We start from the raw sequence: 72,089 nt of genomic DNA on the forward strand, positions 1-72,089 counted from the left end.
ACTCAGAATTCCCAAACTCGAATTCTGAATTCAGAATTCACAGCTTAGTGTTCAGAACTCAGAACGCAGAACTCAGAATTTCCAATTCAGAACTCAGCCCTTAGAACGTAGTACTCAGAACTCAGATGTTACAATTCAGAATTTAGAATGTAGCACTCAGAAATCAGAATCTGAATGCAGAACTCAGAATTCTAAATTCAGAACGCAGAGTTCAGAAATTAGAGCTCAGTATTCAGAACCACAATTCCCAACCCGGAACTCAAAACTCAAAAATCAGAACTCAGTGTTGAGAACTAGAAACTCAGAACTCAGAATTCAGCATGCAGAATGCAGAACGAAGAATCCGTATTCAGAATCAGATTTCGCAACCCTCAATTCAGACCTCAGACATCAAAACGCAGAATTCAGAGATCCGGACTCAGAATTCAGAAGTTAGAACTCAGAACTCAGACTTTGGAACTCAGAAGGCAGGTTTCAAAACTCAGCAATCAGAAGTCTGAATTCAGAACTTATAATTTAGAACTCAGAACTCAGCTTTCAGAGCTCATAATACAGATCTCAGTGCTCAGAATTCTGAAGTCAGAACTCAGAACTCAGTATTCAATGCAGAATTCAGAACTCAAAGCTCATCATTTCGAACTTAGGATTCAGAAGACAGAACTCAGAACTCTGTGATCACAATTCAGAATTCAGGACTCAGAAATCGGAACTCAGTAATCAATGCGGAATTCAGAACTCAGAAATCACAAGTCAGAATTCAGAACTCAGAACTCTTAATTCAGAACTCAGAAATTAGAACTCCAAATTCAGTATTCGAAATTGAGCACTCAGAATGTACAGCTTCAAACTCAAATCTCAGAATGCAGATATCAGAATACAGAACTCAGAATTCCCAAACTCGAATTCTGAATTCAGAATTCACAGCTTAGTGTTCAGAACTCAGAACGCAGAACTCAGAATTTCCAATTCAGAACTCAGCCCTTAGAACGTAGTACTCAGAACTCAGATGTTACAATTCAGAATTTAGAATGTAGCACTCAGAAATCAGAATCTGAATGCAGAACTCAGAATTCTAAATTCAGAACGCAGAGTTCAGAAATTAGAGCTCAGTATTCAGAACCACAATTCCCAACCCGGAACTCAAAACTCAAAAATCAGAACTCAGTGTTGAGAACTAGAAACTCAGAACTCAGAATTCAGCATGCAGAATGCAGAACGAAGAATCCGTATTCAGAATCAGATTTCGCAACCCTCAATTCAGACCTCAGACATCAAAACGCAGAATTCAGAGATCCGGACTCAGAATTCAGAAGTTAGAACTCAGAACTCAGACTTTGGAACTCAGAAGGCAGGTTTCAAAACTCAGCAATCAGAAGTCTGAATTCAGAACTTATAATTTAGAACTCAGAACTCAGCTTTCAGAGCTCATAATACAGATCTCAGTGCTCAGAATTCTGAAGTCAGAACTCAGAACTCAGTATTCAATGCAGAATTCAGAACTCAAAGCTCATCATTTCGAACTTAGGATTCAGAAGACAGAACTCAGAACTCTGTGATCACAATTCAGAATTCAGGACTCAGAAATCGGAACTCAGTAATCAATGCGGAATTCAGAACTCAGAAATCACAAGTCAGAATTGAGAACTCAGAACTCTTAATTCAGAACTCAGAAATTAGAACTCCAAATTCAGTATTCGAAATTGAGCACTCAGAATGTACAGCTTCAAACTCAAATCTCAGAATGCAGATATCAGAATACAGAACTCAGAATTCCCAAACTCGAATTCTGAATTCAGAATTCACAGCTTAGTGTTCAGAACTCAGAACGCAGAACTCAGAATTTCCAATTCAGAACTCAGCCCTTAGAACGTAGTACTCAGAACTCAGATGTTACAATTCAGACTTTAGAATGTAGCACTCAGAAATCAGAATCTGAATGCAGAACTCAGAATTCTAAATTCAGAACGCAGAGTTCAGAAATTAGAGCTCAGTATTCAGAACCACAATTCCCAACCCGGAACTCAAAACTCAAAAATCAGAACTCAGTGTTGAGAACTAGAAACTCAGAACTCAGAATTCAGCATGCAGAACGAAGAATCCGTATTCAGAATCAGATTTCGCAACCCTCAATTCAGACCTCAGACATCAAAACGCAGAATTCAGAGATCCGGACTCAGAATTCAGAAGTTAGAACTCAGAACTCAGATTTTGGAACTCAGAAGGCAGGTTTCAAAACTCAGCAATCAGAAGTCTGAATTCAGAACTTATAATTTAGAACTCAGAACTCAGCTTTCAGAGCTCATAATACAGATCTCAGTGCTCAGAATTCTGAAGTCAGAACTCAGAACTCAGTATTCAATGCAGAATTCAGAACTCAAAGCTCATCATTTCGAACTTAGGATTCAGAAGACAGAACTCAGAACTCTGTGATCACAATTCAGAATTCAGGACTCAGAAATCGGAACTCAGTAATCAATGCGGAATTCAGAACTCAGAAATCACAAGTCAGAATTGAGAACTCAGAACTCTTAATTCAGAACTCAGAAATTAGAACTCCAAATTCAGTATTCGAAATTGAGCACTCAGAATGTACAGCTTCAAACTCAAATCTCAGAATGCAGATATCAGAATACAGAACTCAGAATTCCCAAACTCGAATTCTGAATTCAGAATTCACAGCTTAGTGTTCAGAACTCAGAACGCAGAACTCAGAATTTCCAATTCAGAACTCAGCCCTTAGAACGTAGTACTCAGAACTCAGATGTTACAATTCAGACTTTAGAATGTAGCACTCAGAAATCAGAATCTGAATGCAGAACTCAGAATTCTAAATTCAGAACGCAGAGTTCAGAAATTAGAGCTCAGTATTCAGAACCACAATTCCCAACCCGGAACTCAAAACTCAAAAATCAGAACTCAGTGTTGAGAACTAGAAACTCAGAACTCAGAATTCAGCATGCAGAATGCAGAACGAAGAATCCGTATTCAGAATCAGATTTCGCAACCCTCAATTCAGACCTCAGACATCAAAACGCAGAATTCAGAGATCCGGACTCAGAATTCAGAAGTTAGAACTCAGAACTCAGACTTTGGAACTCAGAAGGCAGGTTTCAAAACTCAGCAATCAGAAGTCTGAATTCAGAACTTATAATTTAGAACTCAGAACTCAGCTTTCAGAGCTCATAATACAGATCTCAGTGCTCAGAATTCTGAAGTCAGAACTCAGAACTCAGTATTCAATGCAGAATTCAGAACTCAAAGCTCATCATTTCGAACTTAGGATTCAGAAGACAGAACTCAGAACTCTGTGATCACAATTCAGAATTCAGGACTCAGAAATCGGAACTCAGTAATCAATGCGGAATTCAGAACTCAGAAATCACAAGTCAGAATTGAGAACTCAGAACTCTTAATTCAGAACTCAGAAATTAGAACTCCAAATTCAGTATTCGAAATTGAGCACTCAGAATGTACAGCTTCAAACTCAAATCTCAGAATGCAGATATCAGAATACAGAACTCAGAATTCCCAAACTCGAATTCTGAATTCAGAATTCACAGCTTAGTGTTCAGAACTCAGAACGCAGAACTCAGAATTTCCAATTCAGAACTCAGCCCTTAGAACGTAGTACTCAGAACTCAGATGTTACAATTCAGAATTTAGAATGTAGCACTCAGAAATCAGAATCTGAATGCAGAACTCAGAATTCTAAATTCAGAACGCAGAGTTCAGAAATTAGAGCTCAGTATTCAGAACCACAATTCCCAACCCGGAACTCAAAACTCAAAAATCAGAACTCAGTGTTGAGAACTAGAAACTCAGAACTCAGAATTCAGCATGCAGAATGCAGAACGAAGAATCCGTATTCAGAATCAGATTTCGCAACCCTCAATTCAGACCTCAGACATCAAAACGCAGAATTCAGAGATCCGGACTCAGAATTCAGAAGTTAGAACTCAGAACTCAGACTTTGGAACTCAGAAGGCAGGTTTCAAAACTCAGCAATCAGAAGTCTGAATTCAGAACTTATAATTTAGAACTCAGAACTCAGCTTTCAGAGCTCATAATACAGATCTCAGTGCTCAGAATTCTGAAGTCAGAACTCAGAACTCAGTATTCAATGCAGAATTCAGAACTCAAAGCTCATCATTTCGAACTTAGGATTCAGAAGACAGAACTCAGAACTCTGTGATCACAATTCAGAATTCAGGACTCAGAAATCGGAACTCAGTAATCAATGCGGAATTCAGAACTCAGAAATCACAAGTCAGAATTCAGAACTCAGAACTCTTAATTCAGAACTCAGAAATTAGAACTCCAAATTCAGTATTCGAAATTGAGCACTCAGAATGTACAGCTTCAAACTCAAATCTCAGAATGCAGATATCAGAATACAGAACTCAGAATTCCCAAACTCGAATTCTGAATTCAGAATTCACAGCTTAGTGTTCAGAACTCAGAACGCAGAACTCAGAATTTCTAATTCAGAACTCAGCCCTTAGAACGTAGTACTCAGAACTCAGATGTTACAATTCAGACTTTAGAATGTAGCACTCAGAAATCAGAATCTGAATGCAGAACTCAGAATTCTAAATTCAGAACGCAGAGTTCAGAAATTAGAGCTCAGTATTCAGAACCACAATTCCCAACCCGGAACTCAAAACTCAAAAATCAGAACTCAGTGTTGAGAACTAGAAACTCAGAACTCAGAATTCAGCATGCAGAATGTGGAACGAAGAATCCGTATTCAGAATCAGATTTCGCAACCCTCAATTCAGACCTCAGACATCAAAACGCAGAATTCAGAGATCCGGACTCAGAATTCAGAAGTTAGAACTCAGAACTCAGATTTTGGAACTCAGAAGGCAGGTTTCAAAACTCAGCAATCAGAAGTCTGAATTCAGAACTTATAATTTAGAACTCAGAACTCAGCTTTCAGAGCTCATAATACAGATCTCAGTGCTCAGAATTCTGAAGTCAGAACTCAGAACTCAGTATTCAATGCAGAATTCAGAACTCAAAGCTCATCATTTCGAACTTAGGATTCAGAAGACAGAACTCAGAACTCTGTGATCACAATTCAGAATTCAGGACTCAGAAATCGGAACTCAGTAATCAATGCGGAATTCAGAACTCAGAAATCACAAGTCAGAATTCAGAACTCAGAACTCTTAATTCAGAACTCAGAAATTAGAACTCCAAATTCAGTATTCGAAATTGAGCACTCAGAATGTACAGCTTCAAACTCAAATCTCAGAATGCAGATATCAGAATACAGAACTCAGAATTCCCAAACTCGAATTCTGAATTCAGAATTCACAGCTTAGTGTTCAGAACTCAGAACGCAGAACTCAGAATTTCCAATTCAGAACTCAGCCCTTAGAACGTAGTACTCAGAACTCAGATGTTACAATTCAGAATTTAGAATGTAGCACTCAGAAATCAGAATCTGAATGCAGAACTCAGAATTCTAAATTCAGAACGCAGAGTTCAGAAATTAGAGCTCAGTATTCAGAACCACAATTCCCAACCCGGAACTCAAAACTCAAAAATCAGAACTCAGTGTTGAGAACTAGAAACTCAGAACTCAGAATGCAGAATGCAGAACGAAGAATCCGTATTCAGAATCAGATTTCGCAACCCTCAATTCAGACCTCAGACATCAAAACGCAGAATTCAGAGATCCGGACTCAGAATTCAGAAGTTAGAACTCAGAACTCAGACTTTGGAACTCAGAAGGCAGGTTTCAAAACTCAGCAATCAGAAGTCTGAATTCAGAACTTATAATTTAGAACTCAGAACTCAGCTTTCAGAGCTCATAATACAGATCTCAGTGCTCAGAATTCTGAAGTCAGAACTCAGAACTCAGTATTCAATGCAGAATTCAGAACTCAAAGCTCATCATTTCGAACTTAGGATTCAGAAGACAGAACTCAGAACTCTGTGATCACAATTCAGAATTCAGGACTCAGAAATCGGAACTCAGTAATCAATGCGGAATTCAGAACTCAGAAATCACAAGTCAGAATTCAGAACTCAGAACTCTTAATTCAGAACTCAGAAATTAGAACTCCAAATTCAGTATTCGAAATTGAGCACTCAGAATGTACAGCTTCAAACTCAAATCTCAGAATGCAGATATCAGAATACAGAACTCAGAATTCCCAAACTCGAATTCTGAATTCAGAATTCACAGCTTAGTGTTCAGAACTCAGAACGCAGAACTCAGAATTTCCAATTCAGAACTCAGCCCTTAGAACGTAGTACTCAGAACTCAGATGTTACAATTCAGACTTTAGAATGTAGCACTCAGAAATCAGAATCTGAATGCAGAACTCAGAATTCTAAATTCAGAACGCAGAGTTCAGAAATTAGAGCTCAGTATTCAGAACCACAATTCCCAACCCGGAACTCAAAACTCAAAAATCAGAACTCAGTGTTGAGAACTAGAAACTCAGAACTCAGAATTCAGCATGCAGAATGCAGAACGAAGAATCCGTATTCAGAATCAGATTTCGCAACCCTCAATTCAGACCTCAGACATCAAAACGCAGAATTCAGAGATCCGGACTCAGAATTCAGAAGTTAGAACTCAGAACTCAGACTTTGGAACTCAGAAGGCAGGTTTCAAAACTCAGCAATCAGAAGTCTGAATTCAGAACTTATAATTTAGAACTCAGAACTCAGCTTTCAGAGCTCATAATACAGATCTCAGTGCTCAGAATTCTGAAGTCAGAACTCAGAACTCAGTATTCAATGCAGAATTCAGAACTCAAAGCTCATCATTTCGAACTTAGGATTCAGAAGACAGAACTCAGAACTCTGTGATCACAATTCAGAATTCAGGACTCAGAAATCGGAACTCAGTAATCAATGCGGAATTCAGAACTCAGAAATCACAAGTCAGAATTCAGAACTCAGAACTCTTAATTCAGAACTCAGAAATTAGAACTCCAAATTCAGTATTCGAAATTGAGCACTCAGAATGTACAGCTTCAAACTCAAATCTCAGAATGCAGATATCAGAATACAGAACTCAGAATTCCCAAACTCGAATTCTGAATTCAGAATTCACAGCTTAGTGTTCAGAACTCAGAACGCAGAACTCAGAATTTCCAATTCAGAACTCAGCCCTTAGAACGTAGTACTCAGAACTCAGATGTTACAATTCAGAATTTAGAATGTAGCACTCAGAAATCAGAATCTGAATGCAGAACTCAGAATTCTAAATTCAGAACGCAGAGTTCAGAAATTAGAGCTCAGTATTCAGAACCACAATTCCCAACCCGGAACTCAAAACTCAAAAATCAGAACTCAGTGTTGAGAACTAGAAACTCAGAACTCAGAATTCAGCATGCAGAATGCAGAACGAAGAATCCGTATTCAGAATCAGATTTCGCAACCCTCAATTCAGACCTCAGACATCAAAACGCAGAATTCAGAGATCCGGACTCAGAATTCAGAAGTTAGAACTCAGAACTCAGACTTTGGAACTCAGAAGGCAGGTTTCAAAACTCAGCAATCAGAAGTCTGAATTCAGAACTTATAATTTAGAACTCAGAACTCAGCTTTCAGAGCTCATAATACAGATCTCAGTGCTCAGAATTCTGAAGTCAGAACTCAGAACTCAGTATTCAATGCAGAATTCAGAACTCAAAGCTCATCATTTCGAACTTAGGATTCAGAAGACAGAACTCAGAACTCTGTGATCACAATTCAGAATTCAGGACTCAGAAATCGGAACTCAGTAATCAATGCGGAATTCAGAACTCAGAAATCACAAGTCAGAATTCAGAACTCAGAACTCTTAATTCAGAACTCAGAAATTAGAACTCCAAATTCAGTATTCGAAATTGAGCACTCAGAATGTACAGCTTCAAACTCAAATCTCAGAATGCAGATATCAGAATACAGAACTCAGAATTCCCAAACTCGAATTCTGAATTCAGAATTCACAGCTTAGTGTTCAGAACTCAGAACGCAGAACTCAGAATTTCTAATTCAGAACTCAGCCCTTAGAACGTAGTACTCAGAACTCAGATGTTACAATTCAGACTTTAGAATGTAGCACTCAGAAATCAGAATCTGAATGCAGAACTCAGAATTCTAAATTCAGAACGCAGAGTTCAGAAATTAGAGCTCAGTATTCAGAACCACAATTCCCAACCCGGAACTCAAAACTCAAAAATCAGAACTCAGTGTTGAGAACTAGAAACTCAGAACTCAGAATTCAGCATGCAGAATGTGGAACGAAGAATCCGTATTCAGAATCAGATTTCGCAACCCTCAATTCAGACCTCAGACATCAAAACGCAGAATTCAGAGATCCGGACTCAGAATTCAGAAGTTAGAACTCAGAACTCAGATTTTGGAACTCAGAAGGCAGGTTTCAAAACTCAGCAATCAGAAGTCTGAATTCAGAACTTATAATTTAGAACTCAGAACTCAGCTTTCAGAGCTCATAATACAGATCTCAGTGCTCAGAATTCTGAAGTCAGAACTCAGAACTCAGTATTCAATGCAGAATTCAGAACTCAAAGCTCATCATTTCGAACTTAGGATTCAGAAGACAGAACTCAGAACTCTGTGATCACAATTCAGAATTCAGGACTCAGAAATCGGAACTCAGTAATCAATGCGGAATTCAGAACTCAGAAATCACAAGTCAGAATTCAGAACTCAGAACTCTTAATTCAGAACTCAGAAATTAGAACTCCAAATTCAGTATTCGAAATTGAGCACTCAGAATGTACAGCTTCAAACTCAAATCTCAGAATGCAGATATCAGAATACAGAACTCAGAATTCCCAAACTCGAATTCTGAATTCAGAATTCACAGCTTAGTGTTCAGAACTCAGAACGCAGAACTCAGAATTTCCAATTCAGAACTCAGCCCTTAGAACGTAGTACTCAGAACTCAGATGTTACAATTCAGAATTTAGAATGTAGCACTCAGAAATCAGAATCTGAATGCAGAACTCAGAATTCTAAATTCAGAACGCAGAGTTCAGAAATTAGAGCTCAGTATTCAGAACCACAATTCCCAACCCGGAACTCAAAACTCAAAAATCAGAACTCAGTGTTGAGAACTAGAAACTCAGAACTCAGAATGCAGAATGCAGAACGAAGAATCCGTATTCAGAATCAGATTTCGCAACCCTCAATTCAGACCTCAGACATCAAAACGCAGAATTCAGAGATCCGGACTCAGAATTCAGAAGTTAGAACTCAGAACTCAGACTTTGGAACTCAGAAGGCAGGTTTCAAAACTCAGCAATCAGAAGTCTGAATTCAGAACTTATAATTTAGAACTCAGAACTCAGCTTTCAGAGCTCATAATACAGATCTCAGTGCTCAGAATTCTGAAGTCAGAACTCAGAACTCAGTATTCAATGCAGAATTCAGAACTCAAAGCTCATCATTTCGAACTTAGGATTCAGAAGACAGAACTCAGAACTCTGTGATCACAATTCAGAATTCAGGACTCAGAAATCGGAACTCAGTAATCAATGCGGAATTCAGAACTCAGAAATCACAAGTCAGAATTCAGAACTCAGAACTCTTAATTCAGAACTCAGAAATTAGAACTCCAAATTCAGTATTCGAAATTGAGCACTCAGAATGTACAGCTTCAAACTCAAATCTCAGAATGCAGATATCAGAATACAGAACTCAGAATTCCCAAACTCGAATTCTGAATTCAGAATTCACAGCTTAGTGTTCAGAACTCAGAACGCAGAACTCAGAATTTCCAATTCAGAACTCAGCCCTTAGAACGTAGTACTCAGAACTCAGATGTTACAATTCAGAATTTAGAATGTAGCACTCAGAAATCAGAATCTGAATGCAGAACTCAGAATTCTAAATTCAGAACGCAGAGTTCAGAAATTAGAGCTCAGTATTCAGAACCACAATTCCCAACCCGGAACTCAAAACTCAAAAATCAGAACTCAGTGTTGAGAACTAGAAACTCAGAACTCAGAATGCAGAATGCAGAACGAAGAATCCGTATTCAGAATCAGATTTCGCAACCCTCAATTCAGACCTCAGACATCAAAACGCAGAATTCAGAGATCCGGACTCAGAATTCAGAAGTTAGAACTCAGAACTCAGACTTTGGAACTCAGAAGGCAGGTTTCAAAACTCAGCAATCAGAAGTCTGAATTCAGAACTTATAATTTAGAACTCAGAACTCAGCTTTCAGAGCTCATAATACAGATCTCAGTGCTCAGAATTCTGAAGTCAGAACTCAGAACTCAGTATTCAATGCAGAATTCAGAACTCAAAGCTCATCATTTCGAACTTAGGATTCAGAAGACAGAACTCGGAACTCTGTGATCACAATTCAGAATTCAGGACTCAGAAATCGGAACTCAGTAATCAATGCGGAATTCAGAACTCAGAAATCACAAGTCAGAATTGAGAAGTCAGAACTCTTAATTCAGAACTCAGAAATTAGAACTCCAAATTCAGTATTCGAAATTGAGCACTCAGAATGTACAGCTTCAAACTCAAATCTCAGAATGCAGATATCAGAATACAGAACTCAGAATTCCCAAACTCGAATTCTGAATTCAGAATTCACAGCTTAGTGTTCAGAACTCAGAACGCAGAACTCAGAATTTCCAATTCAGAACTCAGCCCTTAGAACGTAGTACTCAGAACTCAGATGTTACAATTCAGAATTTAGAATGTAGCACTCAGAAATCAGAATCTGAATGCAGAACTCAGAATTCTAAATTCAGAACGCAGAGTTCAGAAATTAGAGCTCAGTATTCAGAACCACAATTCCCAACCCGGAACTCAAAACTCAAAAATCAGAACTCAGTGTTGAGAACTAGAAACTCAGAACTCAGAATTCAGCATGCAGAATGCAGAACGAAGAATCCGTATTCAGAATCAGATTTCGCAACCCTCAATTCAGACCTCAGACATCAAAACGCAGAATTCAGAGATCCGGACTCAGAATTCAGAAGTTAGAACTCAGAACTCAGATTTTGGAACTCAGAAGGCAGGTTTCAAAACTCAGCAATCAGAAGTCTGAATTCAGAACTTATAATTTAGAACTCAGAACTCAGCTTTCAGAGCTCATAATACAGATCTCAGTGCTCAGAATTCTGAAGTCAGAACTCAGAACTCAGTATTCAATGCAGAATTCAGAACTCAAAGCTCATCATTTCGAACTTAGGATTCAGAAGACAGAACTCAGAACTCTGTGATCACAATTCAGAATTCAGGACTCAGAAATCGGAACTCAGTAATCAATGCGGAATTCAGAACTCAGAAATCACAAGTCAGAATTCAGAACTCAGAACTCTTAATTCAGAACTCAGAAATTAGAACTCCAAATTCAGTATTCGAAATTGAGCACTCAGAATGTACAGCTTCAAACTCAAATCTCAGAATGCAGATATCAGAATACAGAACTCAGAATTCCCAAACTCGAATTCTGAATTCAGAATTCACAGCTTAGTGTTCAGAACTCAGAACGCAGAACTCAGAATTTCTAATTCAGAACTCAGCCCTTAGAACGTAGTACTCAGAACTCAGATGTTACAATTCAGACTTTAGAATGTAGCACTCAGAAATCAGAATCTGAATGCAGAACTCAGAATTCTAAATTCAGAACGCAGAGTTCAGAAATTAGAGCTCAGTATTCAGAACCACAATTCCCAACCCGGAACTCAAAACTCAAAAATCAGAACTCAGTGTTGAGAACTAGAAACTCAGAACTCAGAATTCAGCATGCAGAATGTGGAACGAAGAATCCGTATTCAGAATCAGATTTCGCAACCCTCAATTCAGACCTCAGACATCAAAACGCAGAATTCAGAGATCCGGACTCAGAATTCAGAAGTTAGAACTCAGAACTCAGATTTTGGAACTCAGAAGGCAGGTTTCAAAACTCAGCAATCAGAAGTCTGAATTCAGAACTTATAATTTAGAACTCAGAACTCAGCTTTCAGAGCTCATAATACAGATCTCAGTGCTCAGAATTCTGAAGTCAGAACTCAGAACTCAGTATTCAATGCAGAATTCAGAACTCAAAGCTCATTTCGAACTTAGGATTCAGAAGACAGAACTCAGAACTCTGTGATCACAATTCAGAATTCAGGACTCAGAAATCGGAACTCAGTAATCAATGCGGAATTCAGAACTCAGAAATCACAAGTCAGAATTGAGAACTCAGAACTCTTAATTCAGAACTCAGAAATTAGAACTCCAAATTCAGTATTCGAAATTGAGCACTCAGAATGTACAGCTTCAAACTCAAATCTCAGAATGCAGATATCAGAATACAGAACTCAGAATTCCCAAACTCGAATTCTGAATTCAGAATTCACAGCTTAGTGTTCAGAACTCAGAACGCAGAACTCAGAATTTCCAATTCAGAACTCAGCCCTTAGAACGTAGTACTCAGAACTCAGATGTTACAATTCAGACTTTAGAATGTAGCACTCAGAAATCAGAATCTGAATGCAGAACTCAGAATTCTAAATTCAGAACGCAGAGTTCAGAAATTAGAGCTCAGTATTCAGAACCACAATTCCCAACCCGGAACTCAAAACTCAAAAATCAGAACTCAGTGTTGAGAACTAGAAACTCAGAACTCAGAATTCAGCATGCAGAACGAAGAATCCGTATTCAGAATCAGATTTCGCAACCCTCAATTCAGACCTCAGACATCAAAACGCAGAATTCAGAGATCCGGACTCAGAATTCAGAAGTTAGAACTCAGAACTCAGACTTTGGAACTCAGAAGGCAGGTTTCAAAACTCAGCAATCAGAAGTCTGAATTCAGAACTTATAATTTAGAACTCAGAACTCAGCTTTCAGAGCTCATAATACAGATCTCAGTGCTCAGAATTCTGAAGTCAGAACTCAGAACTCAGTATTCAATGCAGAATTCAGAACTCAAAGCTCATCATTTCGAACTTAGGATTCAGAAGACAGAACTCAGAACTCTGTGATCACAATTCAGAATTCAGGACTCAGAAATCGGAACTCAGTAATCAATGCGGAATTCAGAACTCAGAAATCACAAGTCAGAATTGAGAACTCAGAACTCTTAATTCAGAACTCAGAAATTAGAACTCCAAATTCAGTATTCGAAATTGAGCACTCAGAATGTACAGCTTCAAACTCAAATCTCAGAATGCAGATATCAGAATACAGAACTCAGAATTCCCAAACTCGAATTCTGAATTCAGAATTCACAGCTTAGTGTTCAGAACTCAGAACGCAGAACTCAGAATTTCCAATTCAGAACTCAGCCCTTAGAACGTAGTACTCAGAACTCAGATGTTACAATTCAGACTTTAGAATGTAGCACTCAGAAATCAGAATCTGAATGCAGAACTCAGAATTCTAAATTCAGAATGCAGAGTTCAGAAATTAGAGCTCAGTATTCAGAACCACAATTCCCAACCCGGAACTCAAAACTCAAAAATCAGAACTCAGTGTTGAGAACTAGAAACTCAGAACTCAGAATTCAGCATGCAGAACGAAGAATCCGTATTCAGAATCAGATTTCGCAACCCTCAATTCAGACCTCAGACATCAAAACGCAGAATTCAGAGATCCGGACTCAGAATTCAGAAGTTAGAACTCAGAACTCAGATTTTGGAACTCAGAAGGCAGGTTTCAAAACTCAGCAATCAGAAGTCTGAACTCAGAACTTATAATTTAGAACTCAGAACTCAGCTTTCAGAGCTCATAATACAGATCTCAGTGCTCAGAATTCTGAAGTCAGAACTCAGAACTCAGTATTCAATACAGAATTCAGAACTCAAAGCTCATCATTTCGAACTTAGGATTCAGAAGACAGAACTCAGAACTCTGTGATCACAATTCAGAATTCAGGACTCAGAAATCGGAACTCAGTAATCAATGCGGAATTCAGAACTCAGAAATCACAAGTCAGAATTGAGAACTCAGAACTCTTAATTCAGAACTCAGAAATTAGAACTCCAAATTCAGTATTCGAAATTGAGCACTCAGAATGTACAGCTTCAAACTCAAATCTCAGAATGCAGATATCAGAATACAGAACTCAGAATTCCCAAACTCGAATTCTGAATTCAGAATTCACAGCTTAGTGTTCAGAACTCAGAACGCAGAACTCAGAATTTCCAATTCAGAACTCAGCCCTTAGAACGTAGTACTCAGAACTCAGATGTTACAATTCAGAATTTAGAATGTAGCACTCAGAAATCAGAATCTGAATGCAGAACTCAGAATTCTAAATTCAGAACGCAGAGTTCAGAAATTAGAGCTCAGTATTCAGAACCACAATTCCCAACCCGGAACTCAAAACTCAAAAATCAGAACTCAGTGTTGAGAACTAGAAACTCAGAACTCAGAATGCAGAATGCAGAACGAAGAATCCGTATTCAGAATCAGATTTCGCAACCCTCAATTCAGACCTCAGACATCAAAACGCAGAATTCAGAGATCCGGACTCAGAATTCAGAAGTTAGAACTCAGAACTCAGACTTTGGAACTCAGAAGGCAGGTTTCAAAACTCAGCAATCAGAAGTCTGAATTCAGAACTTATAATTTAGAACTCAGAACTCAGCTTTCAGAGCTCATAATACAGATCTCAGTGCTCAGAATTCTGAAGTCAGAACTCAGAACTCAGTATTCAATGCAGAATTCAGAACTCAAAGCTCATCATTTCGAACTTAGGATTCAGAAGACAGAACTCAGAACTCTATGATCACAATTCAGAATTCAGGACTCAGAAATCGGAACTCAGTAATCAATGCGGAATTCAGAACTCAGAAATCACAAGTCAGAATTGAGAACTCAGAACTCTTAATTCAGAACTCAGAAATTAGAACTCCAAATTCAGTATTCGAAATTGAGCACTCAGAATGTACAGCTTCAAACTCAAATCTCAGAATGCAGATATCAGAATACAGAACTCAGAATTCCCAAACTCGAATTCTGAATTCAGAATTCACAGCTTAGTGTTCAGAACTCAGAACGCAGAACTCAGAATTTCCAATTCAGAACTCAGCCCTTAGAACGTAGTACTCAGAACTCAGATGTTACAATTCAGACTTTAGAATGTAGCACTCAGAAATCAGAATCTGAATGCAGAACTCAGAATTCTAAATTCAGAACGCAGAGTTCAGAAATTAGAGCTCAGTATTCAGAACCACAATTCCCAACCCGGAACTCAAAACTCAAAAATCAGAACTCAGTGTTGAGAACTAGAAACTCAGAACTCAGAATGCAGAATGCGGAACGAAGAATCCGTATTCAGAATCAGATTTCGCAACCCTCAATTCAGACCTCAGACATCAAAACGCAGAATTCAGAGATCCGGACTCAGAATTCAGAAGTTAGAACTCAGAACTCAGATTTTGGAACTCAGAAGGCAGGTTTCAAAACTCAGCAATCAGAAGTCTGAATTCAGAACTTATAATTTAGAACTCAGAACTCAGCTTTCAGAGCTCATAATACAGATCTCAGTGCTCAGAATTCTGAAGTCAGAACTCAGAACTCAGTATTCAATACAGAATTCAGAACTCAAAGCTCATCATTTCGAACTTAGGATTCAGAAGACAGAACTCAGAACTCTGTGATCACAATTCAGAATTCAGGACTCAGAAATCGGAACTCAGTAATCAATGCGGAATTCAGAACTCAGAAATCACAAGTCAGAATTCAGAACTCAGAACTCTTAATTCAGAACTCAGAAATTAGAACTCCAAATTCAGTATTCGAAATTGAGCACTCAGAATGTACAGCTTCAAACTCAAATCTCAGAATGCAGATATCAGAATACAGAACTCAGAATTCCCAAACTCGAATTCTGAATTCAGAATTCACAGCTTAGTGTTCAGAACTCAGAACGCAGAACTCAGAATTTCCAATTCAGAACTCAGCCCTTAGAACGTAGTACTCAGAACTCAGATGTTACAATTCAGACTTTAGAATGTAGCACTCAGAAATCAGAATCTGAATGCAGAACTCAGAATTCTAAATTCAGAACGCAGAGTTCAGAAATTAGAGCTCAGTATTCAGAACCACAATTCCCAACCGGGAACTCAAAACTCAAAAATCAGAACTCAGTGTTGAGAACTAGAAACTCAGAACTCAGAATGCAGAATGCAGAACGAAGAATCCGTATTCAGAATCAGATTTCGCAACCCTCAATTCAGACCTCAGACATCAAAACGCAGAATTCAGAGATCCGGACTCAGAATTCAGAAGTTAGAACTCAGAACTCAGATTTTGGAACTCAGAAGGCAGGTTTCAAAACTCAGCAATCAGAAGTCTGAATTCAGAACTTATAATTTAGAACTCAGAACTCAGCTTTCAGAGCTCATAATACAGATCTCAGTGCTCAGAATTCTGAAGTCAGAACTCAGAACTCAGTATTCAATACAGAATTCAGAACTCAAAGCTCATCATTTTGAACTTAGGATTCAGAAGACAGAACTCAGAACTCTGTGATCACAATTCAGAATTCAGGACTCAGAAATCGGAACTCAGTAATCAATGCGGAATTCAGAACTCAGAAATCACAAGTCAGAATTGAGAAGTCAGAACTCTTAATTCAGAACTCAGAAATTAGAACTCCAAATTCAGTATTCGAAATTGAGCACTCAGAATGTACAGCTTCAAACTCAAATCTCAGAATGCAGATATCAGAATACAGAACTCAGAATTCCCAAACTCGAATTCTGAATTCAGAATTCACAGCTTAGTGTTCAGAACTCAGAACGCAGAACTCAGAATTTCCAATTCAGAACTCAGCCCTTAGAACGTAGTACTCAGAACTCAGATGTTACAATTCAGACTTTAGAATGTAGCACTCAGAAATCAGAATCTGAATGCAGAACTCAGAATTCTAAATTCAGAACGCAGAGTTCAGAAATTAGAGCTCAGTATTCAGAACCACAATTCCCAACCCGGAACTCAAAACTCAAAAATCAGAACTCAGTGTTGAGAACTAGAAACTCAGAACTCAGAATTCAGCATGCAGAATGCAGAACGAAGAATCCGTATTCAGAATCAGATTTCGCAACCCTCAATTCAGACCTCAGACATCAAAACGCAGAATTCAGAGATCCGGACTCAGAATTCAGAAGTTAGAACTCAGAACTCAGATTTTGGAACTCAGAAGGCAGGTTTCAAAACTCAGCAATCAGAAGTCTGAATTCAGAACTTATAATTTAGAACTCAGAACTCAGCTTTCAGAGCTCATAATACAGATCTCAGTGCTCAGAATTCTGAAGTCAGAACTCAGAACTCAGTATTCAATGCAGAATTCAGAACTCAAAGCTCATCATTTCGAACTTAGGATTCAGAAGACAGAACTCAGAACTCTGTGATCACAATTCAGAATTCAGGACTCAGAAATCGGAACTCAGTAATCAATGCGGAATTCAGAACTCAGAAATCAGAAGTCAGAATTGAGAACTCAGAACTCTTAATTCAGAACTCAGAAATTAGAACTCCAAATTCAGTATTCGAAATTGAGCACTCAGAATGTACAGCTTCAAACTCAAATCTCAGAATGCAGATATCAGAATACAGAACTCAGAATTCCCAAACTCGAATTCTGAATTCAGAATTCACAGCTTAGTGTTCAGAACTCAGAACGCAGAACTCAGAATTTCCAATTCAGAACTCAGCCCTTAGAACGTAGTACTCAGAACTCAGATGTTACAATTCAGACTTTAGAATGTAGCACTCAGAAATCAGAATCTGAATGCAGAACTCAGAATTCTAAATTCAGAACGCAGAGTTCAGAAATTAGAGCTCAGTATTCAGAACCACAATTCCCAACCCGGAACTCAAAACTCAAAAATCAGAACTCAGTGTTGAGAACTAGAAACTCAGAACGCAGAATTCAGCATGCAGAATGCAGAACGAAGAATCCGTATTCAGAATCAGATTTCGCAACCCTCAATTCAGACCTCAGACATCAAAACGCAGAATTCAGAGATCCGGACTCAGAATTCAGAAGTTAGAACTCAGAACTCAGACTTTGGAACTCAGAAGGCAGGTTTCAAAACTCAGCAATCAGAAGTCTGAATTCAGAACTTATAATTTAGAACTCAGAACTCAGCTTTCAGAGCTCATAATACAGATCTCAGTGCTCAGAATTCTGAAGTCAGAACTCAGAACTCAGTATTCAATACAGAATTCAGAACTCAAAGCTCATCATTTCGAACTTAGGATTCAGAAGACAGAACTCAGAACTCTGTGATCACAATTCAGAATTCAGGACTCAGAAATCGGAACTCAGTAATCAATGCGGAATTCAGAACTCAGAAATCACAAGTCAGAATTGAGAACTCAGAACTCTTAATTCAGAACTCAGAAATTAGAACTCCAAATTCAGTATTCGAAATTGAGCACTCAGAATGTACAGCTTCAAACTCAAATCTCAGAATGCAGATATCAGAATACAGAACTCAGAATTCCCAAACTCGAATTCTGAATTCAGAATTCACAGCTTAGTGTTCAGAACTCAGAACGCAGAACTCAGAATTTCCAATTCAGAACTCAGCCCTTAGAACGTAGTACTCAGAACTCAGATGTTACAATTCAGACTTTAGAATGTAGCACTCAGAAATCAGAATCTGAATGCAGAACTCAGAATTCTAAATTCAGAACGCAGAGTTCAGAAATTAGAGCTCAGTATTCAGAACCACAATTCCCAACCGGGAACTCAAAACTCAAAAATCAGAACTCAGTGTTGAGAACTAGAAACTCAGAACTCAGAATGCAGAATGCAGAACGAAGAATCCGTATTCAGAATCAGATTTCGCAACCCTCAATTCAGACCTCAGACATCAAAACGCAGAATTGGGAGATCCGGACTCAGAATTCAGAAGTTAGAACTCAGAACTCAGATTTTGGAACTCAGAAGGCAGGTTTCAAAACTCAGCAATCAGAAGTCTGAATTCAGAACTTATAATTTAGAACTCAGAACTCAGCTTTCAGAGCTCATAATACAGATCTCAGTGCTCAGAATTCTGAAGTCAGAACTCAGAACTCAGTATTCAATACAGAATTCAGAACTCAAAGCTCATCATTTTGAACTTAGGATTCAGAAGACAGAACTCAGAACTCTGTGATCACAATTCAGAATTCAGGACTCAGAAATCGGAACTCAGTAATCAATGCGGAATTCAGAACTCAGAAATCACAAGTCAGAATTGAGAAGTCAGAACTCTTAATTCAGAACTCAGAAATTAGAACTCCAAATTCAGTATTCGAAATTGAGCACTCAGAATGTACAGCTTCAAACTCAAATCTCAGAATGCAGATATCAGAATACAGAACTCAGAATTCCCAAACTCGAATTCTGAATTCAGAATTCACAGCTTAGTGTTCAGAACTCAGAACGCAGAACTCAGAATTTCCAATTCAGAACTCAGCCCTTAGAACGTAGTACTCAGAACTCAGATGTTACAATTCAGACTTTAGAATGTAGCACTCAGAAATCAGAATCTGAATGCAGAACTCAGAATTCTAAATTCAGAACGCAGAGTTCAGAAATTAGAGCTCAGTATTCAGAACCACAATTCCCAACCCGGAACTCAAAACTCAAAAATCAGAACTCAGTGTTGAGAACTAGAAACTCAGAACTCAGAATTCAGCATGCAGAATGCAGAACGAAGAATCCGTATTCAGAATCAGATTTCGCAACCCTCAATTCAGACCTCAGACATCAAAACGCAGAATTCAGAGATCCGGACTCAGAATTCAGAAGTTAGAACTCAGAACTCAGATTTTGGAACTCAGAAGGCAGGTTTCAAAACTCAGCAATCAGAAGTCTGAATTCAGAACTTATAATTTAGAACTCAGAACTCAGCTTTCAGAGCTCATAATACAGATCTCAGTGCTCAGAATTCTGAAGTCAGAACTCAGAACTCAGTATTCAATGCAGAATTCAGAACTCAAAGCTCATCATTTCGAACTTAGGATTCAGAAGACAGAACTCAGAACTCTGTGATCACAATTCAGAATTCAGGACTCAGAAATCGGAACTCAGTAATCAATGCGGAATTCAGAACTCAGAAATCAGAAGTCAGAATTGAGAACTCAGAACTCTTAATTCAGAACTCAGAAATTAGAACTCCAAATTCAGTATTCGAAATTGAGCACTCAGAATGTACAGCTTCAAACTCAAATCTCAGAATGCAGATATCAGAATACAGAACTCAGAATTCCCAAACTCGAATTCTGAATTCAGAATTCACAGCTTAGTGTTCAGAACTCAGAACGCAGAACTCAGAATTTCCAATTCAGAACTCAGCCCTTAGAACGTAGTACTCAGAACTCAGATGTTACAATTCAGACTTTAGAATGTAGCACTCAGAAATCAGAATCTGAATGCAGAACTCAGAATTCTAAATTCAGAACGCAGAGTTCAGAAATTAGAGCTCAGTATTCAGAACCACAATTCCCAACCCGGAACTCAAAACTCAAAAATCAGAACTCAGTGTTGAGAACTAGAAACTCAGAACGCAGAATTCAGCATGCAGAATGCAGAACGAAGAATCCGTATTCAGAATCAGATTTCGCAACCCTCAATTCAGACCTCAGACATCAAAACGCAGAATTCAGAGATCCGGACTCAGAATTCAGAAGTTAGAACTCAGAACTCAGACTTTGGAACTCAGAAGGCAGGTTTCAAAACTCAGCAATCAGAAGTCTGAATTCAGAACTTATAATTTAGAACTCAGAACTCAGCTTTCAGAGCTCATAATACAGATCTCAGTGCTCAGAATTCTGAAGTCAGAACTCAGAACTCAGTATTCAATACAGAATTCAGAACTCAAAGCTCATCATTTCGAACTTAGGATTCAGAAGACAGAACTCAGAACTCTGTGATCACAATTCAGAATTCAGGACTCAGAAATCGGAACTCAGTAATCAATGCGGAATTCAGAACTCAGAAATCACAAGTCAGAATTGAGAACTCAGAACTCTTAATTCAGAACTCAGAAATTAGAACTCCAAATTCAGTATTCGAAATTGAGCACTCAGAATGTACAGCTTCAAACTCAAATCTCAGAATGCAGATATCAGAATACAGAACTCAGAATTCCCAAACTCGAATTCTGAATTCAGAATTCACAGCTTAGTGTTCAGAACTCAGAACGCAGAACTCAGAATTTCCAATTCAGAACTCAGCCCTTAGAACGTAGTACTCAGAACTCAGATGTTACAATTCAGACTTTAGAATGTAGCACTCAGAAATCAGAATCTGAATGCAGAACTCAGAATTCTAAATTCAGAACGCAGAGTTCAGAAATTAGAGCTCAGTATTCAGAACCACAATTCCCAACCCGGAACTCAAAACTCAAAAATCAGAACTCAGTGTTGAGAACTAGAAACTCAGAACGCAGAATTCAGCATGCAGAATGCAGAACGAAGAATCCGTATTCAGAATCAGATTTCGCAACCCTCAATTCAGACCTCAGACATCAAAACGCAGAATTCAGAGATCCGGACTCAGAATTCAGAAGTTAGAACTCAGAACTCAGACTTTGGAACTCAGAAGGCAGGTTTCAAAACTCAGCAATCAGAAGTCTGAATTCAGAACTTATAATTTAGAACTCAGAACTCAGCTTTCAGAGCTCATAATACAGATCTCAGTGCTCAGAATTCTGAAGTCAGAACTCAGAACTCAGTATTCAATACAGAATTCAGAACTCAAAGCTCATCATTTCGAACTTAGGATTCAGAAGACAGAACTCAGAACTCTGTGATCACAATTCAGAATTCAGGACTCAGAAATCGGAACTCAGTAATCAATGCGGAATTCAGAACTCAGAAATCACAAGTCAGAATTCAGAACTCAGAACTCTTAATTCAGAACTCAGAAATTAGAACTCCAAATTCAGTATTCGAAATTGAGCACTCAGAATGTACAGCTTCAAACTCAAATCTCAGAATGCAGATATCAGAATACAGAACTCAGAATTCCCAAACTTGAATTCTGAATTCAGAATTCACAGCTTAGTGTTCAGAACTCAGAACACAAAACTCAGAATTTCCAATTCAGAACTCAGCCCTTAGAACGTAGTACTCAGAACTCAGATGTTACAATTCAGACTTTAGAATGTAGCACTCAGAAATCAGAATCTGAATGCAGAACTCAGAATTCTAAATTCAGAACGCAGAGTTCAGAAATTAGAGCTCAGTATTCAGAACCACAATTCCCAACCCGGAACTCAAAACTCAAAAATCAGAACTCAGTGTTGAGAACTAGAAACTCAGAACTCAGAATTCAGCATGCAGAATGTGGAACGAAGAATCCGTATTCAGAATCAGATTTCGCAACCCTCAATTCAGACCTCAGACATCAAAACGCAGAATTCAGAGATCCGGACTCAGAATTCAGAAGTTAGAACTCAGAACTCAGATTTTGGAACTCAGAAGGCAGGTTTCAAAACTCAGCAATCAGAAGTCTGAATTCAGAACTTATAATTTAGAACTCAGAACTCAGCTTTCAGAGCTCATAATACAGATCTCAGTGCTCAGAATTCTGAAGTCAGAACTCAGAACTCAGTATTCAATGCAGAATTCAGAACTCAAAGCTCATCATTTCGAACTTAGGATTCAGAAGACAGAACTCAGAACTCTGTGATCACAATTCAGAATTCAGGACTCAGAAATCGGAACTCAGTAATCAATGCGGAATTCAGAACTCAGAAATCACAAGTCAGAATTGAGAACTCAGAACTCTTAATTCAGAACTCAGAAATTAGAACTCCAAATTCAGTATTCGAAATTGAGCACTCAGAATGTACAGCTTCAAACTCAAATCTCAGAATGCAGATATCAGAATACAGAACTCAGAATTCCCAAACTCGAATTCTGAATTCAGAATTCACAGCTTAGTGTTCAGAACTCAGAACGCAGAACTCAGAATTTCCAATTCAGAACTCAGCCCTTAGAACGTAGTACTCAGAACTCAGATGTTACAATTCAGACTTTAGAATGTAGCACTCAGAAATCAGAATCTGAATGCAGAACTCAGAATTCTAAATTCAGAACGCAGAGTTCAGAAATTAGAGCTCAGTATTCAGAACCACAATTCCCAACCCGGAACTCAAAACTCAAAAATCAGAACTCAGTGTTGAGAACTAGAAACTCAGAACTCAGAATGCAGAACGAAGAACGAAGAATCCGTATTCAGAATCAGATTTCGCAACCCTCAATTCAGACCTCAGACATCAAAACGCAGAATTCAGAGATCCGGACTCAGAACTCAGAAGTTAGAACTCAGAACTCAGACTTTGGAACTCAGAAGGCAGGTTTCAAAACTCAGCAATCAGAAGTCTGAATTCAGAACTTATAATTTAGAACTCAGAACTCAGCTTTCAGAGCTCATAATACAGATCTCAGTGCTCAGAATTCTGAAGTCAGAACTCAGAACTCAGTATTCAATGCAGAATTCAGAACTCAAAGCTCATCATTTCGAACTTAGGATTCAGAAGACAGAACTCAGAACTCTGTGATCACAATTCAGAATTCAGGACTCAGAAATCGGAACTCAGTAATCAATGCGGAATTCAGAACTCAGAAATCACAAGTCAGAATTGAGAACTCAGAACTCTTAATTCAGAACTCAGAAATTAGAACTCCAAATTCAGTATTCGAAATTGAGCACTCAGAATGTACAGCTTCAAACTCAAATCTCAGAATGCAGATATCAGAATACAGAACTCAGAATTCCCAAACTCGAATTCTGAATTCAGAATTCACAGCTTAGTGTTCAGAACTCAGAACGCAGAACTCAGAATTTCCAATTCAGAACTCAGCCCTTAGAACGTAGTACTCAGAACTCAGATGTTACAATTCAGACTTTAGAATGTAGCACTCAGAAATCAGAATCTGAATGCAGAACTCAGAATTCTAAATTCAGAACGCAGAGTTCAGAAATTAGAGCTCAGTATTCAGAACCACAATTCCCAACCCGGAACTCAAAACTCAAAAATCAGAACTCAGTGTTGAGAACTAGAAACTCAGAACTCAGAATGCAGAATGCAGAACGAAGAATCCGTATTCAGAATCAGATTTCGCAACCCTCAATTCAGACCTCAGACATCAAAACGCAGAATTCAGAGATCCGGACTCAGAATTCAGAAGTTAGAACTCAGAACTCAGACTTTGGAACTCAGAAGGCAGGTTTCAAAACTCAGCAATCAGAAGTCTGAATTCAGAACTTATAATTTAGAACTCAGAACTCAGCTTTCAGAGCTCATAATACAGATCTCAGTGCTCAGAATTCTGAAGTCAGAACTCAGAACTCAGTATTCAATGCAGAATTCAGAACTCAAAGCTCATCATTTCGAACTTAGGATTCAGAAGACAGAACTCAGAACTCTGTGATCACAATTCAGAATTCAGGACTCAGAAATCGGAACTCAGTAATCAATGCGGAATTCAGAACTCAGAAATCACAAGTCAGAATTGAGAACTCAGAACTCTTAATTCAGAACTCAGAAATTAGAACTCCAAATTCAGTATTCGAAATTGAGCACTCAGAATGTACAGCTTCAAACTCAAATCTCAGAATGCAGATATCAGAATACAGAACTCAGAATTCCCAAACTCGAATTCTGAATTCAGAATTCACAGCTTAGTGTTCAGAACTCAGAACGCAGAACTCAGAATTTCCAATTCAGAACTCAGCCCTTAGAACGTAGTACTCAGAACTCAGATGTTACAATTCAGACTTTAGAATGTAGCACTCAGAAATCAGAATCTGAATGCAGAACTCAGAATTCTAAATTCAGAACGCAGAGTTCAGAAATTAGAGCTCAGTATTCAGAACCACAATTCCCAACCCGGAACTCAAAACTCAAAAATCAGAACTCAGTGTTGAGAACTAGAAACTCAGAACTCAGAATGCAGCATGCAGAATGTGGAACGAAGAATCCGTATTCAGAATCAGATTTCGCAACCCTCAATTCAGACCTCAGACATCAAAACGCAGAATTCAGAGATCCGGACTCAGAATTCAGAAGTTAGAACTCAGAACTCAGATTTTGGAACTCAGAAGGCAGGTTTCAAAACTCAGCAATCAGAAGTCTGAATTCAGAACTTATAATTTAGAACTCAGAACTCAGCTTTCAGAGCTCATAATACAGATCTCAGTGCTCAGAATTCTGAAGTCAGAACTCAGAACTCAGTATTCAATGCAGAATTCAGAACTCAAAGCTCATCATTTCGAACTTAGGATTCAGAAGACAGAACTCAGAACTCTGTGATCACAATTCAGAATTCAGGACTCAGAAATCGGAACTCAGTAATCAATGCGGAATTCAGAACTCAGAAATCACAAGTCAGAATTGAGAACTCAGAACTCTTAATTCAGAACTCAGAAATTAGAACTCCAAATTCAGTATTCGAAATTGAGCACTCAGAATGTACAGCTTCAAACTCAAATCTCAGAATGCAGATATCAGAATACAGAACTCAGAATTCCCAAACTCGAATTCTGAATTCAGAATTCACAGCTTAGTGTTCAGAACTCAGAACGCAGAACTCAGAATTTCCAATTCAGAACTCAGCCCTTAGAACGTAGTACTCAGAACTCAGATGTTACAATTCAGACTTTAGAATGTAGCACTCAGAAATCAGAATCTGAATGCAGAACTCAGAATTCTAAATTCAGAACGCAGAGTTCAGAAATTAGAGCTCAGTATTCAGAACCACAATTCCCAACCCGGAACTCAAAACTCAAAAATCAGAACTCAGTGTTGAGAACTAGAAACTCAGAACTCAGAATGCAGAATGCAGAATGCAGAACGAAGAATCCGTATTCAGAATCAGATTTCGCAACCCTCAATTCAGACCTCAGACATCAAAACGCAGAATTCAGAGATCCGGACTCAGAATTCAGAAGTTAGAACTCAGAACTCAGATTTTGGAACTCAGAAGGCAGGTTTCAAAACTCAGCAATCAGAAGTCTGAATTCAGAACTTATAATTTAGAACTCAGAACTCAGCTTTCAGAGCTCATAATACAGATCTCAGTGCTCAGAATTCTGAAGTCAGAACTCAGAACTCAGTATTCAATGCAGAATTCAGAACTCAAAGCTCATCATTTCGAACTTAGGATTCAGAAGACAGAACTCAGAACTCTGTGATCACAATTCAGAATTCAGGACTCAGAAATCGGAACTCAGTAATCAATGCGGAATTCAGAACTCAGAAATCACAAGTCAGAATTCAGAACTCAGAACTCTTAATTCAGAACTCAGAAATTAGAACTCCAAATTCAGTATTCGAAATTGAGCACTCAGAATGTACAGCTTCAAACTCAAATCTCAGAATGCAGATATCAGAATACGGAACTCAGAATTCCCAAACTCGAATTCTGAATTCAGAATTCACAGCTTAGTGTTCAGAACTCAGAACGCAGAACTCAGAATTTCCAATTCAGAACTCAGCCCTTAGAACGTAGTACTCAGAACTCAGATGTTACAATTCAGACTTTAGAATGTAGCACTCAGAAATCAGAATCTGAATGCAGAACTCAGAATTCTAAATTCAGAACGCAGAGTTCAGAAATTAGAGCTCAGTATTCAGAACCACAATTCCCAACCCGGAACTCAAAACTCAAAAATCAGAACTCAGTGTTGAGAACTAGAAACTCAGAACTCAGAATGCAGAACGAAGAACGAAGAATCCGTATTCAGAATCAGATTTCGCAACCCTCAATTCAGACCTCAGACATCAAAACGCAGAATTCAGAGATCCGGACTCAGAATTCAGAAGTTAGAACTCAGAACTCAGACTTTGGAACTCAGAAGGCAGGTTTCAAAACTCAGCAATCAGAAGTCTGAATTCAGAACTTATAATTTAGAACTCAGAACTCAGCTTTCAGAGCTCATAATACAGATCTCAGTGCTCAGAATTCTGAAGTCAGAACTCAGAACTCAGTATTCAATGCAGAATTCAGAACTCAAAGCTCATCATTTCGAACTTAGGATTCAGAAGACAGAACTCAGAACTCTGTGATCACAATTCAGAATTCAGGACTCAGAAATCGGAACTCAGTAATCAATGCGGAATTCAGAACTCAGAAATCACAAGTCAGAATTGAGAACTCAGAACTCTTAATTCAGAACTCAGAAATTAGAACTCCAAATTCAGTATTCGAAATTGAGCACTCAGAATGTACAGCTTCAAACTCAAATCTCAGAATGCAGATATCAGAATACAGAACTCAGAATTCCCAAACTCGAATTCTGAATTCAGAATTCACAGCTTAGTGTTCAGAACTCAGAACGCAGAACTCAGAATTTCCAATTCAGAACTCAGCCCTTAGAACGTAGTACTCAGAACTCAGATGTTACAATTCAGACTTTAGAATGTAGCACTCAGAAATCAGAATCTGAATGCAGAACTCAGAATTCTAAATTCAGAACGCAGAGTTCAGAAATTAGAGCTCAGTATTCAGAACCACAATTCCCAACCCGGAACTCAAAACTCAAAAATCAGAACTCAGTGTTGAGAACTAGAAACTCAGAACTCAGAATGCAGAATGCAGAACGAAGAATCCGTATTCAGAATCAGATTTCGCAACCCTCAATTCAGACCTCAGACATCAAAACGCAGAATTCAGAGATCCGGACTCAGAATTCAGAAGTTAGAACTCAGAACTCAGACTTTGGAACTCAGAAGGCAGGTTTCAAAACTCAGCAATCAGAAGTCTGAATTCAGAACTTATAATTTAGAACTCAGAACTCAGCTTTCAGAGCTCATAATACAGATCTCAGTGCTCAGAATTCTGAAGTCAGAACTCAGAACTCAGTATTCAATGCAGAATTCAGAACTCAAAGCTCATCATTTCGAACTTAGGATTCAGAAGACAGAACTCAGAACTCTGTGATCACAATTCAGAATTCAGGACTCAGAAATCGGAACTCAGTAATCAATGCGGAATTCAGAACTCAGAAATCACAAGTCAGAATTGAGAACTCAGAACTCTTAATTCAGAACTCAGAAATTAGAACTCCAAATTCAGTATTCGAAATTGAGCACTCAGAATGTACAGCTTCAAACTCAAATCTCAGAATGCAGATATCAGAATACAGAACTCAGAATTCCCAAACTCGAATTCTGAATTCAGAATTCACAGCTTAGTGTTCAGAACTCAGAACGCAGAACTCAGAATTTCCAATTCAGAACTCAGCCCTTAGAACGTAGTACTCAGAACTCAGATGTTACAATTCAGACTTTAGAATGTAGCACTCAGAAATCAGAATCTGAATGCAGAACTCAGAATTCTAAATTCAGAACGCAGAGTTCAGAAATTAGAGCTCAGTATTCAGAACCACAATTCCCAACCCGGAACTCAAAACTCAAAAATCAGAACTCAGTGTTGAGAACTAGAAACTCAGAACTCAGAATGCAGAACGAAGAACGAAGAATCCGTATTCAGAATCAGATTTCGCAACCCTCAATTCAGACCTCAGACATCAAAACGCAGAATTCAGAGATCCGGACTCAGAATTCAGAAGTTAGAACTCAGAACTCAGACTTTGGAACTCAGAAGGCAGGTTTCAAAACTCAGCAATCAGAAGTCTGAATTCAGAACTTATAATTTAGAACTCAGAACTCAGCTTTCAGAGCTCATAATACAGATCTCAGTGCTCAGAATTCTGAAGTCAGAACTCAGAACTCAGTATTCAATGCAGAATTCAGAACTCAAAGCTCATCATTTCGAACTTAGGATTCAGAAGACAGAACTCAGAACTCTGTGATCACAATTCAGAATTCAGGACTCAGAAATCGGAACTCAGTAATCAATGCGGAATTCAGAACTCAGAAATCACAAGTCAGAATTGAGAACTCAGAACTCTTAATTCAGAACTCAGAAATTAGAACTCCAAATTCAGTATTCGAAATTGAGCACTCAGAATGTACAGCTTCAAACTCAAATCTCAGAATGCAGATATCAGAATACAGAACTCAGAATTCCCAAACTCGAATTCTGAATTCAGAATTCACAGCTTAGTGTTCAGAACTCAGAACGCAGAACTCAGAATTTCCAATTCAGAACTCAGCCCTTAGAACGTAGTACTCAGAACTCAGATGTTACAATTCAGACTTTAGAATGTAGCACTCAGAAATCAGAATCTGAATGCAGAACTCAGAATTCTAAATTCAGAACGCAGAGTTCAGAAATTAGAGCTCAGTATTCAGAACCACAATTCCCAACCCGGAACTCAAAACTCAAAAATCAGAACTCAGTGTTGAGAACTAGAAACTCAGAACTCAGAATTCAGCATGCAGAACGAAGAATCCGTATTCAGAATCAGATTTCGCAACCCTCAATTCAGACCTCAGACATCAAAACGCAGAATTCAGAGATCCGGACTCAGAATTCAGAAGTTAGAACTCAGAACTCAGATTTTGGAACTCAGAAGGCAGGTTTCAAAACTCAGCAATCAGAAGTCTGAACTCAGAACTTATAATTTAGAACTCAGAACTCAGCTTTCAGAGCTCATAATACAGATCTCAGTGCTCAGAATTCTGAAGTCAGAACTCAGAACTCAGTATTCAATACAGAATTCAGAACTCAAAGCTCATCATTTCGAACTTAGGATTCAGAAGACAGAACTCAGAACTCTGTGATCACAATTCAGAATTCAGGACTCAGAAATCGGAACTCAGTAATCAATGCGGAATTCAGAACTCAGAAATCACAAGTCAGAATTGAGAACTCAGAACTCTTAATTCAGAACTCAGAAATTAGAACTCCAAATTCAGTATTCGAAATTGAGCACTCAGAATGTACAGCTTCAAACTCAAATCTCAGAATGCAGATATCAGAATACAGAACTCAGAATTCCCAAACTCGAATTCTGAATTCAGAATTCACAGCTTAGTGTTCAGAACTCAGAACGCAGAACTCAGAATTTCCAATTCAGAACTCAGCCCTTAGAACGTAGTACTCAGAACTCAGATGTTACAATTCAGACTTTAGAATGTAGCACTCAGAAATCAGAATCTGAATGCAGAACTCAGAATTCTAAATTCAGAACGCAGAGTTCAGAAATTAGAGCTCAGTATTCAGAACCACAATTCCCAACCCGGAACTCAAAACTCAAAAATCAGAACTCAGTGTTGAGAACTAGAAACTAAGAACTCAGAATGCAGAATGCAGAACGAAGAATCCGTATTCAGAATCAGATTTCGCAACCCTCAATTCAGACCTCAGACATCAAAACGCAGAATTCAGAGATCCGGACTCAGAATTCAGAAGTTAGAACTCAGAACTCAGACTTTGGAACTCAGAAGGCAGGTTTCAAAACTCAGCAATCAGAAGTCTGAATTCAGAACTTATAATTTAGAACTCAGAACTCAGCTTTCAGAGCTCATAATACAGATCTCAGTGCTCAGAATTCTGAAGTCAGAACTCAGAACTCAGTATTCAATGCAGAATTCAGAACTCAAAGCTCATCATTTCGAACTTAGGATTCAGAAGACAGAACTCAGAACTCTGTGATCACAAGTCAGAATTCAGGACTCAGAAATCGGAACTCAGTAATCAATGCGGAATTCAGAACTCAGAAATCACAAGTCAGAATTGAGAACTCAGAACTCTTAATTCAGAACTCAGAAATTAGAACTCCAAATTCAGTATTCGAAATTGAGCACTCAGAATGTACAGCTTCAAACTCAAATCTCAGAATGCAGATATCAGAATACAGAACTCAGAATTCCCAAACTCGAATTCTGAATTCAGAATTCACAGCTTAGTGTTCAGAACTCAGAACGCAGAACTCAGAATTTCCAATTCAGAACTCAGCCCTTAGAACGTAGTACTCAGAACTCAGATGTTACAATTCAGACTTTAGAATGTAGCACTCAGAAATCAGAATCTGAATGCAGAACTCAGAATTCTAAATTCAGAACGCAGAGTTCAGAAATTAGAGCTCAGTATTCAGAACCTTCAGAACGCAGAGTTCAGAAATTAGAGCTCAGTATTCAGAACCACAATTCCCAACCCGGAACTCAAAACTCAAAAATCAGAACTCAGTGTTGAGAACTAGAAACTCAGAACTCAGAATGCAGAACGAAGAACGAAGAATCCGTATTCAGAATCAGATTTCGCAACCCTCAATTCAGACCTCAGACATCAAAACGCAGAATTCAGAGATCCGGACTCAGAATTCAGAAGTTAGAACTCAGAACTCAGACTTTGGAACTCAGAAGGCAGGTTTCAAAACTCAGCAATCAGAAGTCTGAATTCAGAACTTATAATTTAGAACTCAGAACTCAGCTTTCAGAGCTCATAATACAGATCTCAGTGCTCAGAATTCTGAAGTCAGAACTCAGAACTCAGTATTCAATGCAGAATTCAGAACTCAAAGCTCATCATTTCGAACTTAGGATTCAGAAGACAGAACTCAGAACTCTGTGATCACAATTCAGAATTCAGGACTCAGAAATCGGAACTCAGTAATCAATGCGGAATTCAGAACTCAGAAATCACAAGTCAGAATTGAGAACTCAGAACTCTTAATTCAGAACTCAGAAATTAGAACTCCAAATTCAGTATTCGAAATTGAGCACTCAGAATGTACAGCTTCAAACTCAAATCTCAGAATGCAGATATCAGAATACAGAACTCAGAATTCCCAAACTCGAATTCTGAATTCAGAATTCACAGCTTAGTGTTCAGAACTCAGAACGCAGAACTCAGAATTTCCAATTCAGAACTCAGCCCTTAGAACGTAGTACTCAGAACTCAGATGTTACAATTCAGACTTTAGAATGTAGCACTCAGAAATCAGAATCTGAATGCAGAACTCAGAATTCTAAATTCAGAACGCAGAGTTCAGAAATTAGAGCTCAGTATTCAGAACCACAATTCCCAACCCGGAACTCAAAACTCAAAAATCAGAACTCAGTGTTGAGAACTAGAAACTCAGAACTCAGAATGCAGAATGCAGAACGAAGAATCCGTATTCAGAATCAGATTTCGCAACCCTCAATTCAGACCTCAGACATCAAAACGCAGAATTCAGAGATCCGGACTCAGAATTCAGAAGTTAGAACTCAGAACTCAGACTTTGGAACTCAGAAGGCAGGTTTCAAAACTCAGCAATCAGAAGTCTGAATTCAGAACTTATAATTTAGAACTCAGAACTCAGCTTTCAGAGCTCATAATACAGATCTCAGTGCTCAGAATTCTGAAGTCAGAACTCAGAACTCAGTATTCAATGCAGAATTCAGAACTCAAAGCTCATCATTTCGAACTTAGGATTCAGAAGACAGAACTCAGAACTCTGTGATCACAAGTCAGAATTCAGGACTCAGAAATCGGAACTCAGTAATCAATGCGGAATTCAGAACTCAGAAATCACAAGTCAGAATTGAGAACTCAGAACTCTTAATTCAGAACTCAGAAATTAGAACTCCAAATTCAGTATTCGAAATTGAGCACTCAGAATGTACAGCTTCAAACTCAAATCTCAGAATGCAGATATCAGAATACAGAACTCAGAATTCCCAAACTCGAATTCTGAATTCAGAATTCACAGCTTAGTGTTCAGAACTCAGAACGCAGAACTCAGAATTTCCAATTCAGAACTCAGCCCTTAGAACGTAGTACTCAGAACTCAGATGTTACAATTCAGACTTTAGAATGTAGCACTCAGAAATCAGAATCTGAATGCAGAACTCAGAATTCTAAATTCAGAACGCAGAGTTCAGAAATTAGAGCTCAGTATTCAGAACCACAATTCCCAACCCGGAACTCAAAACTCAAAAATCAGAACTCAGTGTTGAGAACTAGAAACTCAGAACTCAGAATGCAGAACGAAGAACGAAGAATCCGTATTCAGAATCAGATTTCGCAACCCTCAATTCAGACCTCAGACATCAAAACGCAGAATTCAGAGATCCGGACTCAGAATTCAGAAGTTAGAACTCAGAACTCAGACTTTGGAACTCAGAAGGCAGGTTTCAAAACTCAGCAATCAGAAGTCTGAATTCAGAACTTATAATTTAGAACTCAGAACTCAGCTTTCAGAGCTCATAATACAGATCTCAGTGCTCAGAATTCTGAAGTCAGAACTCAGAACTCAGTATTCAATGCAGAATTCAGAACTCAAAGCTCATCATTTCGAACTTAGGATTCAGAAGACAGAACTCAGAACTCTGTGATCACAATTCAGAATTCAGGACTCAGAAATCGGAACTCAGTAATCAATGCGGAATTCAGAACTCAGAAATCACAAGTCAGAATTGAGAACTCAGAACTCTTAATTCAGAACTCAGAAATTAGAACTCCAAATTCAGTATTCGAAATTGAGCACTCAGAATGTACAGCTTCAAACTCAAATCTCAGAATGCAGATATCAGAATACAGAACTCAGAATTCCCAAACTCGAATTCTGAATTCAGAATTCACAGCTTAGTGTTCAGAACTCAGAACGCAGAACTCAGAATTTCCAATTCAGAACTCAGCCCTTAGAACGTAGTACTCAGAACTCAGATGTTACAATTCAGACTTTAGAATGTAGCACTCAGAAATCAGAATCTGAATGCAGAACTCAGAATTCTAAATTCAGAACGCAGAGTTCAGAAATTAGAGCTCAGTATTCAGAACCACAATTCCCAACCCGGAACTCAAAACTCAAAAATCAGAACTCAGTGTTGAGAACTAGAAACTCAGAACTCAGAATGCAGAATGCGGAACGAAGAATCCGTATTCAGAATCAGATTTCGCAACCCTCAATTCAGACCTCAGACATCAAAACGCAGAATTCAGAGATCCGGACTCAGAATTCAGAAGTTAGAACTCAGAACTCAGATTTTGGAACTCAGAAGGCAGGTTTCAAAACTCAGCAATCAGAAGTCTGAATTCAGAACTTATAATTTAGAACTCAGAACTCAGCTTTCAGAGCTCATAATACAGATCTCAGTGCTCAGAATTCTGAAGTCAGAACTCAGAACTCAGTATTCAATACAGAATTCAGAACTCAAAGCTCATCATTTCGAACTTAGGATTCAGAAGACAGAACTCAGAACTCTGTGATCACAATTCAGAATTCAGGACTCAGAAATCGGAACTCAGTAATCAATGCGGAATTCAGAACTCAGAAATCACAAGTCAGAATTCAGAACTCAGAACTCTTAATTCAGAACTCAGAAATTAGAACTCCAAATTCAGTATTCGAAATTGAGCACTCAGAATGTACAGCTTCAAACTCAAATCTCAGAATGCAGATATCAGAATACAGAACTCAGAATTCCCAAACTCGAATTCTGAATTCAGAATTCACAGCTTAGTGTTCAGAACTCAGAACGCAGAACTCAGAATTTCCAATTCAGAACTCAGCCCTTAGAACGTAGTACTCAGAACTCAGATGTTACAATTCAGACTTTAGAATGTAGCACTCAGAAATCAGAATCTGAATGCAGAACTCAGAATTCTAAATTCAGAACGCAGAGTTCAGAAATTAGAGCTCAGTATTCAGAACCACAATTCCCAACCCGGAACTCAAAACTCAAAAATCAGAACTCAGTGTTGAGAACTAGAAACTCAGAACTCAGAATTCAGCATGCAGAATGCAGAACGAAGAATCCGTATTCAGAATCAGATTTCGCAACCCTCAATTCAGACCTCAGACATCAAAACGCAGAATTCAGAGATCCGGACTCAGAATTCAGAAGTTAGAACTCAGAACTCAGATTTTGGAACTCAGAAGGCAGGTTTCAAAACTCAGCAATCAGAAGTCTGAATTCAGAACTTATAATTTAGAACTCAGAACTCAGCTTTCAGAGCTCATAATACAGATCTCAGTGCTCAGAATTCTGAAGTCAGAACTCAGAACTCAGTATTCAATACAGAATTCAGAACTCAAAGCTCATCATTTCGAACTTAGGATTCAGAAGACAGAACTCAGAACTCTGTGATCACAATTCAGAATTCAGGACTCAGAAATCGGAACTCAGTAATCAATGCGGAATTCAGAACTCAGAAATCACAAGTCAGAATTGAGAACTCAGAACTCTTAATTCAGAACTCAGAAATTAGAACTCCAAATTCAGTATTCGAAATTGAGCACTCAGAATGTACAGCTTCAAACTCAAATCTCAGAATGCAGATATCAGAATACAGAACTCAGAATTCCCAAACTCGAATTCTGAATTCAGAATTCACAGCTTAGTGTTCAGAACTCAGAACGCAGAACTCAGAATTTCCAATTCAGAACTGAGCCCTTAGAACGTAGTACTCAGAACTCAGATGTTACAATTCAGAATTTAGAATGTAGCACTCAGAAATCAGAATCTGAATGCAGAACTCAGAATTCTAAATTCAGAACGCAGAGTTCAGAAATTAGAGCTCAGTATTCAGAACCACAATTCCCAACCCGGAACTCAAAACTCAAAAATCAGAACTCAGTGTTGAGAACTAGAAACTCAGAACTCAGAATTCAGCATGCAGAACGAAGAATCCGTATTCAGAATCAGGTTTCGCAACCCTCAATTCAGACCTCAGACATCAAAACGCAGAATTCAGAGATCCGGACTCAGAATTCAGAAGTTAGAACTCAGAACTCAGACTTTGGAACTCAGAAGGCAGGTTTCAAAACTCAGCAATCAGAAGTCTGAATTCAGAACTTATAATTTAGAACTCAGAACTCAGCTTTCAGAGCTCATAATACAGATCTCAGTGCTCAGAATTCTGAAGTCAGAACTCAGAACTCAGTATTCAATGCAGAATTCAGAACTCAAAGCTCATCATTTCGAACTTAGGATTCAGAAGACAGAACTCAGAACTCTGTGATCACAATTCAGAATTCAGGACTCAGAAATCGGAACTCAGTAATCAATGCGGAATTCAGAACTCAGAAATCACAAGTCAGAATTCAGAACTCAGAACTCTTAATTCAGAACTCAGAAATTAGAACTCCAAATTCAGTATTCGAAATTGAGCACTCAGAATGTACAGCTTCAAACTCAAATCTCAGAATGCAGATATCAGAATACAGAACTCAGAATTCCCAAACTCGAATTCTGAATTCAGAATTCACAGCTTAGTGTTCAGAACTCAGAACGCAGAACTCAGAATTTCCAATTCAGAACTCAGCCCTTAGAACGTAGTACTCAGAACTCAGATGTTACAATTCAGAATTTAGAATGTAGCACTCAGAAATCAGAATCTGAATGCAGAACTCAGAATTCTAAATTCAGAACGCAGAGTTCAGAAATTAGAGCTCAGTATTCAGAACCACAATTCTCAACCCGGAACTCAAAACTCAAAAATCAGAACTCAGTGTTGAGAACTAGAAACTCAGAACTCAGAATTCAGCATGCAGAATGCAGAACGAAGAATCCGTATTCAGAATCAGATTTCGCAACCCTCAATTCAGACCTCAGACATCAAAACGCAGAATTCAGAGATCCGGACTCAGAATTCAGAAGTTAGAACTCAGAACTCAGATTTTGGAACTCAGAAGGCAGGTTTCAAAACTCAGCAATCAGAAGTCTGAATTCAGAACTTATAATTTAGAACTCAGAACTCAGCTTTCAGAGCTCATAATACAGATCTCAGTGCTCAGAATTCTGAAGTCAGAACTCAGAACTCAGTATTCAATACAGAATTCAGAACTCAAAGCTCATCATTTCGAACTTAGGATTCAGAAGACAGAACTCAGAACTCTGTGATCACAATTCAGAATTCAGGACTCAGAAATCGGAACTCAGTAATCAATGCGGAATTCAGAACTCAGAAATCACAAGTCAGAATTGAGAACTCAGAACTCTTAATTCAGAACTCAGAAATTAGAACTCCAAATTCAGTATTCGAAATTGAGCACTCAGAATGTACAGCTTCAAACTCAAATCTCAGAATGCAGATATCAGAATACAGAACTCAGAATTCCCAAACTCGAATTCTGAATTCAGAATTCACAGCTTAGTGTTCAGAACTCAGAACGCAGAACTCAGAATTTCCAATTCAGAACTGAGCCCTTAGAACGTAGTACTCAGAACTCAGATGTTACAATTCAGAATTTAGAATGTAGCACTCAGAAATCAGAATCTGAATGCAGAACTCAGAATTCTAAATTCAGAACGCAGAGTTCAGAAATTAGAGCTCAGTATTCAGAACCACAATTCCCAACCCGGAACTCAAAACTCAAAAATCAGAACTCAGTGTTGAGAACTAGAAACTCAGAACTCAGAATTCAGCATGCAGAACGAAGAATCCGTATTCAGAATCAGGTTTCGCAACCCTCAATTCAGACCTCAGACATCAAAACGCAGAATTCAGAGATCCGGACTCAGAATTCAGAAGTTAGAACTCAGAACTCAGACTTTGGAACTCAGAAGGCAGGTTTCAAAACTCAGCAATCAGAAGTCTGAATTCAGAACTTATAATTTAGAACTCAGAACTCAGCTTTCAGAGCTCATAATACAGATCTCAGTGCTCAGAATTCTGAAGTCAGAACTCAGAACTCAGTATTCAATGCAGAATTCAGAACTCAAAGCTCATCATTTCGAACTTAGGATTCAGAAGACAGAACTCAGAACTCTGTGATCACAATTCAGAATTCAGGACTCAGAAATCGGAACTCAGTAATCAATGCGGAATTCAGAACTCAGAAATCACAAGTCAGAATTCAGAACTCAGAACTCTTAATTCAGAACTCAGAAATTAGAACTCCAAATTCAGTATTCGAAATTGAGCACTCAGAATGTACAGCTTCAAACTCAAATCTCAGAATGCAGATATCAGAATACAGAACTCAGAATTCCCAAACTCGAATTCTGAATTCAGAATTCACAGCTTAGTGTTCAGAACTCAGAACGCAGAACTCAGAATTTCCAATTCAGAACTCAGCCCTTAGAACGTAGTACTCAGAACTCAGATGTTACAATTCAGAATTTAGAATGTAGCACTCAGAAATCAGAATCTGAATGCAGAACTCAGAATTCTAAATTCAGAACGCAGAGTTCAGAAATTAGAGCTCAGTATTCAGAACCACAATTCTCAACCCGGAACTCAAAACTCAAAAATCAGAACTCAGTGTTGAGAACTAGAAACTCAGAACTCAGAATTCAGCATGCAGAATGCAGAACGAAGAATCCGTATTCAGAATCAGATTTCGCAACCCTCAATTCAGACCTCAGACATCAAAACGCAGAATTCAGAGATCCGGACTCAGAATTCAGAAGTTAGAACTCAGAACTCAGATTTTGGAACTCAGAAGGCAGGTTTCAAAACTCAGCAATCAGAAGTCTGAATTCAGAACTTATAATTTAGAACTCAGAACTCAGCTTTCAGAGCTCATAATACAGATCTCAGTGCTCAGAATTCTGAAGTCAGAACTCAGAACTCAGTATTCAATACAGAATTCAGAACTCAAAGCTCATCATTTCGAACTTAGGATTCAGAAGACAGAACTCAGAACTCTGTGATCACAATTCAGAATTCAGGACTCAGAAATCGGAACTCAGTAATCAATGCGGAATTCAGAACTCAGAAATCACAAGTCAGAATTGAGAACTCAGAACTCTTAATTCAGAACTCAGAAATTAGAACTCCAAATTCAGTATTCGAAATTGAGCACTCAGAATGTACAGCTTCAAACTCAAATCTCAGAATGCAGATATCAGAATACAGAACTCAGAATTCCCAAACTCGAATTCTGAATTCAGAATTCACAGCTTAGTGTTCAGAACTCAGAACGCAGAACTCAGAATTTCCAATTCAGAACTCAGCCCTTAGAACGTAGTACTCAGAACTCAGATGTTACAATTCAGACTTTAGAATGTAGCACTCAGAAATCAGAATCTGAATGCAGAACTCAGAATTCTAAATTCAGAACGCAGAGTTCAGAAATTAGAGCTCAGTATTCAGAACCACAATTCCCAACCCGGAACTCAAAACTCAAAAATCAGAACTCAGTGTTGAGAACTAGAAACTCAGAATTCAGCATGCAGAATGCAGAACGAAGAATCCGTATTCAGAATCAGATTTCGCAACCCTCAATTCAGACCTCAGACATCAAAACGCAGAATTCAGAGATCCGGACTCAGAATTCAGAAGTTAGAACTCAGAACTCAGACTTTGGAACTCAGAAGGCAGGTTTCAAAACTCAGCAATCAGAAGTCTGAATTCAGAACTTATAATTTAGAACTCAGAACTCAGCTTTCAGAGCTCATAATACAGATCTCAGTGCTCAGAATTCTGAAGTCAGAACTCAGAACTCAGTATTCAATGCAGAATTCAGAACTCAAAGCTCATCATTTCGAACTTAGGATTCAGAAGACAGAACTCAGAACTCTGTGATCACAATTCAGAATTCAGGACTCAGAAATCGGAACTCAGTAATCAATGCGGAATTCAGAACTCAGAAATCACAATTCAGAATTCAGAACTCAGAACTCTTAATTCAGAACTCAGAAATTAGAACTCCAAATTCAGTATTCGAAATTGAGCACTCAGAATGTACAGCTTCAAACTCAAATCTCAGAATGCAGATGTCAGAATACAGAACTCAGAATTCCCAAACTCGAATTCTGAATTCAGAATTCACAGCTTAGTGTTCAGGACTCAGAACGCAGAACTCAGAATTTCCAATTCAGAACTCAGCCCTTAGAACGTAGTACTCAGAACTCAGATGTTACAATTCAGAATTTAGAATGTAGCACTCAGAAATCAGAATCTGAATGCAGAACTCAGAATTCTAAATTCAGAACGCAGAGTTCAGAAATTAGAGCTCAGTATTCAGAACCACAATTCCCAACCCGGAACTCAAAACTCAAAAATCAGAACTCAGTGTTGAGAACTAGAAACTCAGAACTCAGAATTCAGCATGCAGAATGCAGAACGAAGAATCCGTATTCAGAATCAGATTTCGCAACCCTCAATTCAGACCTCAGACATCAAAACGCAGAATTCAGAGATCCGGACTCAGAATTCAGAAGTTAGAACTCAGAACTCAGATTTTGGAACTCAGAAGGCAGGTTTCAAAACTCAGCAATCAGAAGTCTGAATTCAGAACTTATAATTTAGAACTCAGAACTCAGCTTTCAGAGCTCATAATACAGATCTCAGTGCTCAGAATTCTGAAGTCAGAACTCAGAACTCAGTATTCAATACAGAATTCAGAACTCAAAGCTCATCATTTCGAACTTAGGATTCAGAAGACAGAACTCAGAACTCTGTGATCACAATTCAGAATTCAGGACTCAGAAATCGGAACTCAGTAATCAATGCGGAATTCAGAACTCAGAAATCACAAGTCAGAATTGAGAACTCAGAACTCTTAATTCAGAACTCAGAAATTAGAACTCCAAATTCAGTATTCGAAATTGAGCACTCAGAATGTACAGCTTCAAACTCAAATCTCAGAATGCAGATATCAGAATACAGAACTCAGAATTCCCAAACTCGAATTCTGAATTCAGAATTCACAGCTTAGTGTTCAGAACTCAGAACGCAGAACTCAGAATTTCCAATTCAGAACTCAGCCCTTAGAACGTAGTACTCAGAACTCAGATGTTACAATTCAGACTTTAGAATGTAGCACTCAGAAATCAGAATCTGAATGCAGAACTCAGAATTCTAAATTCAGAACGCAGAGTTCAGAAATTAGAGCTCAGTATTCAGAACCACAATTCCCAACCCGGAACTCAAAACTCAAAAATCAGAACTCAGTGTTGAGAACTAGAAACTCAGAACTCAGAATGCAGAATGCAGAACGAAGAATCCGTATTCAGAATCAGATTTCGCAACCCTCAATTCAGACCTCAGACATCAAAACGCAGAATTCAGAGATCCGGACTCAGAATTCAGAAGTTAGAACTCAGAACTCAGACTTTGGAACTCAGAAGGCAGGTTTCAAAACTCAGCAATCAGAAGTCTGAATTCAGAACTTATAATTTAGAACTCAGAACTCAGCTTTCAGAGCTCATAATACAGATCTCAGTGCTCAGAATTCTGAAGTCAGAACTCAGAACTCAGTATTCAATGCAGAATTCAGAACTCAAAGCTCATCATTTCGAACTTAGGATTCAGAAGACAGAACTCAGAACTCTGTGATCACAATTCAGAATTCAGGACTCAGAAATCGGAACTCAGTAATCAATGCGGAATTCAGAACTCAGAAATCACAATTCAGAATTCAGAACTCAGAACTCTTAATTCAGAACTCAGAAATTAGAACTCCAAATTCAGTATTCGAAATTGAGCACTCAGAATGTACAGCTTCAAACTCAAATCTCAGAATGCAGATATCAGAATACAGAACTCAGAATTCCCAAACTCGAATTCTGAATTCAGAATTCACAGCTTAGTGTTCAGGACTCAGAACGCAGAACTCAGAATTTCCAATTCAGAACTCAGCCCTTAGAACGTAGTACTCAGAACTCAGATGTTACAATTCAGAATTTAGAATGTAGCACTCAGAAATCAGAATCTGAATGCAGAACTCAGAATTCTAAATTCAGAACGCAGAGTTCAGAAATTAGAGCTCAGTATTCAGAACCACAATTCCCAACCCGGAACTCAAAACTCAAAAATCAGAACTCAGTGTTGAGAACTAGAAACTCAGAACTCAGAATTCAGCATGCAGAATGAAGAATCCGTATTCAGAATCAGGTTTCGCAACCCTCAATTCAGACCTCAGACATCAAAACGCAGAATTCAGAGATCCGGACTCAGAATTCAGAAGTTAGAACTCAGAACTCAGATTTTGGAACTCAGAAGGCAGGTTTCAAAACTCAGCAATCAGAAGTCTGAACTCAGAACTTATAATTTAGAACTCAGAACTCAGCTTTCAGAGCTCATAATACAGATCTCAGTGCTCAGAATTCTGAAGTCAGAACTCAGAACTCAGTATTCAATACAGAATTCAGAACTCAAAGCTCATCATTTCGAACTTAGGATTCAGAAGACAGAACTCAGAACTCTGTGATCACAATTCAGAATTCAGGACTCAGAAATCGGAACTCAGTAATCAATGCGGAATTCAGAACTCAGAAATCACAAGTCAGAATTCAGAACTCAGAACTCTTAATTCAGAACTCAGAAATTAGAACTCCAAATTCAGTATTCGAAATTGAGCACTCAGAATGTACAGCTTCAAACTCAAATCTCAGAATGCAGATATCAGAATACAGAACTCAGAATTCCCAAACTCGAATTCTGAATTCAGAATTCACAGCTTAGTGTTCAGAACTCAGAACGCAGAACTCAGAATTTCCAATTCAGAACTCAGCCCTTAGAACGTAGTACTCAGAACTCAGATGTTACAATTCAGACTTTAGAATGTAGCACTCAGAAATCAGAATCTGAATGCAGAACTCAGAATTCTAAATTCAGAACGCAGAGTTCAGAAATTAGAGCTCAGTATTCAGAACCACAATTCCCAACCCGGAACTCAAAACTCAAAAATCAGAACTCAGTGTTGAGAACTAGAAACTCAGAACTCAGAATGCAGAATGCAGAACGAAGAATCCGTATTCAGAATCAGATTTCGCAACCCTCAATTCAGACCTCAGACATCAAAACGCAGAATTCAGAGATCCGGACTCAGAATTCAGAAGTTAGAACTCAGAACTCAGACTTTGGAACTCAGAAGGCAGGTTTCAAAACTCAGCAATCAGAAGTCTGAATTCAGAACTTATAATTTAGAACTCAGAACTCAGCTTTCAGAGCTCATAATACAGATCTCAGTGCTCAGAATTCTGAAGTCAGAACTCAGAACTCAGTATTCAATGCAGAATTCAGAACTCAAAGCTCATCATTTCGAACTTAGGATTCAGAAGACAGAACTCAGAACTCTGTGATCACAATTCAGAATTCAGGACTCAGAAATCGGAACTCAGTAATCAATGCGGAATTCAGAACTCAGAAATCACAAGTCAGAATTCAGAACTCAGAACTCTTAATTCAGAACTCAGAAATTAGAACTCCAAATTCAGTATTCGAAATTGAGCACTCAGAATGTACAGCTTCAAACTCAAATCTCAGAATGCAGATATCAGAATACAGAACTCAGAATTCCCAAACTCGAATTCTGAATTCAGAATTCACAGCTTAGTGTTCAGGACTCAGAACGCAGAACTCAGAATTTCCAATTCAGAACTCAGCCCTTAGAACGTAGTACTCAGAACTCAGATGTTACAATTCAGAATTTAGAATGTAGCACTCAGAAATCAGAATCTGAATGCAGAACTCAGAATTCTAAATTCAGAACGCAGAGTTCAGAAATTAGAGCTCAGTATTCAGAACCACAATTCCCAACCCGGAACTCAAAACTCAAAAATCAGAACTCAGTGTTGAGAACTAGAAACTCAGAACTCAGAATTCAGCATGCAGAACGAAGAATCCGTATTCAGAATCAGGTTTCGCAACCCTCAATTCAGACCTCAGACATCAAAACGCAGAATTCAGAGATCCGGACTCAGAATTCAGAAGTTAGAACTCAGAACTCAGATTTTGGAACTCAGAAGGCAGGTTTCAAAACTCAGCAATCAGAAGTCTGAACTCAGAACTTATAATTTAGAACTCAGAACTCAGCTTTCAGAGCTCATAATACAGATCTCAGTGCTCAGAATTCTGAAGTCAGAACTCAGAACTCAGTATTCAATACAGAATTCAGAACTCAAAGCTCATCATTTCGAACTTAGGATTCAGAAGACAGAACTCAGAACTCTGTGATCACAATTCAGAATTCAGGACTCAGAAATCGGAACTCAGTAATCAATGCGGAATTCAGAACTCAGAAATCACAAGTCAGAATTCAGAACTCAGAACTCTTAATTCAGAACTCAGAAATTAGAACTCCAAATTCAGTATTCGAAATTGAGCACTCAGAATGTACAGCTTCAAACTCAAATCTCAGAATGCAGATATCAGAATACAGAACTCAGAATTCCCAAACTCGAATTCTGAATTCAGAATTCACAGCTTAGTGTTCAGAACTCAGAACGCAGAACTCAGAATTTCCAATTCAGAACTCAGCCCTTAGAACGTAGTACTCAGAACTCAGATGTTACAATTCAGAATTTAGAATGTAGCACTCAGAAATCAGAATCTGAATGCAGAACTCAGAATTCTAAATTCAGAACGCAGAGTTCAGAAATTAGAGCTCAGTATTCAGAACCACAATTCCCAACCCGGAACTCAAAACTCAAAAATCAGAACTCAGTGTTGAGAACTAGAAACTCAGAACTCAGAATTCAGCATGCAGAACGAAGAATCCGTATTCAGAATCAGATTTCGCAACCCTCAATTCAGACCTCAGACATCAAAACGCAGAATTCAGAGATCCGGACTCAGAATTCAGAAGTTAGAACTCAGAACTCAGACTTTGGAACTCAGAAGGCAGGTTTCAAAACTCAGCAATCAGAAGTCTGAATTCAGAACTTATAATTTAGAACTCAGAACTCAGCTTTCAGAGCTCATAATACAGATCTCAGTGCTCAGAATTCTGAAGTCAGAACTCAGAACTCAGTATTCAATGCAGAATTCAGAACTGAAAGCTCATCATTTCGAACTTAGGATTCAGAAGACAGAACTCAGAACTCTGTGATCACAATTCAGAATTCAGGACTCAGAAATCGGAACTCAGTAATCAATGCGGAATTCAGAACTCAGAAATCACAAGTCAGAATTGAGAACTCAGAACTCTTAATTCAGAACTCAGAAATTAGAACTCCAAATTCAGTATTCGAAATTGAGCACTCAGAATGTACAGCTTCAAACTCAAATCTCAGAATGCAGATATCAGAATACAGAACTCAGAATTCCCAAACTCGAATTCTGAATTCAGAATTCACAGCTTAGTGTTCAGAACTCAGAACGCAGAACTCAGAATTTCCAATTCAGAACTCAGCCCTTAGAACGTAGTACTCAGAACTCAGATGTTACAATTCAGAATTTAGAATGTAGCACTCAGAAATCAGAATCTGAATGCAGAACTCAGAATTCTAAATTCAGAACGCAGAGTTCAGAAATTAGAGCTCAGTATTCAGAACCACAATTCCCAACCCAGAACTCAAAACTCAAAAATCAGAACTCAGTGTTGAGAACTAGAAACTCAGAACTCAGACTTCAGCATGCAGAACGAAGAATCCGTATTCAGAATCAGGTTTCGCAACCCTCAATTCAGACCTCAGACATCAAAACGCAGAATTGGGAGATCCGGACTCAGAATTCAGAAGTTAGAACTCAGAACTCAGATTTTGGAACTCAGAAGGCAGGTTTCAAAACTCAGCAATCAGAAGTCTGAATTCAGAACTTATAATTTAGAACTCAGAACTCAGCTTTCAGAGCTCATAATACAGATCTCAGTGCTCAGAATTCTGAAGTCAGAACTCAGAACTCAGTATTCAATGCAGAATTCAGAACTCAAAGCTCATCATTTCGAACTTAGGATTCAGAAGACAGAACTCAGAACTCTGTGATCACAATTCAGAATTCAGGACTCAGAAATCGGAACTCAGTAATCAATGCGGAATTCAGAACTCAGAAATCACAAGTCAGAATTCAGAACTCAGAACTCTTAATTCAGAACTCAGAAATTAGAACTCCAAATTCAGTATTCGAAATTGAGCACTCAGAATGTACAGCTTCAAACTCAAATCTCAGAATGCAGATATCAGAATACAGAACTCAGAATTCCCAAACTCGAATTCTGAATTCAGAATTCACAGCTTAGTGTTCAGAACTCAGAACGCAGAACTCAGAATTTCCAATTCAGAACTCAGCCCTTAGAACGTAGTATTCAGAACTCAGATGTTACAATTCAGACTTTAGAATGTAGCACTCAGAAATCAGAATCTGAATGCAGAACTCAGAATTCTAAATTCAGAACGCAGAGTTCAGAAATTAGAGCTCAGTATTCAGAACCACAATTCCCAACCCGGAACTCAAAACTCAAAAATCAGAACTCAGTGTTGAGAACTAGAAACTCAGAACGCAGAATGCAGAATGTGGAACGAAGAATCCGTATTCAGAATCAGATTTCGCAACCCTCAATTCAGACCTCAGACATCAAAACGCAGAATTCAGAGATCCGGACTCAGAATTCAGAAGTTAGAACTCAGAACTCAGATTTTGGAACTCAGAAGGCAGGTTTCAAAACTCAGCAATCAGAAGTCTGAATTCAGAACTTATAATTTAGAACTCAGAACTCAGCTTTCAGAGCTCATAATACAGATCTCAGTGCTCAGAATTCTGAAGTCAGAACTCAGAACTCAGTATTCAATGCAGAATTCAGAACTCAAAGCTCATCATTTCGAACTTAGGATTCAGAAGACAGAACTCAGAACTCTGTGATCACAATTCAGAATTCAGGACTCAGAAATCGGAACTCAGTAATCAATGCGGAATTCAGAACTCAGAAATCACAAGTCAGAATTCAGAACTCAGAACTCTTAATTCAGAACTCAGAAATTAGAACTCCAAATTCAGTATTCGAAATTGAGCACTCAGAATGTACAGCTTCAAACTCAAATCTCAGAATGCAGATATCAGAATACAGAACTCAGAATTCCCAAACTCGAATTCTGAATTCAGAATTCACAGCTTAGTGTTCAGAACTCAGAACGCAGAACTCAGAATTTCCAATTCAGAACTCAGCCCTTAGAACGTAGTACTCAGAACTCAGATGTTACAATTCAGAATTTAGAATGTAGCACTCAGAAATCAGAATCTGAATGCAGAACTCAGAATTCTAAATTCAGAACGCAGAGTTCAGAAATTAGAGCTCAGTATTCAGAACCACAATTCCCAACCCGGAACTCAAAACTCAAAAATCAGAACTCAGTGTTGAGAACTAGAAACTCAGAACTCAGAATGCAGAATGCAGAACGAAGAATCCGTATTCAGAATCAGATTTCGCAACCCTCAATTCAGACCTCAGACATCAAAACGCAGAATTCAGAGATCCGGACTCAGAATTCAGAAGTTAGAACTCAGAACTCAGATTTTGGAACTCAGAAGGCAGGTTTCAAAACTCAGCAATCAGAAGTCTGAACTCAGAACTTATAATTTAGAACTCAGAACTCAGCTTTCAGAGCTCATAATACAGATCTCAGTGCTCAGAATTCTGAAGTCAGAACTCAGAACTCAGTATTCAATACAGAATTCAGAACTCAAAGCTCATCATTTCAAACTTAGGATTCAGAAGACAGAACTCAGAACTCTGTGATCACAATTCAGAATTCAGGACTCAGAAATCGGAACTCAGTAATCAATGCGGAATTCAGAACTCAGAAATCACAAGTCAGAATTCAGAACTCAGAACTCTTAATTCAGAACTCAGAAATTAGAACTCCAAATTCAGTATTCGAAATTGAGCACTCAGAATGTACAGCTTCAAACTCAAATCTCAGAATGCAGATATCAGAATACAGAACTCAGAATTCCCAAACTCGAATTCTGAATTCAGAATTCACAGCTTAGTGTTCAGAACTCAGAACGCAGAACTCAGAATTTCCAATTCAGAACTCAGCCCTTAGAACGTAGTACTCAGAACTCAGATGTTACAATTCAGAATTTAGAATGTAGCACTCAGAAATCAGAATCTGAATGCAGAACTCAGAATTCTAAATTCAGAACGCAGAGTTCAGAAATTAGAGCTCAGTATTCAGAACCACAATTCCCAACCCGGAACTCAAAACTCAAAAATCAGAACTCAGTGTTGAGAACTAGAAACTCAGAACTCAGAATTCAGCATGCAGAACGAAGAATCCGTATTCAGAATCAGATTTCGCAACCCTCAATTCAGACCTCAGACATCAAAACGCAGAATTCAGAGATCCGGACTCAGAATTCAGAAGTTAGAACTCAGAACTCAGATTTTGGAACTCAGAAGGCAGGTTTCAAAACTCAGCAATCAGAAGTCTGAATTCAGAACTTATAATTTAGAACTCAGAACTCAGCTTTCAGAGCTCATAATACAGATCTCAGTGCTCAGAATTCTGAAGTCAGAACTCAGAACTCAGTATTCAATACAGAATTCAGAACTCAAAGCTCATCATTTCGAACTTAGGATTCAGAAGACAGAACTCAGAACTCTGTGATCACAATTCAGAATTCAGGACTCAGAAATCGGAACTCAGTAATCAATGCGGAATTCAGAACTCAGAAATCACAAGTCAGAATTCAGAACTCAGAACTCTTAATTCAGAACTCAGAAATTAGAACTCCAAATTCAGTATTCGAAATTGAGCACTCAGAATGTACAGCTTCAAACTCAAATCTCAGAATGCAGATATCAGAATACAGAACTCAGAATTCCCAAACTCGAATTCTGAATTCAGAATTCACAGCTTAGTGTTCAGAACTCAGAACGCAGAACTCAGAATTTCCAATTCAGAACTCAGCCCTTAGAACGTAGTACTCAGAACTCAGATGTTACAATTCAGAATTTAGAATGTAGCACTCAGAAATCAGAATCTGAATGCAGAACTCAGAATTCTAAATTCAGAACGCAGAGTTCAGAAATTAGAGCTCAGTATTCAGAACCACAATTCCCAACCCGGAACTCAAAACTCAAAAATCAGAACTCAGTGTTGAGAACTAGAAACTCAGAACTCAGAATTCAGCATGCAGAACGAAGAATCCGTATTCAGAATCAGATTTCGCAACCCTCAATTCAGACCTCAGACATCAAAACGCAGAATTCAGAGATCCGGACTCAGAATTCAGAAGTTAGAACTCAGAACTCAGATTTTGGAACTCAGAAGGCAGGTTTCAAAACTCAGCAATCAGAAGTCTGAATTCAGAACTTATAATTTAGAACTCAGAACTCAGCTTTCAGAGCTCATAATACAGATCTCAGTGCTCAGAATTCTGAAGTCAGAACTCAGAACTCAGTATTCAATGCAGAATTCAGAACTCAAAGCTCATCATTTCGAACTTAGGATTCAGAAGACAGAACTCAGAACTCTGTGATCACAATTCAGAATTCAGGACTCAGAAATCGGAACTCAGTAATCAATGCGGAATTCAGAACTCAGAAATCACAAGTCAGAATTCAGAACTCAGAACTCTTAATTCAGAACTCAGAAATTAGAACTCCAAATTCAGTATTCGAAATTGAGCACTCAGAATGTACAGCTTCAAACTCAAATCTCAGAATGCAGATATCAGAATACAGAACTCAGAATTCCCAAACTCGAATTCTGAATTCAGAATTCACAGCTTAGTGTTCAGAACTCAGAACGCAGAACTCAGAATTTCCAATTCAGAACTCAGCCCTTAGAACGTAGTACTCAGAACTCAGATGTTACAATTCAGAATTTAGAATGTAGCACTCAGAAATCAGAATCTGAATGCAGAACTCAGAATTCTAAATTCAGAACGCAGAGTTCAGAAATTAGAGCTCAGTATTCAGAACCACAATTCCCAACCCGGAACTCAAAACTCAAAAATCAGAACTCAGTGTTGAGAACTAGAAACTCAGAACTCAGAATGCAGAATGCAGAACGAAGAATCCGTATTCAGAATCAGATTTCGCAACCCTCAATTCAGACCTCAGACATCAAAACGCAGAATTCAGAGATCCGGACTCAGAATTCAGAAGTTAGAACTCAGAACTCAGATTTTGGAACTCAGAAGGCAGGTTTCAAAACTCAGCAATCAGAAGTCTGAATTCAGAACTTATAATTTAGAACTCAGAACTCAGCTTTCAGAGCTCATAATACAGATCTCAGTGCTCAGAATTCTGAAGTCAGAACTCAGAACTCAGTATTCAATACAGAATTCAGAACTCAAAGCTCATCATTTCGAACTTAGGATTCAGAAGACAGAACTCAGAACTCTGTGATCACAATTCAGAATTCAGGACTCAGAAATCGGAACTCAGTAATCAATGCGGAATTCAGAACTCAGAAATCACAAGTCAGAATTCAGAACTCAGAACTCTTAATTCAGAACTCAGAAATTAGAACTCCAAATTCAGTATTCGAAATTGAGCACTCAGAATGTACAGCTTCAAACTCAAATCTCAGAATGCAGATATCAGAATACAGAACTCAGAATTCCCAAACTCGAATTCAGAATTCAGAATTCACAGCTTAGTGTTCAGGACTCAGAACGCAGAACTCAGAATTTCCAATTCAGAACTCAGCCCTTAGAACGTAGTACTCAGAACTCAGATGTTACAATTCAGAATTTAGAATGTAGCACTCAGAAATCAGAATCTGAATGCAGAACTCAGAATTCTAAATTCAGAACGCAGAGTTCAGAAATTAGAGCTCAGTATTCAGAACCACAATTCCCAACCCGGAACTCAAAACTCAAAAATCAGAACTCAGTGTTGAGAACTAGAAACTCAGAACTCAGAATGCAGAATGCAGAACGAAGAATCCGTATTCAGAATCAGATTTCGCAACCCTCAATTCAGACCTCAGACATCAAAACGCAGAATTCAGAGATCCGGACTCAGAATTCAGAAGTTAGAACTCAGAACTCAGATTTTGGAACTCAGAAGGCAGGTTTCAAAACTCAGCAATCAGAAGTCTGAACTCAGAACTTATAATTTAGAACTCAGAACTCAGCTTTCAGAGCTCATAATACAGATCTCAGTGCTCAGAATTCTGAAGTCAGAACTCAGAACTCAGTATTCAATACAGAATTCAGAACTCAAAGCTCATCATTTCGAACTTAGGATTCAGAAGACAGAACTCAGAACTCTGTGATCACAATTCAGAATTCAGGACTCAGAAATCGGAACTCAGTAATCAATGCGGAATTCAGAACTCAGAAATCACAAGTCAGAATTCAGAACTCAGAACTCTTAATTCAGAACTCAGAAATTAGAACTCCAAATTCAGTATTCGAAATTGAGCACTCAGAATGTACAGCTTCAAACTCAAATCTCAGAATGCAGATATCAGAATACAGAACTCAGAATTCCCAAACTCGAATTCTGAATTCAGAATTCACAGCTTAGTGTTCAGAACTCAGAACGCAGAACTCAGAATTTCCAATTCAGAACTCAGCCCTTAGAACGTAGTACTCAGAACTCAGATGTTACAATTCAGAATTTAGAATGTAGCACTCAGAAATCAGAATCTGAATGCAGAACTCAGAATTCTAAATTCAGAACGCAGAGTTCAGAAATTAGAGCTCAGTATTCAGAACCACAATTCCCAACCCGGAACTCAAAACTCAAAAATCAGAACTCAGTGTTGAGAACTAGAAACTCAGAACTCAGAATGCAGAATGCAGAACGAAGAATCCGTATTCAGAATCAGATTTCGCAACCCTCAATTCAGACCTCAGACATCAAAACGCAGAATTCAGAGATCCAGACTCAGAATTCAGAAGTTAGAACTCAGAACTCAGATTTTGGAACTCAGAAGGCAGGTTTCAAAACTCAGCAATCAGAAGTCTGAATTCAGAACTTATAATTTAGAACTCAGAACTCAGCTTTCAGAGCTCATAATACAGATCTCAGTGCTCAGAATTCTGAAGTCAGAACTCAGAACTCAGTATTCAATACAGAATTCAGAACTCAAAGCTCATCATTTCGAACTTAGGATTCAGAAGACAGAACTCAGAACTCTGTGATCACAATTCAGAATTCAGGACTCAGAAATCGGAACTCAGTAATCAATGCGGAATTCAGAACTCAGAAATCACAAGTCAGAATTGAGAACTCAGAACTCTTAATTCAGAACTCAGAAATTAGAACTCCAAATTCAGTATTCGAAATTGAGCACTCAGAATGTACAGCTTCAAACTCAAATCTCAGAATGCAGATATCAGAATACAGAACTCAGAATTCCCAAACTCGAATTCTGAATTCAGAATTCACAGCTTAGTGTTCAGAACTCAGAACGCAGAACTCAGAATTTCCAATTCAGAACTCAGCCCTTAGAACGTAGTACTCAGAACTCAGATGTTACAATTCAGACTTTAGAATGTAGCACTCAGAAATCAGAATCTGAATGCAGAACTCAGAATTCTAAATTCAGAACGCAGAGTTCAGAAATTAGAGCTCAGTATTCAGAACCACAATTCCCAACCCGGAACTCAAAACTCAAAAATCAGAACTCAGTGTTGAGAACTAGAAACTCAGAACTCAGAATGCAGAATGCAGAACGAAGAATCCGTATTCAGAATCAGATTTCGCAACCCTCAATTCAGACCTCAGACATCAAAACGCAGAATTCAGAGATCCGGACTCAGAATTCAGAAGTTAGAACTCAGAACTCAGATTTTGGAACTCAGAAGGCAGGTTTCAAAACTCAGCAATCAGAAGTCTGAATTCAGAACTTATAATTTAGAACTCAGAACTCAGCTTTCAGAGCTCATAATACAGATCTCAGTGCTCAGAATTCTGAAGTCAGAACTCAGAACTCAGTATTCAATACAGAATTCAGAACTCAAAGCTCATCATTTCAAACTTAGGATTCAGAAGACAGAACTCAGAACTCTGTGATCACAATTCAGAATTCAGGACTCAGAAATCGGAACTCAGTAATCAATGCGGAATTCAGAACTCAGAAATCACAAGTCAGAATTGAGAACTCAGAACTCTTAATTCAGAACTCAGAAATTAGAACTCCAAATTCAGTATTCGAAATTGAGCACTCAGAATGTACAGCTTCAAACTCAAATCTCAGAATGCAGATATCAGAATACAGAACTCAGAATTCCCAAACTCGAATTCTGAATTCAGAATTCACAGCTTAGTGTTCAGAACTCAGAACGCAGAACTCAGAATTTCCAATTCAGAACTCAGCCCTTAGAACGTAGTACTCAGAACTCAGATGTTACAATTCAGAATTTAGAATGTAGCACTCAGAAATCAGAATCTGAATGCAGAACTCAGAATTCTAAATTCAGAACGCAGAGTTCAGAAATTAGAGCTCAGTATTCAGAACCACAATTCCCAACCCGGAACTCAAAACTCAAAAATCAGAACTCAGTGTTGAGAACTAGAAACTCAGAACTCAGAATGCAGAATGCAGAACGAAGAATCCGTATTCAGAATCAGATTTCGCAACCCTCAATTCAGACCTCAGACATCAAAACGCAGAATTCAGAGATCCGGACTCAGAATTCAGAAGTTAGAACTCAGAACTCAGATTTTGGAACTCAGAAGGCAGGTTTCAAAACTCAGCAATCAGAAGTCTGAATTCAGAACTTATAATTTAGAACTCAGAACTCAGCTTTCAGAGCTCATAATACAGATCTCAGTGCTCAGAATTCTGAAGTCAGAACTCAGAACTCAGTATTCAATACAGAATTCAGAACTCAAAGCTCATCATTTCGAACTTAGGATTCAGAAGACAGAACTCAGAACTCTGTGATCACAATTCAGAATTCAGGACTCAGAAATCGGAACTCAGTAATCAATGCGGAATTCAGAACTCAGAAATCACAAGTCAGAATTCAGAACTCAGAACTCTTAATTCAGAACTCAGAAATTAGAACTCCAAATTCAGTATTCGAAATTGAGCACTCAGAATGTACAGCTTCAAACTCAAATCTCAGAATGCAGATATCAGAATACAGAACTCAGAATTCCCAAACTCGAATTCTGAATTCAGAATTCACAGCTTAGTGTTCAGAACTCAGAACGCAGAACTCAGAATTTCCAATTCAGAACTCAGCCCTTAGAACGTAGTACTCAGAACTCAGATGTTACAATTCAGACTTTAGAATGTAGCACTCAGAAATCAGAATCTGAATGCAGAACTCAGAATTCTAAATTCAGAACGCAGAGTTCAGAAATTAGAGCTCAGTATTCAGAACCACAATTCCCAACCCGGAACTCAAAACTCAAAAATCAGAACTCAGTGTTGAGAACTAGAAACTCAGAACTCAGAATGCAGAATGCAGAACGAAGAATCCGTATTCAGAATCAGATTTCGCAACCCTCAATTCAGACCTCAGACATCAAAACGCAGAATTCAGAGATCCGGACTCAGAATTCAGAAGTTAGAACTCAGAACTCAGATTTTGGAACTCAGAAGGCAGGTTTCAAAACTCAGCAATCAGAAGTCTGAATTCAGAACTTATAATTTAGAACTCAGAACTCAGCTTTCAGAGCTCATAATACAGATCTCAGTGCTCAGAATTCTGAAGTCAGAACTCAGAACTCAGTATTCAATACAGAATTCAGAACTCAAAGCTCATCATTTCAAACTTAGGATTCAGAAGACAGAACTCAGAACTCTGTGATCACAATTCAGAATTCAGGACTCAGAAATCGGAACTCAGTAATCAATGCGGAATTCAGAACTCAGAAATCACAAGTCAGAATTGAGAACTCAGAACTCTTAATTCAGAACTCAGAAATTAGAACTCCAAATTCAGTATTCGAAATTGAGCACTCAGAATGTACAGCTTCAAACTCAAATCTCAGAATGCAGATATCAGAATACAGAACTCAGAATTCCCAAACTCGAATTCTGAATTCAGAATTCACAGCTTAGTGTTCAGAACTCAGAACGCAGAACTCAGAATTTCCAATTCAGAACTCAGCCCTTAGAACGTAGTACTCAGAACTCAGATGTTACAATTCAGAATTTAGAATGTAGCACTCAGAAATCAGAATCTGAATGCAGAACTCAGAATTCTAAATTCAGAACGCAGAGTTCAGAAATTAGAGCTCAGTATTCAGAACCACAATTCCCAACCCGGAACTCAAAACTCAAAAATCAGAACTCAGTGTTGAGAACTAGAAACTCAGAACTCAGAATGCAGAATGCAGAACGAAGAATCCGTATTCAGAATCAGATTTCGCAACCCTCAATTCAGACCTCAGACATCAAAACGCAGAATTCAGAGATCCGGACTCAGAATTCAGAAGTTAGAACTCAGAACTCAGATTTTGGAACTCAGAAGGCAGGTTTCAAAACTCAGCAATCAGAAGTCTGAATTCAGAACTTATAATTTAGAACTCAGAACTCAGCTTTCAGAGCTCATAATACAGATCTCAGTGCTCAGAATTCTGAAGTCAGAACTCAGAACTCAGTATTCAATACAGAATTCAGAACTCAAAGCTCATCATTTCGAACTTAGGATTCAGAAGACAGAACTCAGAACTCTGTGATCACAATTCAGAATTCAGGACTCAGAAATCGGAACTCAGTAATCAATGCGGAATTCAGAACTCAGAAATCACAAGTCAGAATTCAGAACTCAGAACTCTTAATTCAGAACTCAGAAATTAGAACTCCAAATTCAGTATTCGAAATTGAGCACTCAGAATGTACAGCTTCAAACTCAAATCTCAGAATGCAGATATCAGAATACAGAACTCAGAATTCCCAAACTCGAATTCTGAATTCAGAATTCACAGCTTAGTGTTCAGAACTCAGAACGCAGAACTCAGAATTTCCAATTCAGAACTGAGCCCTTAGAACGTAGTACTCAGAACTCAGATGTTACAATTCAGAATTTAGAATGTAGCACTCAGAAATCAGAATCTGAATGCAGAACTCAGAATTCTAAATTCAGAACGCAGAGTTCAGAAATTAGAGCTCAGTATTCAGAACCACAATTCCCAACCCGGAACTCAAAACTCAAAAATCAGAGCTCAGTGTTGAGAACTAGAAACTCAGAACTCAGAATGCAGAATGCAGAACGAAGAATCCGTATTCAGAATCAGATTTCGCAACCCTCAATTCAGACCTCAGACATCAAAACGCAGAATTCAGAGATCCGGACTCAGAATTCAGAAGTTAGAACTCAGAACTCAGATTTTGGAACTCAGAAGGCAGGTTTCAAAACTCAGCAATCAGAAGTCTGAATTCAGAACTTATAATTTAGAACTCAGAACTCAGCTTTCAGAGCTCATAATACAGATCTCAGTGCTCAGAATTCTGAAGTCAGAACTCAGAACTCAGTATTCAGTGCAGAATTCAGAACTCAAAGCTCATCATTTCGAACTTAGGATTCAGAAGACAGAACTCAGAACTCTGTGATCACAATTCAGAATTCAGGACTCAGAAATCGGAACTCAGTAATCAATGCGGAATTCAGAACTCAGAAATCACAAGTCAGAATTCAGAACTCAGAACTCTTAATTCAGAACTCAGAAATTAGAACTCCAAATTCAGTATTCGAAATTGAGCACTCAGAATGTACAGCTTCAAACTCAAATCTCAGAATGCAGATATCAGAATACAGAACTCAGAATTCCCAAACTCGAATTCTGAATTCAGAATTCACAGCTTAGTGTTCAGAACTCAGAACGCAGAACTCAGAATTTCCAATTCAGAACTCAGCCCTTAGAACGTAGTACTCAGAACTCAGATGTTACAATTCAGACTTTAGAATGTAGCACTCAGAAATCAGAATCTGAATGCAGAACTCAGAATTCTAAATTCAGAACGCAGAGTTCAGAAATTAGAGCTCAGTATTCAGAACCACAATTCCCAACCCGGAACTCAAAACTCAAAAATCAGAACTCAGTGTTGAGAACTAGAAACTCAGAACTCAGAATGCAGAATGCAGAACGAAGAATCCGTATTCAGAATCAGATTTCGCAACCCTCAATTCAGACCTCAGACATCAAAACGCAGAATTCAGAGATCCGGACTCAGAATTCAGAAGTTAGAACTCAGAACTCAGATTTTGGAACTCAGAAGGCAGGTTTCAAAACTCAGCAATCAGAAGTCTGAATTCAGAACTTATAATTTAGAACTCAGAACTCAGCTTTCAGAGCTCATAATACAGATCTCAGTGCTCAGAATTCTGAAGTCAGAACTCAGAACTCAGTATTCAATACAGAATTCAGAACTCAAAGCTCATCATTTCAAACTTAGGATTCAGAAGACAGAACTCAGAACTCTGTGATCACAATTCAGAATTCAGGACTCAGAAATCGGAACTCAGTAATCAATGCGGAATTCAGAACTCAGAAATCACAAGTCAGAATTGAGAACTCAGAACTCTTAATTCAGAACTCAGAAATTAGAACTCCAAATTCAGTATTCGAAATTGAGCACTCAGAATGTACAGCTTCAAACTCAAATCTCAGAATGCAGATATCAGAATACAGAACTCAGAATTCCCAAACTCGAATTCTGAATTCAGAATTCACAGCTTAGTGTTCAGAACTCAGAACGCAGAACTCAGAATTTCCAATTCAGAACTCAGCCCTTAGAACGTAGTACTCAGAACTCAGATGTTACAATTCAGAATTTAGAATGTAGCACTCAGAAATCAGAATCTGAATGCAGAACTCAGAATTCTAAATTCAGAACGCAGAGTTCAGAAATTAGAGCTCAGTATTCAGAACCACAATTCCCAACCCGGAACTCAAAACTCAAAAATCAGAACTCAGTGTTGAGAACTAGAAACTCAGAACTCAGAATGCAGAATGCAGAACGAAGAATCCGTATTCAGAATCAGATTTCGCAACCCTCAATTCAGACCTCAGACATCAAAACGCAGAATTCAGAGATCCGGACTCAGAATTCAGAAGTTAGAACTCAGAACTCAGATTTTGGAACTCAGAAGGCAGGTTTCAAAACTCAGCAATCAGAAGTCTGAATTCAGAACTTATAATTTAGAACTCAGAACTCAGCTTTCAGAGCTCATAATACAGATCTCAGTGCTCAGAATTCTGAAGTCAGAACTCAGAACTCAGTATTCAATACAGAATTCAGAACTCAAAGCTCATCATTTCGAACTTAGGATTCAGAAGACAGAACTCAGAACTCTGTGATCACAATTCAGAATTCAGGACTCAGAAATCGGAACTCAGTAATCAATGCGGAATTCAGAACTCAGAAATCACAAGTCAGAATTGAGAACTCAGAACTCTTAATTCAGAACTCAGAAATTAGAACTCCAAATTCAGTATTCGAAATTGAGCACTCAGAATGTACAGCTTCAAACTCAAATCTCAGAATGCAGATATCAGAATACAGAACTCAGAATTCCCAAACTCGAATTCTGAATTCAGAATTCACAGCTTAGTGTTCAGAACTCAGAACGCAGAACTCAGAATTTCCAATTCAGAACTGAGCCCTTAGAACGTAGTACTCAGAACTCAGATGTTACAATTCAGAATTTAGAATGTAGCACTCAGAAATCAGAATCTGAATGCAGAACTCAGAATTCTAAATTCAGAACGCAGAGTTCAGAAATTAGAGCTCAGTATTCAGAACCACAATTCCCAACCCGGAACTCAAAACTCAAAAATCAGAGCTCAGTGTTGAGAACTAGAAACTCAGAACTCAGAATGCAGAATGCAGAACGAAGAATCCGTATTCAGAATCAGATTTCGCAACCCTCAATTCAGACCTCAGACATCAAAACGCAGAATTCAGAGATCCGGACTCAGAATTCAGAAGTTAGAACTCAGAACTCAGATTTTGGAACTCAGAAGGCAGGTTTCAAAACTCAGCAATCAGAAGTCTGAATTCAGAACTTATAATTTAGAACTCAGAACTCAGCTTTCAGAGCTCATAATACAGATCTCAGTGCTCAGAATTCTGAAGTCAGAACTCAGAACTCAGTATTCAGTGCAGAATTCAGAACTCAAAGCTCATCATTTCGAACTTAGGATTCAGAAGACAGAACTCAGAACTCTGTGATCACAATTCAGAATTCAGGACTCAGAAATCGGAACTCAGTAATCAATGCGGAATTCAGAACTCAGAAATCACAAGTCAGAATTCAGAACTCAGAACTCTTAATTCAGAACTCAGAAATTAGAACTCCAAATTCAGTATTCGAAATTGAGCACTCAGAATGTACAGCTTCAAACTCAAATCTCAGAATGCAGATATCAGAATACAGAACTCAGAATTCCCAAACTCGAATTCTGAATTCAGAATTCACAGCTTAGTGTTCAGAACTCAGAACGCAGAACTCAGAATTTCCAATTCAGAACTCAGCCCTTAGAACGTAGTACTCAGAACTCAGATGTTACAATTCAGAATTTAGAATGTAGCACTCAGAAATCAGAATCTGAATGCAGAACTCAGAATTCTAAATTCAGAACGCAGAGTTCAGAAATTAGAGCTCAGTATTCAGAACCACAATTCCCAACCCGGAACTCAAAACTCAAAAATCAGAACTCAGTGTTGAGAACTAGAAACTCAGAACTCAGAATTCAGCATGCAGAACGAAGAATCCGTATTCAGAATCAGATTTCGCAACCCTCAATTCAGACCTCAGACATCAAAACGCAGAATTCAGAGATCCGGACTCAGAATTCAGAAGTTAGAACTCAGAACTCAGATTTTGGAACTCAGAAGGCAGGTTTCAAAACTCAGCAATCAGAAGTCTGAACTCAGAACTTATAATTTAGAACTCAGAACTCAGCTTTCAGAGCTCATAATACAGATCTCAGTGCTCAGAATTCTGAAGTCAGAACTCAGAACTCAGTATTCAATACAGAATTCAGAACTCAAAGCTCATCATTTCGAACTTAGGATTCAGAAGACAGAACTCAGAACTCTGTGATCACAATTCAGAATTCAGGACTCAGAAATCGGAACTCAGTAATCAATGCGGAATTCAGAACTCAGAAATCACAAGTCAGAATTCAGAACTCAGAACTCTTAATTCAGAACTCAGAAATTAGAACTCCAAATTCAGTATTCGAAATTGAGCACTCAGAATGTACAGCTTCAAACTCAAATCTCGGAATGCAGATATCAGAATACAGAACTCAGAATTCCCAAACTCGAATTCTGAATTCAGAATTCACAGCTTAGTGTTCAGAACTCAGAACGCAGAACTCAGAATTTCCAATTCAGAACTCAGCCCTTAGAACGTAGTACTCAGAACTCAGATGTTACAATTCAGAATTTAGAATGTAGCACTCAGAAATCAGAATCTGAATGCAGAACTCAGAATTCTAAATTCAGAACGCAGAGTTCAGAAATTAGAGCTCAGTATTCAGAACCACAATTCCCAACCCGGAACTCAAAACTCAAAAATCAGAACTCAGTGTTGAGAACTAGAAACTCAGAACTCAGAATGCAGAATGCAGAACGAAGAATCCGTATTCAGAATCAGATTTCGCAACCCTCAATTCAGACCTCAGACATCAAAACGCAGAATTCAGAGATCCGGACTCAGAATTCAGAAGTTAGAACTCAGAACTCAGATTTTGGAACTCAGAAGGCAGGTTTCAAAACTCAGCAATCAGAAGTCTGAACTCAGAACTTATAATTTAGAACTCAGAACTCAGCTTTCAGAGCTCATAATACAGATCTCAGTGCTCAGAATTCTGAAGTCAGAACTCAGAACTCAGTATTCAATACAGAATTCAGAACTCAAAGCTCATCATTTCAAACTTAGGATTCAGAAGACAGAACTCAGAACTCTGTGATCACAATTCAGAATTCAGGACTCAGAAATCGGAACTCAGTAATCAATGCGGAATTCAGAACTCAGAAATCACAAGTCAGAATTCAGAACTCAGAACTCTTAATTCAGAACTCAGAAATTAGAACTCCAAATTCAGTATTCGAAATTGAGCACTCAGAATGTACAGCTTCAAACTCAAATCTCAGAATGCAGATATCAGAATACAGAACTCAGAATTCCCAAACTCGAATTCTGAATTCAGAATTCACAGCTTAGTGTTCAGAACTCAGAACGCAGAACTCAGAATTTCCAATTCAGAACTCAGCCCTTAGAACGTAGTACTCAGAACTCAGATGTTACAATTCAGAATTTAGAATGTAGCACTCAGAAATCAGAATCTGAATGCAGAACTCAGAATTCTAAATTCAGAACGCAGAGTTCAGAAATTAGAGCTCAGTATTCAGAACCACAATTCCCAACCCGGAACTCAAAACTCAAAAATCAGAACTCAGTGTTGAGAACTAGAAACTCAGAACTCAGAATGCAGCATGCAGAATGCAGAACGAAGAATCCGTATTCAGAATCAGATTTCGCAACCCTCAATTCAGACCTCAGACATCAAAACGCAGAATTGGGAGATCCGGACTCAGAATTCAGAAGTTAGAACTCAGAACTCAGATTTTGGAACTCAGAAGGCAGGTTTCAAAACTCAGCAATCAGAAGTCTGAATTCAGAACTTATAATTTAGAACTCAGAACTCAGCTTTCAGAGCTCATAATACAGATCTCAGTGCTCAGAATTCTGAAGTCAGAACTCAGAACTCAGTATTCAATGCAGAATTCAGAACTCAAAGCTCATCATTTCGAACTTAGGATTCAGAAGACAGAACTCAGAACTCTGTGATCACAATTCAGAATTCAGGACTCAGAAATCGGAACTCAGTAATCAATGCGGAATTCAGAACTCAGAAATCACAAGTCAGAATTGAGAACTCAGAACTCTTAATTCAGAACTCAGAAATTAGAACTCCAAATTCAGTATTCGAAATTGAGCACTCAGAATGTACAGCTTCAAACTCAAATCTCAGAATGCAGATATCAGAATACAGAACTCAGAATTCCCAAACTCGAATTCTGAATTCAGAATTCACAGCTTAGTGTTCAGAACTCAGAACGCAGAACTCAGAATTTCCAATTCAGAACTCAGCCCTTAGAACGTAGTACTCAGAACTCAGATGTTACAATTCAGAATTTAGAATGTAGCACTCAGAAATCAGAATCTGAATGCAGAACTCAGAATTCTAAATTCAGAACGCAGAGTTCAGAAATTAGAGCTCAGTATTCAGAACCACAATTCCCAACCCGGAACTCAAAACTCAAAAATCAGAACTCAGTGTTGAGAACTAGAAACTCAGAACTCAGAATGCAGAATGCAGAACGAAGAATCCGTATTCAGAATCAGATTTCGCAACCCTCAATTCAGACCTCAGACATCAAAACGCAGAATTCAGAGATCCGGACTCAGAATTCAGAAGTTAGAACTCAGAACTCAGATTTTGGAACTCAGAAGGCAGGTTTCAAAACTCAGCAATCAGAAGTCTGAATTCAGAACTTATAATTTAGAACTCAGAACTCAGCTTTCAGAGCTCATAATACAGATCTCAGTGCTCAGAATTCTGAAGTCAGAACTCAGAACTCAGTATTCAATGCAGAATTCAGAACTCAAAGCTCATCATTTCGAACTTAGGATTCAGAAGACAGAACTCAGAACTCTGTGATCACAATTCAGAATTCAGGACTCAGAAATCGGAACTCAGTAATCAATGCGGAATTCAGAACTCAGAAATCACAAGTCAGAATTCAGAACTCAGAACTCTTAATTCAGAACTCAGAAATTAGAACTCCAAATTCAGTATTCGAAATTGAGCACTCAGAATGTACAGCTTCAAACTCAAATCTCAGAATGCAGATATCAGAATACAGAACTCAGAATTCCCAAACTCGAATTCTGAATTCAGAATTCACAGCTTAGTGTTCAGAACTCAGAACGCAGAACTCAGAATTTCCAATTCAGAACTCAGCCCTTAGAACGTAGTACTCAGAACTCAGATGTTACAATTCAGAATTTAGAATGTAGCACTCAGAAATCAGAATCTGAATGCAGAACTCAGAATTCTAAATTCAGAACGCAGAGTTCAGAAATTAGAGCTCAGTATTCAGAACCACAATTCCCAACCCGGAACTCAAAACTCAAAAATCAGAACTCAGTGTTGAGAACTAGAAACTCAGAACTCAGAATTCAGCATGCAGAACGAAGAATCCGTATTCAGAATCAGATTTCGCAACCCTCAATTCAGACCTCAGACATCAAAACGCAGAATTCAGAGATCCGGACTCAGAATTCAGAAGTTAGAACTCAGAACTCAGATTTTGGAACTCAGAAGGCAGGTTTCAAAACTCAGCAATCAGAAGTCTGAACTCAGAACTTATAATTTAGAACTCAGAACTCAGCTTTCAGAGCTCATAATACAGATCTCAGTGCTCAGAATTCTGAAGTCAGAACTCAGAACTCAGTATTCAATACAGAATTCAGAACTCAAAGCTCATCATTTCGAACTTAGGATTCAGAAGACAGAACTCAGAACTCTGTGATCACAATTCAGAATTCAGGACTCAGAAATCGGAACTCAGTAATCAATGCGGAATTCAGAACTCAGAAATCACAAGTCAGAATTCAGAACTCAGAACTCTTAATTCAGAACTCAGAAATTAGAACTCCAAATTCAGTATTCGAAATTGAGCACTCAGAATGTACAGCTTCAAACTCAAATCTCAGAATGCAGATATCAGAATACAGAACTCAGAATTCCCAAACTCGAATTCTGAATTCAGAATTCACAGCTTAGTGTTCAGAACTCAGAACGCAGAACTCAGAATTTCCAATTCAGAACTCAGCCCTTAGAACGTAGTACTCAGAACTCAGATGTTACAATTCAGAATTTAGAATGTAGCACTCAGAAATCAGAATCTGAATGCAGAACTCAGAATTCTAAATTCAGAACGCAGAGTTCAGAAATTAGAGCTCAGTATTCAGAACCACAATTCCCAACCCGGAACTCAAAACTCAAAAATCAGAACTCAGTGTTGAGAACTAGAAACTCAGAACTCAGAATGCAGCATGCAGAATGCAGAACGAAGAATCCGTATTCAGAATCAGATTTCGCAACCCTCAATTCAGACCTCAGACATCAAAACGCAGAATTGGGAGATCCAGACTCAGAATTCAGAAGTTAGAACTCAGAACTCAGATTTTGGAACTCAGAAGGCAGGTTTCAAAACTCAGCAATCAGAAGTCTGAATTCAGAACTTATAATTTAGAACTCAGAACTCAGCTTTCAGAGCTCATAATACAGATCTCAGTGCTCAGAATTCTGAAGTCAGAACTCAGAACTCAGTATTCAATGCAGAATTCAGAACTCAAAGCTCATCATTTCGAACTTAGGATTCAGAAGACAGAACTCAGAACTCTGTGATCACAATTCAGAATTCAGGACTCAGAAATCGGAACTCAGTAATCAATGCGGAATTCAGAACTCAGAAATCACAAGTCAGAATTGAGAACTCAGAACTCTTAATTCAGAACTCAGAAATTAGAACTCCAAATTCAGTATTCGAAATTGAGCACTCAGAATGTACAGCTTCAAACTCAAATCTCAGAATGCAGATATCAGAATACAGAACTCAGAATTCCCAAACTCGAATTCTGAATTCAGAATTCACAGCTTAGTGTTCAGAACTCAGAACGCAGAACTCAGAATTTCCAATTCAGAACTCAGCCCTTAGAACGTAGTACTCAGAACTCAGATGTTACAATTCAGACTTTAGAATGTAGCACTCAGAAATCAGAATCTGAATGCAGAACTCAGAATTCTAAATTCAGAACGCAGAGTTCAGAAATTAGAGCTCAGTATTCAGAACCACAATTCCCAACCCGGAACTCAAAACTCAAAAATCAGAACTCAGTGTTGAGAACTAGAAACTCAGAACTCAGAATTCAGCATGCAGAACGAAGAATCCGTATTCAGAATCAGATTTCGCAACCCTCAATTCAGACCTCAGACATCAAAACGCAGAATTCAGAGATCCGGACTCAGAATTCAGAAGTTAGAACTCAGAACTCAGATTTTGGAACTCAGAAGGCAGGTTTCAAAACTCAGCAATCAGAAGTCTGAACTCAGAACTTATAATTTAGAACTCAGAACTCAGCTTTCAGAGCTCATAATACAGATCTCAGTGCTCAGAATTCTGAAGTCAGAACTCAGAACTCAGTATTCAATACAGAATTCAGAACTCAAAGCTCATCATTTCGAACTTAGGATTCAGAAGACAGAACTCAGAACTCTGTGATCACAATTCAGAATTCAGGACTCAGAAATCGGAACTCAGTAATCAATGCGGAATTCAGAACTCAGAAATCACAAGTCAGAATTCAGAACTCAGAACTCTTAATTCAGAACTCAGAAATTAGAACTCCAAATTCAGTATTCGAAATTGAGCACTCAGAATGTACAGCTTCAAACTCAAATCTCAGAATGCAGATATCAGAATACAGAACTCAGAATTCCCAAACTCGAATTCTGAATTCAGAATTCACAGCTTAGTGTTCAGAACTCAGAACGCAGAACTCAGAATTTCCAATTCAGAACTCAGCCCTTAGAACGTAGTACTCAGAACTCAGATGTTACAATTCAGAATTTAGAATGTAGCACTCAGAAATCAGAATCTGAATGCAGAACTCAGAATTCTAAATTCAGAACGCAGAGTTCAGAAATTAGAGCTCAGTATTCAGAACCACAATTCCCAACCCGGAACTCAAAACTCAAAAATCAGAACTCAGTGTTGAGAACTAGAAACTCAGAACTCAGAATGCAGAATGCAGAACGAAGAATCCGTATTCAGAATCAGATTTCGCAACCCTCAATTCAGACCTCAGACATCAAAACGCAGAATTGGGAGATCCGGACTCAGAATTCAGAAGTTAGAACTCAGAACTCAGATTTTGGAACTCAGAAGGCAGGTTTCAAAACTCAGCAATCAGAAGTCTGAATTCAGAACTTATAATTTAGAACTCAGAACTCAGCTTTCAGAGCTCATAATACAGATCTCAGTGCTCAGAATTCTGAAGTCAGAACTCAGAACTCAGTATTCAATACAGAATTCAGAACTCAAAGCTCATCATTTCGAACTTAGGATTCAGAAGACAGAACTCAGAACTCTGTGATCACAATTCAGAATTCAGGACTCAGAAATCGGAACTCAGTAATCAATGCGGAATTCAGAACTCAGAAATCACAAGTCAGAATTCAGAACTCAGAACTCTTAATTCAGAACTCAGAAATTAGAACTCCAAATTCAGTATTCGAAATTGAGCACTCAGAATGTACAGCTTCAAACTCAAATCTCAGAATGCAGATATCAGAATACAGAACTCAGAATTCCCAAACTCGAATTCTGAATTCAGAATTCACAGCTTAGTGTTCAGAACTCAGAACGCAGAACTCAGAATTTCCAATTCAGAACTCAGCCCTTAGAACGTAGTACTCAGAACTCAGATGTTACAATTCAGAATTTAGAATGTAGCACTCAGAAATCAGAATCTGAATGCAGAACTCAGAATTCTAAATTCAGAACGCAGAGTTCAGAAATTAGAGCTCAGTATTCAGAACCACAATTCCCAACCCGGAACTCAAAACTCAAAAATCAGAACTCAGTGTTGAGAACTAGAAACTCAGAACTCAGAATGCAGCATGCAGAATGCAGAACGAAGAATCCGTATTCAGAATCAGATTTCGCAACCCTCAATTCAGACCTCAGACATCAAAACGCAGAATTGGGAGATCCGGACTCAGAATTCAGAAGTTAGAACTCAGAACTCAGATTTTGGAACTCAGAAGGCAGGTTTCAAAACTCAGCAATCAGAAGTCTGAATTCAGAACTTATAATTTAGAACTCAGAACTCAGCTTTCAGAGCTCATAATACAGATCTCAGTGCTCAGAATTCTGAAGTCAGAACTCAGAACTCAGTATTCAATGCAGAATTCAGAACTCAAAGCTCATCATTTCGAACTTAGGATTCAGAAGACAGAACTCAGAACTCTGTGATCACAATTCAGAATTCAGGACTCAGAAATCGGAACTCAGTAATCAATGCGGAATTCAGAACTCAGAAATCACAAGTCAGAATTCAGAACTCAGAACTCTTAATTCAGAACTCAGAAATTAGAACTCCAAATTCAGTATTCGAAATTGAGCACTCAGAATGTACAGCTTCAAACTCAAATCTCAGAATGCAGATATCAGAATACAGAACTCAGAATTCCCAAACTCGAATTCTGAATTCAGAATTCACAGCTTAGTGTTCAGAACTCAGAACGCAGAACTCAGAATTTCCAATTCAGAACTCAGCCCTTAGAACGTAGTACTCAGAACTCAGATGTTACAATTCAGAATTTAGAATGTAGCACTCAGAAATCAGAATCTGAATGCAGAACTCAGAATTCTAAATTCAGAACGCAGAGTTCAGAAATTAGAGCTCAGTATTCAGAACCACAATTCCCAACCCGGAACTCAAAACTCAAAAATCAGAACTCAGTGTTGAGAACTAGAAACTCAGAACTCAGAATGCAGAATGCAGAACGAAGAATCCGTATTCAGAATCAGATTTCGCAACCCTCAATTCAGACCTCAGACATCAAAACGCAGAATTCAGAGATCCGGACTCAGAATTCAGAAGTTAGAACTCAGAACTCAGATTTTGGAACTCAGAAGGCAGGTTTCAAAACTCAGCAATCAGAAGTCTGAACTCAGAACTTATAATTTAGAACTCAGAACTCAGCTTTCAGAGCTCATAATACAGATCTCAGTGCTCAGAATTCTGAAGTCAGAACTCAGAACTCAGTATTCAATACAGAATTCAGAACTCAAAGCTCATCATTTCGAACTTAGGATTCAGAAGACAGAACTCAGAACTCTGTGATCACAATTCAGAATTCAGGACTCAGAAATCGGAACTCAGTAATCAATGCGGAATTCAGAACTCAGAAATCACAAGTCAGAATTCAGAACTCAGAACTCTTAATTCAGAACTCAGAAATTAGAACTCCAAATTCAGTATTCGAAATTGAGCACTCAGAATGTACAGCTTCAAACTCAAATCTCAGAATGCAGATATCAGAATACAGAACTCAGAATTCCCAAACTCGAATTCTGAATTCAGAATTCACAGCTTAGTGTTCAGAACTCAGAACGCAGAACTCAGAATTTCCAATTCAGAACTCAGCCCTTAGAACGTAGTACTCAGAACTCAGATGTTACAATTCAGAATTTAGAATGTAGCACTCAGAAATCAGAATCTGAATGCAGAACTCAGAATTCTAAATTCAGAACGCAGAGTTCAGAAATTAGAGCTCAGTATTCAGAACCACAATTCCCAACCCGGAACTCAAAACTCAAAAATCAGAACTCAGTGTTGAGAACTAGAAACTCAGAACTCAGAATGCAGCATGCAGAATGCAGAACGAAGAATCCGTATTCAGAATCAGATTTCGCAACCCTCAATTCAGACCTCAGACATCAAAACGCAGAATTGGGAGATCCGGACTCAGAATTCAGAAGTTAGAACTCAGAACTCAGATTTTGGAACTCAGAAGGCAGGTTTCAAAACTCAGCAATCAGAAGTCTGAATTCAGAACTTATAATTTAGAACTCAGAACTCAGCTTTCAGAGCTCATAATACAGATCTCAGTGCTCAGAATTCTGAAGTCAGAACTCAGAACTCAGTATTCAATGCAGAATTCAGAACTCAAAGCTCATCATTTCGAACTTAGGATTCAGAAGACAGAACTCAGAACTCTGTGATCACAATTCAGAATTCAGGACTCAGAAATCGGAACTCAGTAATCAATGCGGAATTCAGAACTCAGAAATCACAAGTCAGAATTCAGAACTCAGAACTCTTAATTCAGAACTCAGAAATTAGAACTCCAAATTCAGTATTCGAAATTGAGCACTCAGAATGTACAGCTTCAAACTCAAATCTCAGAATGCAGATATCAGAATACAGAACTCAGAATTCCCAAACTCGAATTCTGAATTCAGAATTCACAGCTTAGTGTTCAGAACTCAGAACGCAGAACTCAGAATTTCCAATTCAGAACTCAGCCCTTAGAACGTAGTACTCAGAACTCAGATGTTACAATTCAGAATTTAGAATGTAGCACTCAGAAATCAGAATCTGAATGTAGAACTCAGAATTCTAAATTCAGAACGCAGAGTTCAGAAATTAGAGCTCAGTATTCAGAACCACAATTCCCAACCCGGAACTCAAAACTCAAAAATCAGAGCTCAGTGTTGAGAACTAGAAACTCAGAACTCAGAATGCAGAATGCAGAACGAAGAATCCGTATTCAGAATCAGATTTCGCAACCCTCAATTCAGACCTCAGACATCAAAACGCAGAATTCAGAGATCCGGACTCAGAATTCAGAAGTTAGAACTCAGAACTCAGATTTTGGAACTCAGAAGGCAGGTTTCAAAACTCAGCAATCAGAAGTCTGAATTCAGAACTTATAATTTAGAACTCAGAACTCAGCTTTCAGAGCTCATAATACAGATCTCAGTGCTCAGAATTCTGAAGTCAGAACTCAGAACTCAGTATTCAATACAGAATTCAGAACTCAAAGCTCATCATTTCGAACTTAGGATTCAGAAGACAGAACTCAGAACTCTGTGATCACAATTCAGAATTCAGGACTCAGAAATCGGAACTCAGTAATCAATGCGGAATTCAGAACTCAGAAATCACAAGTCAGAATTCAGAACTCAGAACTCTTAATTCAGAACTCAGAAATTAGAACTCCAAATTCAGTATTCGAAATTGAGCACTCAGAATGTACAGCTTCAAACTCAAATCTCAGAATGCAGATATCAGAATACAGAACTCAGAATTCCCAAACTCGAATTCTGAATTCAGAATTCACAGCTTAGTGTTCAGAACTCAGAACGCAGAACTCAGAATTTCCAATTCAGAACTGAGCCCTTAGAACGTAGTACTCAGAACTCAGATGTTACAATTCAGACTTTAGAATGTAGCACTCAGAAATCAGAATCTGAATGCAGAACTCAGAATTCTAAATTCAGAACGCAGAGTTCAGAAATTAGAGCTCAGTATTCAGAACCACAATTCCCAACCCGGAACTCAAAACTCAAAAATCAGAACTCAGTGTTGAGAACTAGAAACTCAGAACTCAGAATGCAGCATGCAGAATGCAGAACGAAGAATCCGTATTCAGAATCAGATTTCGCAACCCTCAATTCAGACCTCAGACATCAAAACGCAGAATTCAGAGATCCGGACTCAGAATTCAGAAGTTAGAACTCAGAACTCAGATTTTGGAACTCAGAAGGCAGGTTTCAAAACTCAGCAATCAGAAGTCTGAACTCAGAACTTATAATTTAGAACTCAGAACTCAGCTTTCAGAGCTCATAATGCAGATCTCAGTGCTCAGAATTCTGAAGTCAGAACTCAGAACTCAGTATTCAATACAGAATTCAGAACTCAAAGCTCATCATTTCGAACTTAGGATTCAGAAGACAGAACTCAGAACTCTGTGATCACAATTCAGAATTCAGGACTCAGAAATCGGAACTCAGTAATCAATGCGGAATTCAGAACTCAGAAATCACAAGTCAGAATTCAGAACTCAGAACTCTTAATTCAGAACTCAGAAATTAGAACTCCAAATTCAGTATTCGAAATTGAGCACTCAGAATGTACAGCTTCAAACTCAAATCTCAGAATGCAGATATCAGAATACAGAACTCAGAATTCCCAAACTCGAATTCTGAATTCAGAATTCACAGCTTAGTGTTCAGAACTCAGAACGCAGAACTCAGAATTTCCAATTCAGAACTCAGCCCTTAGAACGTAGTACTCAGAACTCAGATGTTACAATTCAGAATTTAGAATGTAGCACTCAGAAATCAGAATCTGAATGCAGAACTCAGAATTCTAAATTCAGAACGCAGAGTTCAGAAATTAGAGCTCAGTATTCAGAACCACAATTCCCAACCCGGAACTCAAAACTCAAAAATCAGAACTCAGTGTTGAGAACTAGAAACTCAGAACTCAGAATGCAGAATGCAGAACGAAGAATCCGTATTCAGAATCAGATTTCGCAACCCTCAATTCAGACCTCAGACATCAAAACGCAGAATTCAGAGATCCGGACTCAGAATTCAGAAGTTAGAACTCAGAACTCAGATTTTGGAACTCAGAAGGCAGGTTTCAAAACTCAGCAATCAGAAGTCTGAACTCAGAACTTATAATTTAGAACTCAGAACTCAGCTTTCAGAGCTCATAATACAGATCTCAGTGCTCAGAATTCTGAAGTCAGAACTCAGAACTCAGTATTCAATACAGAATTCAGAACTCAAAGCTCATCATTTCGAACTTAGGATTCAGAAGACAGAACTCAGAACTCTGTGATCACAATTCAGAATTCAGGACTCAGAATTCAGAACTCAGTAATCAATGCGGAATTCAGAACTCAGAAATCACAAGTCAGAATTCAGAACTCAGAACTCTTAATTCAGAACTCAGAAATTAGAACTCCAAATTCAGTATTCGAAATTGAGCACTCAGAATGTACAGCTTCAAACTCAAATCTCAGAATGCAGATATCAGAATACAGAACTCAGAATTCCCAAACTCGAATTCTGAATTCAGAATTCACAGCTTAGTGTTCAGAACTCAGAACGCAGAACTCAGAATTTCCAATTCAGAACTCAGCCCTTAGAACGTAGTACTCAGAACTCAGATGTTACAATTCAGAATTTAGAATGTAGCACTCAGAAATCAGAATCTGAATGCAGAACTCAGAATTCTAAATTCAGAACGCAGAGTTCAGAAATTAGAGCTCAGTATTCAGAACCACAATTCCCAACCCGGAACTCAAAACTCAAAAATCAGAACTCAGTGTTGAGAACTAGAAACTCAGAACTCAGAATGCAGAATGCAGAACGAAGAATCCGTATTCAGAATCAGATTTCGCAACCCTCAATTCAGACCTCAGACATCAAAACGCAGAATTCAGAGATCCGGACTCAGAATTCAGAAGTTAGAACTCAGAACTCAGATTTTGGAACTCAGAAGGCAGGTTTCAAAACTCAGCAATCAGAAGTCTGAATTCAGAACTTATAATTTAGAACTCAGAACTCAGCTTTCAGAGCTCATAATACAGATCTCAGAGCTCAGAATTCTGAAGTCAGAACTCAGAACTCAGTATTCAATGCAGAATTCAGAACTCAAAGCTCATCATTTCGAACTTAGGATTCAGAAGACAGAACTCAGAACTCTGTGATCACAATTCAGAATTCAGGACTCAGAAATCGGAACTCAGTAATCAATGCGGAATTCAGAACTCAGAAATCACAAGTCAGAATTCAGAACTCAGAACTCTTAATTCAGAACTCAGAAATTAGAACTCCAAATTCAGTATTCGAAATTGAGCACTCAGAATGTACAGCTTCAAACTCAAATCTCAGAATGCAGATATCAGAATACAGAACTCAGAATTCCCAAACTCGAATTCTGAATTCAGAATTCACAGCTTAGTGTTCAGAACTCAGAACGCAGAACTCAGAATTTCCAATTCAGAACTCAGCCCTTAGAACGTAGTACTCAGAACTCAGATGTTACAATTCAGAATTTAGAATGTAGCACTCAGAAATCAGAATCTGAATGCAGAACTCAGAATT

Source organism: Ochotona princeps, chromosome Y (assembly GCF_030435755.1).
Source record: "Ochotona princeps isolate mOchPri1 chromosome Y, mOchPri1.hap1, whole genome shotgun sequence".
Taxonomy (NCBI): domain Eukaryota; kingdom Metazoa; phylum Chordata; class Mammalia; order Lagomorpha; family Ochotonidae; genus Ochotona; species Ochotona princeps.